Source organism: Haliotis cracherodii, unplaced genomic scaffold (genome assembly GCF_022045235.1).
Source record: "Haliotis cracherodii isolate W230 unplaced genomic scaffold, xgHalCrac1.p SCAF_11, whole genome shotgun sequence".
In the NCBI taxonomy this organism is placed as follows: Eukaryota; Metazoa; Mollusca; class Gastropoda; order Lepetellida; family Haliotidae; genus Haliotis; species Haliotis cracherodii.
The window spans coordinates 29,068,852-29,140,940 of NW_027266266.1; the positions used below are offsets into that span (position 1 = coordinate 29,068,852).

At 43.3% G+C, this 72,089-nt stretch overlaps 4 protein-coding genes across 4 annotated transcripts in view; 2 read left to right on the plus strand and 2 right to left on the minus strand.

The window, feature by feature from the left end:
- Window positions 1-752: 752 nt before the first annotated feature.
- Window positions 753-32,314, minus strand: LOC139455672 (uncharacterized). Its single transcript, XM_071237228.1, has 2 exons — window positions 32,163-32,314; window positions 753-3,153 (listed from the first exon to the last, which is right to left on the minus strand). The coding sequence occupies exon 2, from the start codon at window positions 3,129-3,131 to the stop codon at window positions 1,170-1,172; it is 1,962 nt and encodes a 653-aa protein (XP_071093329.1). The 5' UTR covers window positions 3,132-3,153; window positions 32,163-32,314; the 3' UTR covers window positions 753-1,169.
- LOC139455006 (uncharacterized) lies at window positions 13,794-15,955 on the plus strand. Its single transcript, XM_071236593.1, has 2 exons — window positions 13,794-13,843; window positions 14,038-15,955. Exons 1-2 carry the CDS (start codon window positions 13,794-13,796, stop codon window positions 15,953-15,955), a joined length of 1,968 nt encoding a protein of 655 aa, XP_071092694.1.
- Window positions 32,315-56,246: 23,932 nt separating the features above from the next.
- LOC139455673 (nicotinate-nucleotide pyrophosphorylase [carboxylating]-like) lies at window positions 56,247-60,336 on the plus strand. Its single transcript, XM_071237229.1, has 3 exons — window positions 56,247-56,859; window positions 57,422-57,553; window positions 59,573-60,336. Exons 1-3 carry the CDS (start codon window positions 56,284-56,286, stop codon window positions 59,825-59,827), a joined length of 963 nt encoding a protein of 320 aa, XP_071093330.1. The 5' UTR covers window positions 56,247-56,283; the 3' UTR covers window positions 59,828-60,336.
- Window positions 60,337-66,308: 5,972 nt separating this feature from the next.
- The window catches only part of LOC139455674 (uncharacterized), a 10,403-nt gene continuing 4,622 nt past the window's right edge, over window positions 66,309-72,089 (minus strand). Inside the window, exons 2-4 of the mRNA XM_071237230.1 lie at window positions 67,189-67,247; window positions 66,796-66,851; window positions 66,309-66,455 (exon numbers count right to left, since the gene is read on the minus strand). Coding sequence (XP_071093331.1) covers window positions 66,341-66,455; window positions 66,796-66,851; window positions 67,189-67,247 — 230 coding nt within the window. The 3' untranslated portion in view covers window positions 66,309-66,340. The remainder of the gene's footprint in view (window positions 66,456-66,795; window positions 66,852-67,188; window positions 67,248-72,089) is intronic.

Genomic DNA, 72,089 nt, shown 5'->3' on the forward strand with positions numbered 1-72,089 from the left:
CCATGGTGTATTACAGAGAATAGAAACACCATGGTGTATTACAGAGAATAGAAACACCATGGTGTATTACAGGGAATAGAAACACCATGGTGTATTACAGGGAATAGAAACACCATGGTGTATTACAGGGAATAGAAACACCATGGTGTATTACAGAGAATAGAAACACCATGGTGTATTACAGGGAATAGAAACACCATGGTGTATTACAGAGAATAGAAACACCATGGTGTATTACAGGGAATAGAAACACCATGGTGTATTACAGGGAATAGAAACACCATGGTGTATTACAGGGAATAAAAACACCATGGTGTATTACAGGGAACAGAAACACCTTGGTGTATTACAGGGATTAGAAACGCCATGGTGTATTACAGGGAATAGAAACACCATGGTGTGTTACAGAGAATAGAAACACCATGGTGTGTTACAGAGAATAGAAATACCATGGTGTATTGCAGGGAATAGAAACACCATGGTGTGTTACAGAGAATAGAAACACAATGGTGTATTACAGGGAATAGAAACACCATGGTGTATTACAGAGAATAGAAACACCTTGGTGTGTTACAGGGAACAGAAACACCATGGTGTATCACAGGGAATAGAAACACAATGGTGTAATACAGGGAATAGAAACACCATGGGGTATTACAGAGAATAGAAACACCATGGTGTGTTACAGGTAACAGAAACACCATGGTGTATTACAGGGAATAGAAACACCTTGGTGTATTACAGGGAATAGAAACACCATGGTGTGTTACAGGGAATAGAAACACCTTGGTGTATTACAGGGAATAGAAACACCATGGTGTGTTACAGGGAATAGAAACACCATTGTGTATTACAGGGAATAGAAACACCATGGTGTATTACAGGGAATAGAAACACCTTGGTGTGTTACAGAGAATAGAAACAACATGGTGTATTACAGGTAACAGAAACACATTGGTGTATTACAGAGAATAGAAACACCATGGTGTATTACAGGTAACAGAAACACCATAGTGTATTACAGGTAACAGAAACACCATGGTGTGTTACAGGGAACAGAAACACCATGGTGTGTTACAGGGAACAGAAACTGCTGCTTGATAAAACCTCTTACCTGTCAGACATAAAGTATCGCACCGGAAAAATAATGTGTTGATGCATTTTAACAACTAAAGACCTGAGTAGACAATGGACACCATAATCACGCAGCTGCTGACACCGTACATTGAGTTGGCAGCGGAGTGTACACTGTCTACATGTTGGTAACTGTCATCGGATCGTGGACGGGAGGGGGTGGGAGGGCCTGGGGTGGGGTCAACTGTGACGAGAGTGGAGACATTGTCATTGGATAATTGGCCTTTACGGGCTGACGTAGTCCTATCTACACTTGGTAAGTTCTTACACGGAAACATATCTTGCCTGATCTGAAGCGTCACTAAGGCTTTCCTGACATCATTTTTAGCAAATCTCCAGCTAAGTTTATCACACTCTCCCGCCCTCATGATTAGAGCCTCTAGTTTCTTCAGGTGGTTGAACACAATGCAACGAGCATCACTCTCATCAATGGTATTCTGAATAAGCACAATTTTCTCCCAGTATTGCCCTTCAAATACAGCTATACACTTATACTCATTGATCAAAGGTGCTGAGAGGCATTCAGTAAAATCCATTCTGAGACGACTGTGCTCCTTGCAGTCTTCATACATGCTGCCGGGGCAGATGTGGCCATCCTGAAATGTTGCCTGTATGGTATAGGCTGATGTCAAGTTGCAAGCGACACTTAATGGGCGCGGGTACTCCGCAACTATAGGCTTCTTTGTGTCAAAATGGGACCTATAAAGGTCGGATATTGGGTCTAAATCAGCAGTAAACTTTCTCTTGTCACATGCAGATGCGCTTAGCTGGGCGTCAACGATGGGCCAGACGAGACTCTGACTGAGACTGTACGCTAACACAGAGGGGCCGAGTTTCTTGAGCTTCACACAGTTGTACCTGGGCCGACAACCATTCTGTGTAACTGACACAGTACTGTAGATATGTTTGGAGGCAGATGGGCTGCCACTAAATACCATACACTGGAAAGTGCCAACATGTTGTATGGTCATCATAGATTCAGTGATTTCAACAGCTTTAGTTCCATCTCTATCCACAAGGGTGAACAAGCCTCGGTAATTCCTGGGGTAGGAACATATAGCAGCAGGCCTCCGCGGGTCACAGGCTCGGCATGTCTTCATACACTGTCTGCGAGTGTAACTATTACAAGGCATATCGGCACATTCAGGGTACTCATCAGCGCACAGATTGTTGTACACAACTCGCTCCAAGAATAGATTCAGATACGTTACAGTTTCCATTTCATGGTCGTCTGTCTCAACACAGGCCGCGTCAGTGAATAGTATGGCATGCATGGTATGGTGCTCCCTTCGGGGAATCCTCAGACACCAGACGTTGTCGACGTTGTGCTTCCTCAGCACGGAGAAGTGGCTGCGTCGGGAGGACCAGCTGGCCACACAGAGCGTTTCTTGGACAATGCGCATGGACACAAGAGGCAGGCAGTTTTGGGAACGGAAGTTGAACGTGACGCCCTCCCCTGCCAGACAGTCACTCTCCAGGCGCATGGGCAGGTCCATTAAGTTGCATGGATTTCTTTTCCCGTATGAGTCCTCAATCTTCATGTTGAAGCCACCTGACACAGAGCAAGGGGAGAAATCGGACTCCAAAACATTGAATGCTACCAGTAGCCAGGGGTCTGGTGTCAGACTCGTCTCAGAGCAGAGATGTTCGGGGTCTAACTTACCTGACTGTGACCATGCAACTTGTACTATTGACTTGCTTCTCCTGTAGAACTTCACACAGGAAAACAACATCTGATTGGACCCTTGGTCCTTCTGTACCACATACTTATCCTTTAAGGCAACAGTACAGTTCCAATGATCTTCTGTTGCACGAAAAGTGTCTCTAATACTGATGGTGCCCCCCTGAACAGCAATCACTCTTGACCCAGGCCTGTCGTGTCTGACATGTGAGTACCACGCTTGTGTACTGTTTTGTGTCTGCATAAAATCCGGCAAGTCACAGGCATCCGTCAGCCACGCCATCAAGATGATGACCACTACAAACCAGGGACCCATGTTCGCCACACATCGAGGGGATCTGAAACAAGTACAAGATGTCATAATCATTGTAATAAATCCTAAATACGAACATAGGTTTAGGCTGCTTGATGATAGCGTGATACATACTCACCGATTTAAAACAAATAGGATTTCTACGATACTTAGGAAGTAAGTACGCAATAATTATTAGGGGTGAAACGATACATCGGTGTATCGGTGCATCGTGAGTTTTCAGGTGACAATACGATACACGATACGTTTCTTCTGTATCGATACAAGACGATACGCATGCTAAATTTAATTACTTACTTCTCGTTTGATGACCCCTAACCCAATAGTCAGTCAAATATTGCAAAATGTGTTGAAATTAGCTTTTCAAGTTCACTACTAACAAACGCCTTCATGTTTCTAGATAGTTGCAGGTATGTGTGACGCCTTCATGTGTGCAGATAGTTGTAGGTATATGTGACGTCTTCCTGCGTGTAGATAGTTGGAGGTATATGTGACGTCTTCGTGCGTGTAGACAGTTGGAGGAATGTGTGAGGTCTTCCTGGTTGCAGATATGTGTGAGGTCTTCATGCGTGTAGATAGTTGGAGGTATGTGTGAGGTCTTCATGTGTTTAGACAGTTGCAGGTATGTGTGAGGTCTTCCTGCGTGCAGATAGTTGCAGGTATGTGTGACGTCTTCATGCGTGCAGATAGTTGGAGGTATGTGTGACGTCTTCATGCGTGTAGATAGTTGCAGGTGTGTGTGACGTCTTCATGCGTGTAGATAGTTGCAGGTATGTGAGACGTCTTCATGCGTGTAGATAGTTGCAGGTATGCATGACGTCTTCATGCGTGTAGATAGTTGGAGGTATGTGTGACGTCTTCCTGCGTGTAGATAGTTGCAGGTATGCGTGACGTCTTCATGCGTGTAGATAGTTGCAGGTATGCGTGACGTCTTCATGCGTGTAGATAGTTGCAGGTATGTGTGACGTCTTCATGCGTGTAGATAGTTGCAGGTATGCGTGACGTCTTCCTGCGTGTAGATAGTTGCAGGTATGCGTGACGTCTTCATGCGTGTAGATAGTTGGAGGTTTGCGTGACGTCTTCATGTGTGCAGATAGTTGCAGGTATGTGTGACGTCTTCATGCGTGTAGATAGTTGGAGGAATGTGTGAGGTCTTCATGTGTTTAGACAGTTGCAGGTATGTGTGAGGTCTTCCTGGTTGCAGATTTGTGTGAGGTCTTCATGCGTGTAGATAGTTGGAGGAATGTGTGAGGTCTTCATGTGTTTAGACAGTTGCAGGTATGTGTGAGGTCTTCCTGGTTGCAGATTTGTGTGAGGTCTTCATGCGTGTAGATAGTTGGAGGTATGTGTGAGGTCTTCATGTGTTTAGACAGTTGCAGGTATGTGTAAAGTCTTCCTGGTTGCAGATTGGTGTGAGGTCTTCATGCGTGTAGATAGTTGCATGTATTTGTGACGCCTTCCTGTGTGTTGACAGTTGCAGGTATGCGTGACGTCTTCCTGCGTGTAGATAGTTGGAGGTATGTGTGACGTCTTCATTTTTGCAGATAGTTGCAGGTATGTGAGACGTCTTCCTGCATGTAGAAAGTTGGAGGTATGTGTGAGGTCTTCATGTGTTTAGACAGTTGCAGGTATGTGTGAGGTCGTCCTGGTTGCAGATATGTGTGAGGTCTTCATGCGTGTACATAGTTGCAGGTATGCGTGACGTCTTCACGTGTGCAGATAGTTGCAGGTATGTGTGAGGTCTTCCTGGTTGCAGATATATGTGAGGTCTTCATGCGTGTAGATAGTTGGAGGTATGTGTGAGGTCTTCATGTGTTTAGACAGTTGCAGGTATGTGTAAGGTCTTCCTGGTTGCAGATTTGTGTGAGGTCTTCATGCGTGTAGATAGTTGGAGGTATGTGTGAGGTCTTCATGTGTTTAGACAGTTGAAGGTATGCGTGAGGTCTTCCTGGTTGCAGATTTGTGTGAGGTCTTCATGCGTGTAGATAGTTGGAGGTATGTGTGAGGTCTTCCTGGTTGCAGATATATGTGAGGTCTTCATGCGTGTAGATAGTTGGAGGTATGTGTGAGGTCTTCATGTATTTAGACAGTTGCAGGTATGTGTGAGGTCTTCCTGGTTGCAGATTTGTGTGAGGTCTTCATGCGTGTAGATAGTTGGAGGTATGTGTGAGGTCTTCATGTGTTTAGACAGTTGAAGGTATGCGTGAGGTCTTCCTGGTTGCAGATTGGTGTGAGGTCTTCATGCGTGTAGATAGTTGGAGGTATGTGTGAGGTCTTCATGTGTTTAGACAGTTGAAGGTATGCGTGAGGTCTTCCTGGTTGCAGATTAGTGTGAGGTCTTCCTGCGTGTAGATAGTTGGAGGTATGTGTGAGGTCTTCATGTGTTTAGACAGTTGCAGGTATGTGTGACGTCTTCATGCGTGCAGATAGTTGGAGGTATGTGTGACGTCTTCCTGCGTGTAGATAGTTGCAGATATGTGTGACGTCTTCCTGCGTGTAGATAGTTGCAGGTATGTGTGAGGTCTTCATGTGTGCAGATAGTTGCAGGTATGTGTGAGGTCTTCCTGGTTGCAGATATGTGTGAGGTCTTCATGCGTGTAGATAGTTGGAGGTATGTGTGACGTCTTCATGCGTGCAGATAGTTGCAGATATGTGTGACGTCTTCCTGCGTGTAGATAGTTGCAGGTATGTGTGAGGTCTTCATGTGTGCAGATAGTTGCAGGTATGTGTGAGGTCTTCCTGGTTGCAGATATGTGTGACGTCTTCCTGCGTGTAGATAGTTGCAGGTATGTGTGAGGTCTTCATGTGTGCAGATAGTTGCAGGTATGTGTGAGGTCTTCCTGGTTGCAGGTATATGTGAGGTCTTCCTGCGTGTAGATAGTTGCAGGTATGGGTGACGCCTTCCTGTATGTAGATAATTGGAGGTATGTGTGACGTCTTCCTGCGTGTAGATAGTTGCAGGTATGTGTGAGGTCTTCCTGGTTGCAGATATGTGTGAGGTCTTCCTGCGTGTAGATAGTTGGAGGTATGTGTGACGTCTTCATGCGTGCAGATAGTTGCAGATATGTGTGACGTCTTCCTGCGTGTAGATAGTTGCAGGTATGTGTGAGGTCTTCATGTGTGCAGATAGTTGCAGGTATGTGTGAGGTCTTCCTGGTTGCAGATATGTGTGACGTCTTCCTGCGTGTAGATAGTTGCAGGTATGTGTGAGGTCTTCCTGGTTGCAGGTATATGTGAGGTCTTCCTGCGTGTAGATAGTTGGAGGTATGTGTGACGTCTTCCTGCGTGTAGATAGTTGCAGGTGTGTGTGACGTCTTCATGTGTGCAGATAGTTGGAGGTATATGTGAGGTCTTCCTGGTTGCAGATATGTGTGAGGTCTTCCTGCGTGTAGATAGTTGGAGGCATGTGTGAGGTCTTCATGTGTGTAGATAGTTCCAGGTCTGTGAGACGTCTTCCTGCGTGTAGATATTTGCAGGTATGTGTGAGGTCTTCATGTGTTTAGACAGTTGCAGGTATGTATGAGGTCTTCCTGGTTGCAGATATGTGTGAGGTCTTCATGCGTGTAGATAGTCGGAGGTATGTGTGAGGTCTTCATGTGTTAAGACAGTTGCAGGTATGTGTGAGGTCTTCCTGGTTGCAGATTTGTGTGAGGTCTTCATGCGTGTAGATAGTTGGAGGTATGTGTGAGGTCTTCATGTGTTTAGACAGTTGCAGGTATGTGTGAGGTCTTCCTGGTTGCAGATTTGTGTGAGGTCTTCATGCGTGTAGATAGTTGCATGTATTTGTGACGCCTTCCTGTGTGTTGACAGTTGCAGGTATGCGTGACGTCTTCCTGCGTGTAGATAGTTGGAGGTATGTGTGACGTCTTCATGTGTGTAGATAGTTTCAGGTACGTGTAACGTTTTCATGCGTGTAAATAGTTATGGTAAATGTGTAAATAGGTATGTGTGAGGTCTTCCTGGTTTCAGAGGTCTTCATGCGTATTCACTGACGAGTTTCGTTTTCACCTCAGCCACAGCGATGGACGGATTCGAGTGTACCTCCTGGTGCTGTAGCCTATATTTCAAACTTACAAGTGACTTACTTCAGAATAAGGCTGATTACGCATCATACATACACACACTTTTAATCAGAAATTATGCAACCTCAGGATGCGCTTGGGAAACATGGGGACACAAAGAGCCTTTCCTTAACGGTATTTTTATCGGAACATTCATTTTTTAAGCAAGTACTATTGGAGTTTCGGTAAGAATGAGACACTTGGACTGTACCCTGTCCAACCCTAACAGTTGAATGGTGACTAAAATGTCCATGATCAGGTTTCAACAAGGATGTTGGAGAGACATGTTAATATGGAGGATGTGTGTTTACTTTCCACTTGGAGTGTCGGCCTCTGGCTAGGGCATGCTCATGCACTGTTTTGACATGAAGGAACTAACCAACCGCAATCGATATCAGCTTCAGAATTAATTTTTTTATCAGCCTCCAATTTTCGAATAACAAATTGCAAATACAAGACTTTATCTCAACAAAGAAATGAGCATGAGAGATAAGACGCTCGTCTTCTCTGTTGCAGAGCCAGTACATTCATCAGTTCTTTCGGTGTTGGAAACGCAAGCAAGAATGAAATCTCAACTATTTCAGCAAAAACTTGAAAGCGAATGATGAATTGTGCCCTATGGGAATATTTCTAACTATGTAGAGGTTAATGTAATCACGTCTAGCGAGGAGGGTGCTTAACTTTAACTGCCCGTCCTCGCTGGTCGATAACTGGAAAGATTGTTTCTCCACCTTTGTATTAGCGTGTTTATTGTGTTTACTGCACGTCTGGTCAACTACAGTCGCAAGATAAAACACAGGCCTGGGACATAAATCATGTTCAATGTTTCGGAACGTGCCCACATAATTGGTGTGACTGATCTGCTCTCATTCCAGCAGCGAGAACACTCAAGCTGAAGGAAAGGAGGGGAGAGGCGCCTGTTCATGTCGCTGTGCTCAGATGATGCTTCTTGTCGCAATACAGAGCACTTCTTCATATACGCCAGTCTTTACATTTAACTGGGAAGCCGAAGTAAGACTTGACATCATATAGAGGAAACGCATAGTTATTTAACATCATTTGTTAAATAGTCTTTGTGACTGGTCTGAGGCGGTCTTGTAAACGTTGTCACAACTCATCACACTTGGAGTTATTTACAACTGAACATCAGATGGCGGTCACAATAAAGATCTAATTGTCACACACAAATGTTTCCACGAAATATTTCTGTGTAACGTTAGAACGTGTAACGTGTACGGGTTTTTACAAGCTGAACGTTCGTGCACTCTCTACGACCTTCAGTCTCGATGTGTAAATCACAGTACACACTACTAGTGACACATGTAACACTCACAGTACACACTGCCTGTAACACATGTAACACTCACAGTGCACACTGCCTGTAACACATGTAACACTCACAGTGCACACTGCCTGTAACACATGTAACACTCACAGTACACACTGCCTGTAACACATGTAACACTCACAGTACACACTGCCTGTAACACATGTACCACTCACAGTGCACACTGCCTGTAACACATGTAACACTCACAGTACACACAGCCTGTAACACATGTAACACTCACAGTACACACTGCCTGTAACACGTCAGAGGATCTGTGCCTAAATTAAGAAATGAACGACGAGTGGGGGTTGTTTATCGTACAATTAAAACACTGGGAGAATAGACCATGAGGGGCGCAGCCTTCCATCAATTAATGATGATTTCGTCATGAATTTATTAACAGTATTATTAGTATTAGTATTACTATTAGCAGTGGTATTTGTATTAATATTATAAATGTGCCAATTCTGTCTTCAGGCACGTATACAAGACTGATATGTCCATAAAGTCCACCACAGTGCAAAATAAGGAGGACCAGTGCGATTTTATATAAACTGGGGTGTACCACAAGTATCCTATGCAAGGAGCAGTTCGCCCATCACCCCACTAACATCCTATACTAGAAACAATTCGACCATCAATTTTGCTAAGGAGTAAACCCATCCAATAAACCCAGTTCCTATAAAAGAAGAAGTTTACCTGCCAACCCACTAGCATCATATATAAGAAGCAGTTTATCCATCAACCCACTAGCATCCTATACATGAAGAAGTTTATCCATCATCCCACTAGCATCCTATACAAGAAGACGTTTATCCATCATCCCACTTGCATCCTATACAAGAAGCAGTTTACCTGCCAACCCACTAGCACCATATACAAGAAGCAGTTTACCTGCCCACCCACTAGCATTCTATACAAGAAGTAGTTTACCCATCATCCCACTAGCATCCTATACAAGAAGCAGTTTACCCATCAACCAACTAGCATCCTATAGAAGAAGCAGTTTACCTGCCAACCCACTAGCATTCTATACAAGAAGCAGTTTACCCATCAACCCACTAGCATCCTATACAAGAAGCAGTTTACCTGCCAACCCACTGGTATTCTCTACAAGAAGAAGTTTATCCATCATCCCACTAGCACCCTATACAAGAAGCAGTTTACCCATCAACCTACTAGTATCCTATACACGAAGAAATTTACCTGCCAACCCACTAGCATCCTATACAAGAAGCAGTTTACCTGCAAATCCACTAACATCCTACACAGGAAGCAGTTTACCTGCCAACCGACTAGCACCCTATACAAGAAGCAGTTTACCTGCCAACCCACTAGGATCCTATACAAGAAGTAGTTTACCCATCATCCCACTAGCATCCTATACAAGAAGCAGTTTACCTGCCAACCCACTGGTATTCTCTACAAGGAGCAGTGTATCCGCAAACCCAACAGTATCCAGTACAAGAAGCAGTTTACTTGCCAAACCAGTATTATCCTATACAGAAGCAGTTTACCCATCAACCCACTAGCACCCTATACAGGAAGCAGTTAACCTGCCAACCCACTAGCATCCTATACAAGAAGAAGTCTATCCATCATCCCACTTGCATCCTATATAAGAAGCAGTTTACCCATCAACCCACTAGCATCCTATACAAGAAGACGTTTATCCATCATCCCATTTGCATCCTATACAAGAAGCAGTTTACCCATGAACCCACTAGCATCCTATACAAAAAGCAGTTTACCTGCCCACCCACTAGCATTCTATACAAGAAGTAGTTTACCCATCATCCCACTAGCATCCTATACAAGAAGCAGTTTACCCATCAACCAACTAGCATCCTATAGAAGAAGAAGTTTACCTGCCAACCCACTAGCATCCTATACAAGAAGCAGTTTACCTGCCAACCCACTAGCATCCGATACAGGAAGCAGTTTACCTGCCAACCCACTAGCATCCCATACAAGAAGCAGTTTACCTGCCAACCCACTAGCATCCTATACAAGAAGCAGTTTACCTGCCAACCCACTGGTATTCTCTACAAGAAGCAGTTTACCCATCATCCCATTTGCATCCTATACAAGAAGCAGTTTACCTGCCAACCCACTAGCATCCAATACAAGAAGCAGTTTACCTGCCAACCCACTAGCATCCTATACAAGAAGCAGTTTACCTGCCAACCCACTAGCATCCCATACAAGAAGCAGTTTACCCATCATCCCACTAGCATCCTATACAAGAAGCAGTTTACCTGCCAACCCACTAGCATCCCATACAAGAAGCAGTTTACCTGCCAACCCACTAGCATCCTATACAAGAAGCAGTTTACCCATCAACCCACTAGCATCCTATACAAGAAACAGTTTACCTGCCAACCCACTGGTATTCTCTACAAGAAGAAGTTTATCCATCATCCCACTAGCACCCTATACAAGAAGCAGTTTACCCATCAACCTACTAGCATCCTATACAAGAAGCAGTTTACCTGCTCACCCACTAGCATCCTATACAAGAAGCAGTTTACCTGCTCACCCACTAGCATCCTATACAAGAAGCAGTTTACCTGCCAACCGACTAACACCCTACAGAGGAAGCAGTTTACCTGCCAACCCACTGGTATTCTCTACAAGAAGCAGTTTATCCATCATCCCACTAGCATCCTATACAAGAAGCAGTTTACCTGCCAACCGACTAACACCCTACAGAGGAAGCAGTTTACCTGCCAACCCACTAGCATCCTATACAAGAAGAAGTTTACCCATCAACCCACTAGCATCCTATATAAGAAGCAGTTTACCCATCAAACGACTAGCACCCTATACAGGAAGCAGTTTACCTGCCAACCCACTAGCATCCTATACAAGAAGAAGTTTATCCATCATCCCACTTGCATCCTATACAAGAAGCAGTTTACCCATCAACCCACTAGCATCCTATACAAGAAGACGTTTATCCATCATCCCACTAGCACCCTATACAAGAAGCAGTTTACCCATCAACCTACTAGCATCCTATACAAGAAGCAGTTTACCTGCTCACCCACTAGCATCCTATACAAGAAGCAGTTTACCTGCCAACCCACTAGCATCCTATACAAGAAGAAGTTTACCCATCAACACACTAGCATCCTATATAAGAAGAAGTTTACCCATCAAACGACTAGCACCCTATACAGGAAGCAGTTTACCTGCCAACCCACTAGCATCCTATACAAGAAGCAGTTTACCCATCAACCCACTAGCACCCTATACAAGAAGAAGTTTATCTGCCAACCCACTAGCATCCTATACAGGAAGCAGTTTACCTGCCAACCCACTAGCATCCTATACAAGAAGAAGTTTACCCATCAACCGACTAGCACCCTATACAAGAAGCAGTTTACCCATCATCCCACTAGCATCCTATACGAGAAGAAGTTTATCCATCATCCCACTAGCATCCTATACAAGAAGCAGTTTACCCATCAACTCACTAGCATCCTATACAAGAAGCAGTTTACCTGCCAACCCACTGGTATTCTCTACAAGGAGCAGTTTACCCGCCAACCCAACAGTATCCAGTACAAGAAGCAGTTTACCCATCATCCCACTAGCATCCTATACGAGAAGAAGTTTATCCATCATCCCACTAGCATCCTATACAAGAAGCAGTTTACCCATCAACTCACTAGCATCCTATACAAGAAGCAGTTTACCTGCCAACCCACAGGTATTCTCTACAAGGAGCAGTTTACCCTTCAACCCAACAGTATTCTCTACAAGGAGCATTTCACCAATCAAACCACTAATTGCTTTACTGTCTCTGTCACCGAACACTGATCTATTCATTTCAAGAGTTTAAGGAGCTCCAGCTATAATATTCTTATTGGGGGTTATAATGAACCGAGTACTTAATGACTGCTTTAATTATTGACAACATGTCAAAAACACTTGTTAGATAAAGTCAACACGAGAAAACGTCCTTACTAGCAAGGTATGTAATCAGTCAGCTTGTGAGTCCGCCAGACAGACAGCACACATGCATCAATGGCCACACACCCGTACTTGTACTTCGTTCATATGTACCACCCTCCAAAGGTATTGATTATATAGCTACACGAATCTCAAAAGATAATTAGTTTCACTACTACCGTATTTATGAGTCTAATATTGTGTGTAATCAAATAGCTGAGAGATGGTCTGCCTGCGGCGGTCGAGGAAATACGCCTATGTAGTAACACTAGCCAAACACCAGACACCCATTCACCCCTGATCTGACAAAGATTATCGCGTGCCTTGGACTCGGAAACCGGGGTATATTTTGCAGAACCAATACCATTATATATAAACGGGAAAGAGGTGTACTTGACACTTAAACAGACCATAAAGTCCTCCGCCACTGACACCGAACGTGGCATCCTTTCACTGCATCCTCCTGAAAAAAAACCTCCACCACCAAAAACCCAACCCACACCCATTTAACTCGTGTATAAAGCGCGAGGATTGATTTCGTTAGCGTTGTGCTTGCCTCATCATCTCGAAAATCCAACAACATTGATTTCAGAATAAACGTTCTCATCAGTTCTGCAATGCTAGAGATACAAAAAGTGAAAAACGTTCCCCGGCGGCATGCGTGTGTCATGTAAAACACTAATTACTTGTGTTATGAAACTTCATCGTCACTGATTGAATCTAATTAAAGCTGCATGCTGCGAGTCTGGTTTCGCCGCTCTGCTTTCCAGGAAGATCTATAACGGTTGAGAAAAACGTCTACAAAGTAAACGTAATTAAATCTGGTACTGGTTTTCATGGAAGTACAGTTGTACAGAGTGGATACAGTCAGGAGTCGCCTGTAATAGACCTACCATGTGTGGGTGCTCGGGCGCCGCAATACGGTGTTAGTTCTTTGAGGCAAACAAGGCAATCAATATTGGCCATTGGCTGTATAAGACAGTAAGGGGACACCGCACAAAACCTGTATGTGCTTGATTAGGTACAATCTATGGACACCTTCTTGCTTGCAATGAACGATTCAGTTTGGGAAAATACATTGTGTATGCAGTATTCCAGCAACAAGGCGGAAGTTACTCATGATGATAGTATAATGCAGCACCTCAAGGTGCTTATCCAAGACCACAGATTACTGGAGAATCCAAAGCAACAGATACACAGTAGTAATGTGTTTAGATCTAAACACAAACCTTGACACGTTCCTTGTCCCATACTTGCGTCTTGCCATGTTAATAACCAAAACATAAATCAATATATCAATATTCAAGACTGGCATATATGGGCAGTTTCGTCAAGACTTTTTCTGGCCGCTCTGCTGTTGTGCGAAGGTAACATATTTACAGTAAACATATTTACAGTAGGATATCATCACCACCAAATGTATCCAAGTTGAAAAATGTCAATTCAATTCGACAATCAATTACATTTGTATGATGATACAGTTATCACGCGGGGTCTATACAACTTAAAATATCATAATATACTGAAGTGAAAAAACAATTCAATGCCGACATTCAACCAGAAACATCCCCACCCACACCTGCACCCTCAACCACACCCACACCCTCAACCACACCCACACCCTCATCACCCATCCCATCACCCATCTCATCACCCATCCCATCGTCCTCCCACCCCCACCTGCCACCCCTCTACTGCCACCCCCCTACTGCCACCCCTTTACTGCCACCGCCACCCCTCTACTGCCACCCCTCTACTGCCACCCCCCCTACTGCCACCCCTCTACTGCCACCCCTCTACTGCCACCCCTCTACTGCCACCCCTCTACTGCCGCCGCCACCCCTCTACTGCCACCCCTCTACTGCCACCCCTCTACTGCCACCCCTCTACTGCCACCGCCACCCCTCTACTGCCACCCCTCTACTGCCACCCCTCTACTGCCACCCCTCTACTGCCACCCCTCTTCTGCCACCCCCCTACTGCCACCCCTCTACTGCCACCCCTCTACTGCCACCCCTCTACTGCCACCCCTCTACTGCCACCCCTCTACTGCCACCCCCTACTGCCACCGCCACCCCTCTACTGCCACCCCTCTACTGCCACCGCCACCCCTCTACTGCCACCCCTCTACTGCCACCCCCCTACTGCCACCCCTCTACTGCCACCCCTCTACTGCCACCCCCGTCCTGCCACCCCCCTACTGCCACCCCCCTACTGCCACCCCTCTACTGCCACCCCTCTACTGCCACCCCTCTACTGCCACCGCCACCCCTCTACTGCCACCCCTCTACTGCCACCCCCTACTGCCACCCCTCTACTGCCACGCCCCTACTGCCACCCCTCTACTGCCACCCCTCTACTGCCATCCCTCTACTGCCACCCCCTACTGCCACCCCTCTACTGCCACCCCTCTACTGCCACCCCCCTACTGCCACCCCTCTACTGCCACCCCCCTACTGCCACCCCTCTACTGCCACCCCTCTACTGCCACCCCTTTACTGCCACCGCCACCCCTCTACTGCCACCCCTCTACTGCCACCCCCTACTGCCACCCCTCTACTGCCACCCCCCTACTGCCACCCCCCTACTGCCACCCCTCTACTGCCACCCCTCTACTGCCACCCCTCTACTGCCACCCCTTTACTGCCACCGCCACCCCTCTACTGCCACCCCTCTACTGCCACCCCCTACTGCCACCCCTCTACTGCCACGCCCCTACTGCCACCCCTCTACTGCCACCGCCACCCCTCTACTGCCACCCCTCTACTGCCACCCCTCTACTGCCACCCCTTTACTGCCACCGCCACCCCTCTACTGCCACCCCTCTACTGCCACCCCCTACTGCCACCCCTCTACTGCCACGCCCCTACTGCCACCCCTCTACTGCCACCCCTCTACTGCCATCCCTCTACTGCCATCCCCTACTGCCACCCCTCTACTGCCACCCCTCTACTGCCACCCCTCTACTGCCACCGCCACCCCTCTACTGCCACCGCCACCCCTCTACTGCCACCCCCCTACTGCCACCCCTCTACTGCCGCCGCCACCCCTCTACTGCCACCCCTCTACTGCCACCCCTCTACTGCCACCCCTCTACTGCCACCGCCACCCCTCTACTGCCACCCCTCTACTGCCACCCCTCTACTGCCACCCCCCTACTGCCACCCCTCTTCTGCCACCCCTCTACTGCCACCCCCCTACTGTCACCCCTCTACTGCCACCCCTATACTGCCACCCCTCTACTGCCACCCCCCTACTGCCACCCCTCTACTGCCACCGCCACCACTCTACTGCCACCGCCACCCCTCTACTGCCACCGCCACCCCCCTACTGCCACCCCACCCACCCGCAGAAAGCCAATGGAAGCCCTCCTCCTTACCACAAGCATGCTCTCCTTGTCTTCGCAGGTTCACATATCATTGGGCCACCTGGGGACAGCTATGTTTCCCTGGATACACACACTATCACGTATAGGTTGAATGGTGAACGTGAAATTGGATATCCAGAGTCATATATCCACAAGAGTCTCAAAGGTCAGCGCCATATCACGTTTTGTTATAAATGTCATATAGCAGTGGCAAACCTTCACATCACAGGAATATTGTCTCGGCGAAATCCTCTTGGAGGAACCCTGCAACCAAACCGAGACTTTGGAATGTCCAATGTGATTTAAGCAAGATTAGGAGATATCAACATATATTTCTTATTAAAATGATTTTTAAAAACATCGGTTCAGCATATCGTTGCCAGGGTAACTCTTGATTACAGTAAGAAGCGAGAGATGTATCCACCCTGTGTTGGAGTTTTAACTTGGATAAATTAAACAACACTGTGTAGTACCGGGCCATCCGTCAAGTTATTGCTATTGTTATCAAAGACAGGTATTGCATCTTTAGTTATGTCATATATATCAACTGTGGATCTAAAAACAACTGTGTGCTTTGATGAGTCTTAGTTGTTCACTTCACAATGTACCATGGAAAACGGTTTTTTTTCTTAATAACTTAAACCAAGATCAAAATTCGATAGAAAAACTGTAAATAGATTAAATGCCTAAAATAGTCAGCTTGGTATTCGTCTCATTACTGCAAACGTTTTTTACATAAAAGATTCTAAGGCGATGCAGTATGACTTTCTTCATAGAGAGGAGGTGTATGATATTTGTCTTACATCTGAAAAAAATCAGCTTACCTTTTGCTGTGTGAAAAATATGCTTATCCAAGGGAAGAAATTCACTGAAGGATCAAAGTTCAATATCAGTTCCGATTTTCTAAGAAATACCTTTGTGACTTGACTCTGAATCACGAGCCTTGTCCTCAACATAGCATAAGCGCATACGGCCAGTCGTGTTTAATTTCCGGTGTGTGCCAAACTTAAACACAAATCTTAATATCATACCCTAGCAAACTAGATGAGATGACGTGTTACTGCTGCTAGGGTTGAAAACCCAGTGTTGTGTGGTATTGACGTGAGGTGCTGGAGACTGGAGGGCCGCGCTGGCTTTGCGTGACATGTCTGCAAAGGCTCCTGACCAATCAGGTCTGGGGAGGGTCGATATACCATATCCCGCGGTAGGGTATCTTAATCAGATAATACGTACGTGTACAAATCTGTATTGATTAGAACAGCTGTCTTGGAATATAATTCCTCAGCAAGGTTAGACCAGAATCCAGTGGGCTAAGAGGCATCGCGAGGACAACTTAAAAGTTGCTCATTGCCTGCACCCAGTAACACAACGCTGAGAGCCTCTGCATGTCTGAGTGAAGCTGTTTTACTGCCGCCCCGATAGCGACATAACAGACACGGTGATGGTGACCTATACAAATGTTCTTTAACATCGTTAAAGCTGAATTAAAATTAGAATACTAATCAGGAAATATCGAATTTGTAACGTGAGTGGCGTATCTCCACAGAACCAAACTTTAACTCGACTTAACAATAACCATGCTGATACAATGTATGTAACTCACTTAGTTGTATTTTCTGACGTAAGGCACCAAGCTGACCTGTGTTGTATTTCTCGACGTAAGGCCCAACGCTGACCTGTGTTGTATTTTCTGACGTAAGGCACCTAGCTGACCTGTGTTGTATTTCCCGACGTAAGGCACCAAGCTGACCTGTGTTGTATTTCCCGACGTAAGGCACCAAGCTGACCTGTGTTGTATTTCCCGATGTAAGGCACCAAGCTGACCTGTGTTGTATTTCCCGACGTAAGGCACCAAGCTGACCTGTGCTGTATTTCCCGACGTAAGGCACCAAGCTGACCTGTGTTGTATTTCCGAACGTAAGGCACCAAGCTGACCTGTGTTGTATTTCCGAACGTAAGGCACCAAGCTGACCTGTGTTGTATTTCTCGACGTAAGGCACCAAGCTGACCTGTGCTGTATTTCCCGACGTTAGGCACCAAGCTGACCTGTGCTGTATTTCCCGACGTAAGGCACCAAGCTGGGCTGTGCTGTATTTCCCGACGTAAGGCACCAAGCTGACCTGTGTTGTATTTCCCGATGTAAGGCACCAAGCTGACCTGTGCTGTATTTCTCGACGTAAGGCACCAAGCTGACCTGTGTTGTATTTCCCGACGTAAGGCACCAAGCTGACCTGTGTTGTATTTCCCGACGTAAGGCACCAAGCTGGCCTGTGTTGTATTTCCGAACGTAAGGCACCAAGCTGACCTGTGTTGTATTTCTCGACGTAAGGCACCAAGCTGACCTGTGTTGTATTTCCCGACGTAAGGCACCAAGCTGACCTGTGTTGTATTTCCCGACGTAAGGCACCAAGCTGACCTGTGTTGTATTTCTCGACGTAAGGCACCAAGCTGACCTATGTTGTAAATCCAGCCAGAAGGCACCAAGCTAATCTGTGTTGTATTTCCCGACGTAAGGCACCAAGCTGACCTATGTTGTAAATCCAGCCAGAAGGCACCAAGCTAATCTGTGTTGTATTTCCCGACGTAAGGCACCAAGCTGACCTATGTTGTAAATCCAGCCAGAAGGCACCAAGCTAATCTGTGTTGTATTTCCCGACGTTAGGCACCAAGCTGACCTATGTTGTATATCCAGCCAGAAGGCACCAAGCTAACCTATGTTGTATATCCAGCCAGAAGGCACCAAGCTAACCTATGTTGTATATCCAGCCAGAAGGCACCAAGCTGAGCTGTGCTGTATTTCCCGATGTAAGGGTTGGGTTGGGTTGGGTTCGGTTGTTGTTTAACGCCGCACTCAGCAATATTCCAGCTATATGACGGCGGTCTGTAAATAATCGAGTCTGGACCAGACAATCCAGTGATTAATATCATGAGCATCGATCCACGCAATTGGGATCGATTACATGCATCAACCAAGTCAGCGAGCCTGACCACCCGATTCCGTAAGTCGCCTTTTACGACAAGCATAGTCACCTTTTACGGCAAGCATGGGTTGCTGAAGACCTATTCTACACCGGAATCTTCACGGGTTCCCGATGTAAGGCACCTAGCTGACCTGTATTGTATTTTCCGACGTAAGGCACCAAGCTGACCTGTGTTGTATATCCAGCCAGAAGGCAACAAGCTGACCTGTGTTGTATTAGCCGACGTAAGGCACCAAGCTGACCTGTGTTGTATTTCTCGACGTAAGGCACCAAGCTGACCTGTGTTGTATTTCTCGACGTAAGGCACCAAGCTGACCTGTGTTGTATATCCAACCAGAAGGCACCAAGCTGACCTGTGTTGTATTTCCCGACGTAAGGCACCAAGCTGACCTGTGTTGTATTTCTCGACGTAAGGCACCAAGCTGACCTGTGTTGTATTTCCCGACGTAAGGCACCAAGCTGACCCGTGTTGTATATCCAGCCAGAAGGCACCAAGCTGACCTGTGTTGTATTTCCCGATTGACACACTACCAGTGTAGAAGCTCAAAGTAAAAAGGTTTCCTTGCGCCGAAACCTATATGTACACAGCAGATAAGGGAACACAACCGAGAAGATTTGTAATACCGACGGTTAACCACTCACTTATTGTTAACCACATAAATCACCATGTAATGAACACTGCGTCAACAAAATTTGGATATTGAGTTTCACTCTTCAACAAATACTGGACATCTATAGATTTAATGTTTGCCTAACATGTCAACATTATAACCTTTTACATCCCATGACATCTAGTCAGACTGTCAAACGGAACCGATGAATGACAAATAGAAGTCTGAATACACTGGTTACACTTCTGGATTGATTTAGGTCATGCACACACATCCTTACGGTCTTACTGTGATTTAGTTGTGGTCTAGCCTGTAAAGGGTGGTCTAGCCTGTAGACGACGTGCGGTACAGCTTGGTGGTCTAGGCTGTAGACGAGGTGCGGTACAGTTTGGTGGTCTAGGCCGTAAACGGTGGTCTAGGCTGTAGACGAGGTGCGGTACAGTTTGTGGTCTAGGCTGTAGACGAGGTGCGGTACAGCTTGGTGGTCTAGGCTGTAGACAAGGTGCGGTACAGCTTGGTGGTCTAGCCTGTAGACGAGGTGCGGTACAGCGTGGCGGTCTAGGCTGTAGACGAGGTGCGGTTCAGCTTGGTGGTCTAGGCTGTAGACGAGGTGCGATACAGCTTGGTGGTCTAGGCTGTAGACGAGGTGCGGTACAGCTTGGTGGTCTAGGCTGTAGACGAGGTGCGGTACAGTTTGTGGTCTAGCCTGTAGACGAGGTGCGGTACAGTTTGGTGGTCTAGGCTGTAGACGAGGTGCGGTACAGTTTCGTGGTCTAGCCTGTAGACGAGGCGCGGTACAGCTTGGTGGTCTAGGCTGTAGACGAGGTGCGGTACAGTTTGGTTGTGTAGGCTGTAGACGAGGTGCGTTACAGCTTGGTGTCTAGACTGTAGACGAGGTGCGGTACAGCTTGGTGGCATAGGCTGTAGACGGTTGTCTAGCCTGTAGACGAGGTGCGGGTCACAATGAAGCTACCCTGGTTGTTGGTCCTAAGCCTTATGTTTAATTATGCGTTATAACAAATTAAGTCGTAAAAAGCAGTTGCAAGAAACTCAATAGCCAGCCTGGGAGTAGCAAAAGCTAATTGCAAGCATGCATGCAAAGATGGATAAAGTTAAAAACGTCGACTCGAAAATCAACATTACTGTTGGAACAAACTAATGCATTAGCGGCAGTGTTTCTAGGAGTCTAGCGGTCAATACGGCAGTACCCTGTAACTCGCACATTAGCCCTTCACAACAAACTTCCGGTAGTCGTACGCATCCTAAAAGAATCCTGTCCAAAGACTGAAACCGGCCTCTCTACGATGCACGCCTAGTTGATGACGAATGAAGCGCTGTATTATCTATATGTCGCGTCATTGCGATAATGGAGAACTCTGAGTTCAGCGTCGGCGTGGGGACATCAAAGCGACCCTATTATCGAAAACGTCGATATTGACAACAAAAGATGGAATTCAAGACTTAAGTTTCCTTTTACATCAAAGTCCTGTGTCTGTTTCTGGGAAACGAGGGATCCGCGGGGATACAAAACACAGCTTGGTGTTCAAACATTACTCAGTAGTGGCATATGTTTTAATGCATTTGTGAAATTGCATCAAACTAATTCATACTAGATTTGGAGAGCAACGCGAATGCTCCAAACAATAACGGACAACATACAAAGTGATTAATCCAGAAGAAGTAAGCGATAGATACGTTTCCTCGGTATATGATCCTAGTGGTTATTCAAATCGGTCGCTCGTCAGACCGAACGTCCTGTTAGTTTCTCAACACTAGTATCGATATGTCTAATTACAGATAAGACATTTTAACTTTGGACCTTTAGATATATTGAAATACGTAAGTGTACTAGCCAGAACGGGGATGAAGACACGACATGGAGTGTGAATCCGTTTATTCATTACAACGATTGTAGAAGTAGTACCAGTAGTAGAATCAGTAATACTAGTTTATTCAGGACAACAGTAAATTGCTTCAGTGTGTAAATGTGGTATATAATTAAAGCTGTGGTGTGTAAGTGAAGATGTATACTTATAGCTGTGGCGTGTAAGTGAAGATGTATTCTTATAAAACTCAGTGTTCATTTGTATTGATCGTTAGGTCTCTTCAAACTTGAGAAAGACCCACATGAGGTTTTACTTGCGTAGAAAACCCGGGACTTACTGTGGAAGACGATATTAAAAGTTACATATTTCAGATCAAGTCCCTGGGTCTTCCACAGTAAGTCCCCAGGACTTCCTAACCCTATTTTTTTTAAAAACCCGCAATACTAGATTTTCTTCACTTTAATTGGTGTTGACATTTACAATGATATTCTTTGCAGGACCCCCTTCCTGCGGCAGCGCAGAAACGGTGTAGGTCGGGGTCTTCACCTCGGAATCGCTGACGGTCCTTTTTGACTTGCTTGCGATAATATTCTTTGCAGGTTGCACCTTGCGTGCCTCAAACAAGAAAAAGGTCAAAGCTCTGTTCAATGTATGGGGTGCCATCGCCGTGATATCTCGTCTAAGACATTCAGCTGGGAGCATTAAATTGTCTGTCATAGCCCTTTGACCACGCTCTTCTTGCCATCGTTTAAATACAGCAAATGCCCACGAGCTCTTGTACTGGGTAGTTTTGGGGATAACACATTCAATATTCTTCTGGATATCGTCAATACTTAACGGGTCGCCCAAACGATACACAAATTCATCTTCATCGGGCCGTTCTTCGTCACAGTCATCTGCATTTTTAGTTTTCGTTTGTGTGAGAAATAAATCGTCACCTTCCCCTCTCTCCCACACCTTGCCACTAAATGAAACTCGACTGTAAGCTGTCCACATTATGACGGACACGCTCACGGGCAATTCGTGCGTGCACGACAAGCACGTGCATGATAACTATAGTCGTCACTCAACATAGCCAACGGATGCGTTTATAGTCTCGTTATATCGCATATATAGAGCCTCGTTATTGCGTATCTCAATTAGAATTAACTTTGTCGGTTTATAAGTCAGATAAAACACTTATCCTCGGTTTTGGTTGAAAATGTAAACCCGCCTGGTCGGAAAGATCCTGCGGGCCTTCGGTGTGTAAATGTAGATGTATACTAACAGCTGTGGTGTGTAAATGTGGTATATACTAATAGCTGTGGTGTGTAAATGTAGATGTATACTAATAGCTGTGGTGTGTAAATGTGGTATATACTAATAGCTGTGGTATGTAAATGTAGATGTATACTAATAGCTGTGGTGTGTAAATGTGGTATATACTAATAGCTGTGGTGTGTAAATGTGGTATATATCAATAGCTGTGGTGTGTAAATGTGGATGTGTACTAATAGCTGTGGTGTGTAAATGTGGTATATACTAATAACTGTGGTGTGTAAATGTGGTATATACTAATAGCTGTGGTGTGTAAATGTAGATGTATACTAATAGCTGTGGTGTGTAAATGTGGTATATACTAATAGCTGTGGTATGTAAATGTAGATGTATACTAATAGCTGTGGTGTGTAAATGTGGTATATACTAATAGCTGTGGTGTGTAAATGTGGTATATATTAATAGCTGTGGTGTGTAAATGTGGATGTGTACTAATAGCTGTGGTGTGTAAATGTGGTATATACTAATAACTGTGGTGTGTAAATGTGGTATATACTAATAGCTGTGGTGTGTAAATGTAGATGTATACTAATAGCTGTGGTGTGTAAATGTGGTATATACTAATAGCTGTGGTGTGTAAATGTGGTATATATTAATAGCTGTGGTGTGTAAATGTGGATGTGTACTAATAGCTGTGGTGTGTAAATGTGGTATATACTAATAACTGTGGTGTGTAAATGTGGTATATACTAATAGCTGTGGTGTGTAAATGTAGATGTATACTAATAGCTGTGGTGTGTAAATGTAGATGTATACTAATAGCTGTGGCGTGTTAATGTGGATGTATACTAATAGCTTTGGTGTGTAAATGTAGATGTATGCTAATAGCTGTGTTGTGAGTGTGTCGAATACTAATAGCTGTGATGTGTAAATGTGGATGTATACTAATAGCTGTGGTGTGTAAATGTGGTGTATACTAATTGCTGTGGTGTGTAAATGTGGTGTATACTAATAACTGTGGTGTGTAAATGTGGATGTACATTAACAGCTTTGGTGTGTACATGTGGATGTAAACTAATAGCTGTGGTGTGTAAATGTGGTGTATACTAATAGCTGTGGTGTGTGAATATAGATGTATACTAATAGCTTTGGCGTGTAAACGAAGATGTATATTAATAGCTGTGGTGTGTAAATGTGGATGTACATTAACAGCTTTGGTGTGTACATGTGGATGTAAACTAATAGCTGTGGTGTGTAAATGTGGTGTATACTAATAGCTGTGGTGTGTAAATGTGGATGTACATTAACAGCTTTGGTGTGTACATGTGGATGTATACTAATAGCTGTGGTGTGTGAATATAGATGTATACTAATAGCTTTGGCGTGTAAACGAAGATGTATACTTATAACTGTGTTGTGTAAATGTAGATGTATACTAATAGCTGTGGTGTGTAAACGTAGATGTATACTAATAGCTGTGGTGTGTATGTGTGAATGCATATCAATAGCTGCATTGTGAAAGTGTGGATGCATATCATTAGCTGCACTGTGTATATGTGGTGCAGTGTATAAGCTGCAGTGTATAAGATTAGGTCTCTATTCATAGTTGCATTGTGTAAGTTTGGGTGTATATTAATAGCTACAGTGTGTAGGATTGGGTGTTTATTAATAGCTGCACTGTGTCAGTGTGTGTGCATCAATAGCTGCATTGTGTCAATGTGTGTATATTAATAGCTGCAATGTGTATGTGTGTATTAACAGCTACAGTGTGTAGGATTGGGTCTGTATTGTGTGAGTGTGGGCATGTATTGATATCTGCATTGTGTGAGTGTGGGTGTATATTAATAGCTTCATCGTGTGAGTGTGGGTGTATATTAATAGCTGCATTGTCTACGTGTGTGTATATTAATAACTGCATTGCGTATGTGTGGTGTATATTAACAGCTACAGTGTGTATGATTGGGTGTTTATGAATAGCTGCATTGTGTCAGTGTGTGTATATTAATAGCTGCATTTTGTCAGTGTGGGTGTATATTAATAGCTGCATTGTGTGAGTGTGAGTGTATATTAATAGCTGCATTGTGTAAGTGTGTGTATATTAATAGCTGCATTGTGTCTGTGTGTATATTAATAGCTGCATTGTGTGAGCGTGGGTGCATATTAATAGCTGCATTGCGTAAGTGTGTGTATATTAATAACTGCATTGTGTATGTGTGGGTTTATATTAACAGCTACAGTATGTAGGATTGGGTGTGTATGAAAAGCTACAGTGTGTAGGATTGGGTGTGTATGAAAAGCTACAGTGTGTAGGATTGGGTGTGTATGAAAAGCTACAGTGTGTAGGATTGGGTGTGTATGAAAAGCTGCACTGTGTCAGTGTGTGTATATCAATAGCTGCATTGTGTAAGTGTGTGTATATTAATAGTTGCATTGTGTGAGTGTGGGTGTATATCAATAGCTGCATTGTGTAAGTGTGTGCATATTAATAGCTGCATTGTGTCTGTGTGTATATTAATAGCTGCATTGTGTGAGCGTGGGTGCATATTAATAGCTGCATTGTGTAAGTGTGTGTATATTAATAACTGCATTGTGTATGTGTGGTGTATATTAACAGCTACAGTGTGTAGGATTGGGTGTGTATGAACAGCTGCACGGTGTCAATGTGTGCATATGAATAGCTGCGTTGTGTGAGTGCGGGTGTATATTAATAGCTGCATTGTGTAAGTGTGTGTATATTAATAGCTGCATTGTGTAAGTGTGGGTATATATTAATAGCTTCATTGTGTGAGTGTGGGTGTATATTAATAGCTGCATTGTGTATGTGTGGTGTTTATTAACAGCTACAGTGTGTGGGTTTGGGTGTGTATGAACAGCTGCACGGTGTCAGTGTGTGCATATGAATAGCTGCAATGTGTGAGTGCGGGTGTATATCAATAGCTGGATTATGTAAGTGTGGGTGTATATTAATAGCTGCATTGTGTCAGTGTGTATATTAATAACTGCATTGTGCCAGTGTGTGTATCTTAACAGCTACAGTGTGTAGGATTGGGTGTGTATTAATAGCTGCACTGTGTCAGTGTGTGTATATTAATAGCTGCATTGTGTCAGTGTGTGCATATTAATATCTGCATTGTGTGAGCGTGGGTGCATATTAATAGCTGCATTGTGTAAGTGTGTGTATATTAATAACTGCATTGTGTATGTGTGGTGTATATTAACAGCTACAGTGTGTAGGATTGGGTGTGTATGAAAAGCTGCACTGTGTCAGTGTGTGTATATCAATAGCTGCATTGTGTAAGTGTGTGTATATTAATAGTTGCATTGTGTGAGTGAGGGTGTATATTAATAGCTGCACTGTGTGTATGTGGTGTATATAAACAACTACAGTTTGTAGGATTGGGTGTGTATTAATAGCTGCACTGTGTGTATGTGGTGTATATTAACAACTACAGTTTGTAGGATTGGGTGTGTATTAATAGCTACACTGTGTGTGTGTGGTGTATATTAATAACTACAGTTTGTAGGATTGGGTGTGTATTAATAGCTGCACTGTGTGTATGTGGTGTATATTAACAACTACAGTTTGTAGGATTGGGTGTGTATTAATAGCTGCACTGTGTGTGTGTGGTGTATATTAATAACTACAGTTTGTAGGATTGGATGTGTATTAATAGCTGCACTGTGTGTATGTGGTGTATATTAACAACTGCAGTTTGTAAGATGGGATGTGTAGTAATAGATGTATTAATAATAATACTAATATTGTCAGTGTGGGTGTGTATTAATAGCTGCAATGTGTATGTGTGGTGTATATTAACAACTACAGTTTGTAAGATTTGATGTGTAGTAATAGATGTATCAATAATAATACTAATATTGTCAGTGTGGGTGTTTATTAATAACTGCAGGGCATAGTGTCTATTGCAGATGACGGATAACAACTCATGTGGATCATGATTTATCGACATAGCAACTGCTGCAGAGTACAGGCAAGGGCATCGTAACTCCTGTAGATTACAGGTAAGGTCATAGCAACTGCTCCAGATTACAGGTAAGGTCATAGCAACTGCTGCATATTACAGGTGAGGTCTGAGCAACTCCTGCAGATTACAGGTGAGGTCTGAGCAACTCCTACAGATTACAGGCAAGGGCATAGTAACGCCTGTAGATTACAGGTGAAGTCATAGCAACTGCTCAAGATTACAGGTAAGGTCAAAGCAACTGCTCCAGATTACAGGTAAGGTCATAGCAACTGCTGCAGAGTACAGGCAAGGGCATAGTAACTCCTGTAGATTACAGGTAAGATCAGAGCAACTGCTCCAGATTACAGGTAAGGTCATAGCAACTGCTCCAGATTACAGGTGAGGTCATAGCAACTGCTGCAGATTACAGGTGAGGTCTTAGCAACTGCTGCAGATTACAGGTGAGGTCATAGCAACTCCTGCAGATTACAGGTGAGGTCTTAGCAGGTGAGGTCATAGCAACTGCTGCAGATTACAGGTGAGGTCTTAGCAACTGCTGCAGATTACAGGTGAGGTCTTAGCAGGTGAGGTCATAGCAACTGCTGCAGATTACAGGTGAGGTCTTAGCAACTGCTGCAGAGTACAGGCAAACTGCATCCCTGCGTTCAGTGAAACGTCACATGCTGATAAATAATTTGATAAATAATTTGTACTAGTTAAAGGAGACAACAACTCACTGACTCACAGTTAAAAACAGTTACGTTTCACTTTCACAAATGTGGTCATTAATGCAATCTTACAAAACATGGAAAAGCATTTTGATTTACATCATTTCACGAGTCAGAGAAAATCTCTACTCTCATACTTACAATACACATTGTTAACTATAGAAGTAAACAGGGTCGTCAGCAGCCTGGGAAGGCACGTAGTGGTGTTTTCTAACTACATATTCATTAGACCTATATGTACAACAACGTGGTGATACTCACACTGCCTAGATATATAATACTTACTGGGGGCAGTTAAATCAAACTGCAGTACATTATGACTGATATACCTTAAGTCACACAACAGTGCATTATTACTGATATACCTTAAGTCACACTGCAGTACATTATGACTGATATACCTTAAGTCACACTACAGTGCATTATGACTAATATACCTTAAGTCACACTTTAGTAATGTCACAATGCAGTACATTATGACTGATATACCTTAAGTCACACTGCAGTACATTATGACTGATATACCTTAAGTCAAACTACAGTGCTTCATGACTGCTAAACCATCAGTCACACTGTAGTGCTTCATGACTGATATACCTTAAGTCACACTTTAGTACAGTATGACTGGTATACCTTAAATCTCACTGTAGTGCTATATGACTGATATACCGAACGTCACACTACAGTGCTTCATGACTGATATACCTTAAGTCACACTGTAGTGCATTATGACTGATATTCCTTAAGTCACACTACAGTGCATTATGACTGATATACCTTAAGTCAAACTACAGTGCATTATGACTGATATACCTTAAGTCAAACTACAGTGCAGTATGACTGATATACCTTAAGTCAAACTACAGTGCATTATGACTGATATACCTTAAGTCAAACTACAGTGCATTATGACTGATATACCTTAAGTCACACTGTAGTATTATATGACTGATATACCTTTGGTCACACTACAGTACTTTATGACTGATATACCTTAAGTCAAACTACAATGCATTATGACTGATATTCCTTAAGTCACACTGTAGTGTTATATGACTTATATACCTTGAGTCATACTACAGTGCTTCATGACTGCTGAACCTTAAGTCACACTACAGTGCTTCAAGACTGATATTCCTTAAGTCACACTGTAGTGCTCTATGACTGATATACCTTAAGTCACACCACAGTGCTTCAAGACTGATATACTTTCAGCTGCATGTAAAATTTTATTACGTTTATGTGATTCATAAAGAAGATGAATAGTTGCGGTGACACTTTATGCTCATACATACTTACACTGCGTGGACACAGGTACATCGTCACAGTGAGACGTTATGCATATATATAATTACACTGCCATACTTTATGCTCATACATAGTTACAGTGCGTGGACACAGGTACATCGTCACAGTGAAATGTTATGCATATATATAATTACACTGCCATACTTTATGCTCATACATAGTTACAGTGCGTGGACACAGGTACATAGTCACAGTGAAATGTTATGCATATATATAATTACACTGTCATACTTTATGCTCATACATAGTTACAGTGCGTGGAAACAGGACATATCGTCACAGTGACACGTTATGCATATATATACATATATATACTGAACCGCAAAAGAAACGTCACCCCAAGTAACATTGCATGAAAAGTTGTCATTTAAATATATGGTTCCGTGCAAATTGAAATGTACATGCGTTCCCCCATTTCCTGCCCTATAAAAATCCGACAAGATCGGATGACATTCATCCGTTATTGAATTGCTACCACATGCCAAGATTGACAAGAAATCAGTGACACCAAGCCCTTGGACGATTGCAAGCTGGACAAACCACCCGGCAAGTAGCCAATGCATTCCAAGTCTACGTAAGGACCATGTACAGGCTCCAGCAACGGTACCAGACCACCAACACTACAGATGACTGACCACGTAGTGGAAGACAAAGGGTCACCACCCAACGTCAGGATCGTCAGATTGTGCTACAGCATCATCAAGATCGCTTTATTACTGCTGCGGAGACTGCTCGACAGACCATGGGGACACACCAGCGACACAGTGCTGACACCGTGCGTCGACGATTGACGAGCAGACACCTCCACTGTCGCAGACCACACCAAGGACCCATTCTGACACCACGTCATCGCCGGGGCCGTCTTCAAGGGGCAACACAGGCGCCACCAGCAGTGGAGAAGAGTCCCCTTTTCAGACGAGAGCCGTTGCTGAATCTCAACAGCAGATGGCAGAGAGAGAGAGTCTGGCGACGCCGTGTGGAACGTTATTCGGATGCTTGTGTTGTTGAGAGACTCGTGGGGTGGTCCGAGCATCGTGGTGTGGGATGGAATAGGTTTTGCACAGAGGGTCGGCCCTGTGGTCTTCCAGAACATCGGTCCAGGGAGAGGCAATAGTATCACAGAAGCTGGGTACATTGATCAAGTCTTGGGACCACACGTCATACCTCATTAGGCACGTTACAGCAGGATAACGCCCGTGTCCACGCTGCGAGAGCGACAAGAGACTTCCTCCAGCAGAATGGCATCAGAACCATGCAGTGGCCTGTCCTCAGTCCCGATTTAAATCCCATTGAGCATCTGTTGGACGAGATTCAAAGACGGCTGAATGACGACGGACCAAGGCCGACAACTGCAGCTGAACTGCGTTAGGCGTTCCTCAGAGTGTGGGCTCAAGTGCCTATGGCCTACATCAACCGCCTCATCCATTCCATGTATCGACGTTGCACGGCAGTCATCAATGCACACGAGGTACTGACTTGTGATGCCATTTTCTCAGAGAATAATGTTGTGTTTCACTTTAAGAACATTTGACACTTTAATTTCAACCTTGATGATCAGTTTTGCAAAGTTTCATCTTTTTAATATGTCTCAAAGTATGTTTACAATGTTTGGACAAATAAGGTTTCACATATGTCTATCCATGGTGACCTTTCTTGTGCGGTTCAGTATATAGTGACACAACCATACTTTATGCTCATACATAGTTGCACTGTGTGGACACAGGACACATCGTGAGCTCGGCTTAAACCAACAGCTTCATCTTTGCATCATTTACTGTGGAGGCGAATGTAACCTCACTCATAAGCATCCATCGTTGCTATCCGCTAACTTGATCAAAGGGACGACCATTACATGATGTATTAGGCTCATAAAAACGAAATCAATCAAAGACATTAGAGGAGACCTATTCACCTCCCTAACAGATGTGTACACTTTATTTATTATGCTTATCGATCTCAGTAGACATCAAACATTGTGTAGTTATGTTCCGGGAAACACATGTACAGGGGAACATGGAACAAGGGACTGGAGAAATCAGTTCGTTATATATTCGTTGTTCGTTATATATACGTTTTCGCTTGGAAACGTTCGCCATCATGGTTAGTTCGCTGTAGAGAGTTCGTAACGTACGTACAATTTATAAGATAATATATAGGAGATAAATCGGGGATTTTTGAACAGCTCGTTGTATCCGTTTGTTCGCTCTATCCGTGTTCTTCTGTACTTCATATATAGAGAAGTAGTATTTAATGTAACAATACATTTACTTCACAAGTACCTTATAATATCAGACGTGTAGACTATTGCTTTTTGTTAAACAATTGTTAAAAAGCTGTTCGTGAGTGCTAACAGTTTTTATCCGAGCACATAGGAACACAACTCATCACTCGATACCCAGGTCAAGTGGACATTGTGCTGTGGAATGATTCTGTCCCAGTTTAGCAAATGACTCTCACGACCATATCTCGTGTACATGTAGCCTAGCAGCCCTCCACAAGATAGCAATATATCTGCAGCGGTTTAATCACGTAGTGACGGCAGCAGTGGTAGTGATCTAAGCAGGCGGACACGGCGGTAGCCCAATCACGTGCTGCCCGACCCTTGCCCTACGGCCATTAAGCTGAGCGCTGCATGGCGGTCGAACTGTTGACCAAGGCGGCGCCGCCAGACTCTGACCAGTGAACTCGTATACTGCCCGGCGAGTTCTCCAGTTAGGTGAAATATAGACGAACCCTACACTGAAGCTACATCCACTACACTGTATTTTTGCCCTTTACACGAGCGTAGTGTGTGTTTTAGCATATTAACAGGCAGGGCGAGAACCTGCACCGACCGGCCAACAGTGTATGTCATAAAGCACTGCAGCACCACGCGTCGTGCACGTCGCTACCTGTGAAGTAATCTCGACGTCCACCTCCATCTCACCTCACCTCACCTAAACACGTTGGACATTTTATTATGAATATTATATAATTAGTATACATGGCAGATATGCATTAACTGGATATTATCCGTGTACTGTGAATCCTATATAAAACTATTACTTGCAATGAAAAGATTATTGAGTATACAACTGGAGACCAGCAATGAATGTGTGCGATTGTGATGTACATGACGAGTTCAGAAGAGAACACCATGTCTTCTGGGATAGTGTATGCGATTCATATTTAGAGGAAACTTTGCCAAAAACATTCATCATATAACTAGTCCTATTTTTAACTCGGTTATAGGCCGCGAGTCTTAGACTTGGCGGGCATAGAGGAAAGTTCTGACATACACCGGCAAGAGAAGAACGTTTCAGAACGATGTATTTAACAAGAAATGATAAATTATGCCACTCCTCCATCACCCCCCCCCCCCCCCCCCCCCTCCACTCGTGAAACGGAAACAAGCATGTCTTATTATAACTAGATACAAATAAAGTTACCACTAGTAGTATCGCATGATGTGGGTTTAATAAGGTTTTGTGCAGCAGACGAGTTATCACACTACTGTAGGAATGGCGAAATTACCAGGCCTAGTTTAGAGGCACCGCATACGTCTCTTCCTCATAATTGATTATTGCTGACCCTAAAGAATCGATCGATTTCTGAGATTTGTCTATAGCTTCCGTTCTTCAGCAATCGATCGAAACAAAGAACTTACCAGCGACTTTAGCCTTGTCTGTTACTTGTCATCGTTTCTGCTCAACTCTCACGGCCTTTGTATCCGACGCTTAGCATTTTCACAGGACATCTGTGTTCAAAGAAACTTAAAAAATATCTTCTTCGCAACTAAACGAGGCACGTTGCTCTTAAAATCTGTCCCTGTCACGTGATTACTGCTTCGATCGATCTGGTGACAGTAATCCCCATCGCCATCTAGCGACCAAACTGAACATTAAGGGAGAACGAACCAATCATTCGCTACATCTCGAGTTGGTGGCGCGCTACTCAATCAAACACATTGGTCGATAGCGTTTTGACTCGTGGTCTTTACTTGAAAACACTGAGCTTCCGGAAATTTACCACAGTCGCGTAGGCGATAATTTCTAGTGTTAGTAAAGCAAACAAGTGACCCATTGAACAAATGTTTATAAAAAGCCATGTAATATCAATAGGGGAGCGATTGTACTTGTGGGCTCTAGTCTGATGGGGTTGCTGATGGGTCGCTGTGTTTCCCCACGGTAGACGGGTAGGAGCACATCAGACGTGAAGACACGTAGAAACGTACAGAAACTAATACACAAAAGCAGCTTCACTGCCGCGCTCTACGTCGCGTGCAGAGATACAGGCACAAACACTTCAAGCACTACTTCTGCTGGGGCTGGTTTACGGACATACATGTATTCTGAAATACCGAGGACGTGTGAACTCCGACACACCGGTCTCAGGGCTAGTAAACATTACGGCATGACGAACTATGGTGCATAGCCAGTAAACGTTGCTACATGGCGACCTTTGGTGCATGGCCAGTTAACGTTGCTACATGGCGAACTAGGGTGCATGGCCAGAAAACACTGATACACGGCGAACTATGCTGCATGGCCAGTCAACACTGCAGCATGACGAACTGAGGAGCATGGCCAGTAAACACTGCTGCATGACGAACTGTGGCACATGGTCAGTAAACATTGCTACATGGCGAACTATGGTGCATGGCCAGTCAACACTGCAGCATGACGAACTGAGGAGCATGGCCAGTAAACACTGCTGCATGACGAACTGTGGCACATGGTCAGTAAACATTGCTACATGGCGAACTATGGCACATAGGCAGTAAACACTGCAGCATGACAAACTATGGTGCATGGCCAGTAAACACTGCTGCATGACGAACTATGGCACATGGGCAGTAAACATTGCTACATGGCGAACTATGGCACATGGCCAGTAAACATTGCTACATGACGAACTGAGGTGCATGGCCAGTAAACTCTTCTGCATGACGAACTATGGCACATGGGCAGTAAACACTGCTGCATGACGAACTGTGGCACATGGTCAGTAAACATTGCTACATGGCGAACTATGGCACATAGGCAGTAAACATTGCTACATGGTGAACTATGGCACATGGTCAGTAAACATTGCTACATGGCGAACTATGGCACATGGTCAGTAAACATTGCTACATGGCGAACTATGGCACATGGTCAGTAAACATTGCTACATGACGAACTGTGGCACATGGTCAGTAAACATTGCTACATGGCGAACTATGGCACATAGGCAGTAAACATTGCTACATGGCGAACTATGGCACATGGTCAGTAAACATTGCTACATGGCGAACTATGGCACATGGGCAGTAAACATTGCTACATGGCGAACTATGGCACATGGCCAGTAAGCATTGCTACATGGCGAACTATGGCACATGGTCAGTAAACATTGCTACATGGCGAACTATGGCACATAGGCAGTAAACATTGCTACATGGTGAACTATGGCACATGGGCAGTAAACACTGCTGCATGACGAACTGTGGCACATGGTCAGTAAGCATTGCTACATGGCGAACTATGGCACATGGCCAGTAAGCATTGCTACATGACGAACTATGGCACATGGCCAGTAAACATTGCTACATGGCGAACTATGGCACATGGCCAGTAAACATTGCTACATGGCGAACTATGGCACATGGCCAGTAAACATTGCTACATGGCGAACTATGGCACATGGCCAGTAAGCATTGCTACATGGCGAACTATGGCACATGGCCAGTAAGCATTGCTACATGACGAACTATGGTGCATGGCCAGTAAGCATTGCTACATGGCGAACTATGGCACATGGCCAGTAAGCATTGCTACATGGCGAACTATGGCACATGGCCAGTAAGCATTGCTACATGACGAACTATGGCACATGGCCAGTAAGCATTGCTACATGGCGAACTATGGCACATGGCCAGTAAACATTGCTACATGGCGAACTATGGCACATGGCCAGTAAGCATTGCTACATGGCGAACTATGGCACATGGCCAGTAAACATTGCTACATGGCGAACTATGGCACATGGCCAGTAAACATTGCTACATGGCGAACTATGGCACATGGTCAGTAAACATTGCTACATGGCGAACTATGGCACATGGCCAGTAAACATTGCTACATGGCGAACTATGGCACATGGCCAGTAAGCATTGCTACATGGCGAACTATGGCACATGGCCAGTAAACATTGCTACATGGCGAACTATGGCACATGGCCAGTAAACATTGCTACATGGCGAACTATGGCACATGGTCAGTAAACATTGCTACATGGCGAACTATGGCACATGGCCAGTAAACATTGCTACATGGCGAACTATGGCACATGGTCAGTAAACATTGCTACATGACGAACTATGGCACATGGCCAGTAAGCATTGCTACATGGCGAACTATGGCACATGGCCAGTAAGCATTGCTACATGACGAACTATGGCACATGGCCAGTAAGCATTGCTACATGGCGAACTATGGCACATGGCCAGTAAACATTGCTACATGGCGAACTATGGCATATGGCCAGTAAACATTGCTACATGGCGAACTATGGCACATGGCCAGTAAACATTGCTACATGGCGAACTATGGCACATGGTCAGTAAACATTGCTACATGGCGAACTATGGCACATGGTCAGTAAACATTGCTACATGGCGAACTATGGCACATGGCCAGTAAACATTGCTACATGGCGAACTATGGCACATGGTCAGTAAACATTGCTACATGGCGAACTATGGCACATGGTCAGTAAACATTGCTACATGGCGAACTATGGTGCATGGCCAGTAAACAAAGCTGCATGACGAACTATGGCACATGGCCAGTAAACAAAGCTGCATGACGAACTATGATGCATGTCCAGAAAACACTGCTACATTATGAGCTATGGTGCATGGCTAGTAAACACTGCAGCATGAAGAACTGAGGTGCATGGCCAGTAAATATTGCTGTGTGAGGAACCATGGCACATGGCCAGTAAACATTGCTGTGTGAGCAACTATGGTGCATGGCTAGTTAATCATTGCTGTGTGAGCAACTATGGTGCATGGCTAGTAAACATTGCTGTGTGAGCAACTATGGTGCATGGCTAGTAAACATCGCTGTGTGAGCAACTATGGTGCATGGCTAGTAAACACTGCTGTGTGACGAACTATGGTGCATGACCAGTAAACATTGCTGTGTGAGCAACTATGGTGCATGACCAGTAAACACTGCTGTGTGAGCAACTATGGTGCATGACCAGTAAACATTGCTGTGTGAGCAACTATGGTGCAAGGCTAGTAAACACTGCTGTGTGACGAACTATGGTGCATGACCAGTAAACACTGCCGTGTGAGCAACTATGGCCAGTTAACACTGCTGCTTGACGAACTATGGCGCATGACTAGTAAGTATTGCTACATGGCGAACTATGGTTCATGGCCAGTAAACATTGCTGAGTGACGAACTGTGGTGCATTGCTAGTAAACATTGCTGTGTGACGAACTATGGTGCATGACCAGTAAACACTGCTGTGTGACCAACATTTCTACATGACGACAGCTAGGCATGGCCAGTAAACATTGCTACATGACGACAGCTCGGCATGGCCAGTAAACATTGCTACATGACGACAGCTAGACATGGCCAGAAAACATTGCTACATGACGACAGCTAGGCATGACCAGTAAAGATTTTTACATGACGACAGCTAGGCATGACCAGTAAACATTGCTACAAGACAGCTAGGCATGGCCATTAAACATTGCAACATGACGACAGCTAGGCATGGCCAGTAAACATTGCTACATGACGACAGCTAGGCATGGCCAGTAAACATTGCAACATGACGACAGCTAGGCATGGCCAGTGAACATTGCTAACTAACGACAGCTAGACATTACCAGTAAACATTGCTACATGACAAACGGTGAAGCATGGCCAGTAAACATTGAGTTTACAGACCGAGGCCCTGATCATGATGACGCTCTATGGTTGCAGACTCTCTTTGGTGTCACTATGCAGACGCTCTTTGATGACGCTCTAAGAAGTCCCTATGCAGACGCTACTTTGATGACGCTCTATGGTGTCTATATGCAGACACTTTTTGACGATGTTCTAAGGTGTCACTATGCAGACACTCTTTGATGACGCTCTATGGTATCACTATGCAGACACTCTTTGATGACGCTCTAAGGTGTCACCATGTAGATTCTCTTTGATGTTGCTCTATGCTGTCTATATGCAGACACTCTTTGATGACGCTCTATGGTGTCACTATCCAGACTCTCTTTGATGACGCTCTATGAAGTCACTATGCAGACACTCTTTGATGACGCTCTATGCTGTCTATATGCAGACGCTCTTTGATGACGCTGTATGAAGTCACTATGCAGACACTCTTTGATGACGCTCTATGCTGTCTATATGCAGACGCTCTTTGATGACGCTCTATGCTGTCTATATGCAGACGCTCTTTGATGACGCTCTTTGGTGTCACTATGCAGACGCTCTTTGATGACGCTCTAAGAAGTCCCTATGCAGACGCTACTTTGATGACGCTCTATGGTGTCTATATGCAGACACTTTTTGACGATGTTCTAAGGTGTCACTATGCAGACACTCTTTGATGACGCTCTATGCTGTCACTATGCAGACACTCTTTGATGACGCTCTATGGTGTCACTATGCAGGGGCTCTTTGATGACGCTCTATGGTGTCACTATGCAGACCCTCTTTGATGACGTTCTATGGTGCCACTATGTAGACCCTCTTTGATGACGCTCTATGGTGTCACTGTGCAGACGCTCTATGATGCCACTATGCTGATACTCTTTTCTGCCATTGATGCAGTCATTGATGTCCATGTGTAGTATCTAATCTCCAAGTGGAGCCATTGATGTCCATGTGTAGTATCTAATCCCCTTGTGGAGCCATTGATGTCCATGTGTAGTATCTAATCTCCAAGTGCAGTCATTGATGTCCATGTGTAGTATCTAATCTCCAAGTGCAGTCATTGATGTCCATGTGTAGTATCTAATCCCCATGTGGAGCCATTGATGTCCATGTGTAGTATCTAATCTCCAAGTGGAGCCATTGATGTCCATGTGTAGTATCTAATCCCCATGTGGAGCCATTGATGTCCATGTGTAGTATCTAATCTCCAAGTGGAGTCATTGATGTCCATGTGTAGTAACTAATCTCCAAGTGCAGTCATTGATGTCCATGTGTATTAACTAATCTCCAAGTGCAGTCATTGATGTCCATGTGTGGTAACTAATCTCCAAGTGCAGTCATTGATGTCCATGTGTGGTAACTAATCTCCAAGTGCAGATATTGATGTCCATGTGTGGTAACTAATCTCCAAATGCAGTCATTGATGTCCATGTGTGGTAACTAATCTCCAAGTGCAGATATTGATGTCCATGTGTAGTAACTAATCTCCAAGTGCAGTCATTGATGTCCATGTGTGGTAACTAATCTCCAAATGCAGTCATTGATGTCCATGTGTAGCAACTAATCTCCAAGTGCAGTCATTGATGTCCATGTGTGGTAACTAATCTCCAAGTGCAGTCATTGATGTCCAAGTGTAGTAACTAATCTCCAAGTGCAGTCATTGATGTCCATGTGTAGTAACTAATCTCCAAGTGCTGTCATTGATGTCCATGTGTGGTAACTAATCTCCAAGTGCAGTCATTGATGTCCATGTGTGGTAACTAATCTGCAAGTGGTGTCATTGATGTCCATGTGTAGTAACTAATCTCCAAGTGCAGTCGTTGATGTCCATGTGTGGTAACTAATCTCCAAGTGCAGTCATTGATGTCCATGTGTAGTAACTAATCTCCAAGTGCAGTCATTGATGTCCATGTGTGGTAACTAATCTCCAAGTGCAGTCATTGATGCCCGTATGTAGTAACTAATCCCCAAGTGCAGTCATTGATGTCCATGTGTGGTAACTAATCTCCAAGTGCAGTCATTGATGTCCATGTGTAGTAACTAATCTCCAAGTACAGTCATTGATGTCCATGTGTAGTAACTAATCTCCAAGTGCAGTCATTGATGTCCATGTGTGGTAACTAATCTCCAAGTGCAGTCATTGATGTCCATGTGTATTAACTAATCTCCAAGTGGAGTCATTGATGTCCATGTGTAGTAACTAATCTCCAAGTGCAGTCGTTGATGTCCATGTGTGGTAACTAATCTCCAAGTGCAGTCATTGATGTCCATGTGTCGTAACTAATCCCCATGTGCTGTCATTGATGTACAGTTTTGCAATGGAAACAGACTACAAACACTGGGATTATAGGGGTGCTATACTTAAGCAATACCAACACTGGTAGATCTGAATGGGGGCGGTCGGGTAGCCTACAGGTTAAAGCGTTCGCTCGTCACGCCGAAGTCCCGGGTTCGATTCCCGACAATGTGTGAAACCCATTTCTGGTGTCCCCCGCCGTGATATTGCTGGAATATTGCTAAAAGCGGCGTAAAACCATACTCAGTCAGTCAGTCAGATAAGAATGTCAAACAGATAAGGTTGGTTCTGCCCTATACAGCTATCTGAAGGCAATTAGAACCTGGAGGTCAATAATGCCAGATTGGCCCATGAGCCACCGCTTTGTGGCATAGGACACTAGGTAAAGTTGTAATATTTTCAGAATGTGGTAATATACCGTAAGTACTGTGTGGAATATATTCAAAATAAAGGGTGACCATGCACAGGACATGGCGCGACAAGGCGATTGACATAACTGGGCCCACTCTACCATCCGTCTAGATGAAATTAGGGTCAAAGTGGTGTGTTGGGAAAATGGAACACCGGCTCCTGGCTCCAGTGCCCTCAACCACCAGAATCCCTTCCTCCGCCGTGGTTGGGGCCCATCCCACAGCAAACGGTTGCCAAATTCGGACAGCAATGGAATGCTGGGGACACATTCTATCCCAGGTCCTCACGGGGCAGTGATATCATAGAGAGCCAACATAGTGGCATCATAGATCGCCAGCATAGTGGCATCATAGAGTGCCAACATAGCGGCATCATAGATCGCCAGCATAGTGGCATCATAGAGTGCCAACATAGTGGCATCATAGAGAGTCAGCATAGTGCCATCATAGAGAGCCAACATAGTGGCATCATACAGCGCCAGCATAGTGCCATCATAGAGAGCCAACATAGTGGCATCATACAGCGCCAGCATAGTGCCATCATAGAGAGCCAACCTAGTGGCATCATAGATCGCCAACATAGTGCCATCATAGAGTGCCAACATTGTGGCATCATAGATCGCCAGCATAGTGCCATCATAGAGTGCCAACATAGTGGCTTCATAGAGCGCCAGCATAGTGCCATCATAGTTGCATCACAGAGCGCCAGCATAGTGCCATCATAGAGAGCCAACACAGTGCCATCATAGAGTGCCAACATAATGGCTTCATAGAGTGCCAGCAGTGTGTCATCACTGAGTGCCAACATAGTGGCTTCGTAGAGCGCCAGTGTTGGCATACTGTCATAACAGCCAGCCAGCACAGAGTATCAAAATAGTGCCAGCCTAGAGTGTAAGCAGAGAGTTTCAGTACAGAGCGTCTTCGCTAAAGTGGACGCATTATGGTCAAAAGTTGGTAGCTCAATGAACAGCTGATGTGGGCTGTAGCTCCGTGTATTGCTGATGTGGGCTGTAGCTCAGTGCACAGCGGATGTGGGCTGTAGCTCATTGTACAGCTGGTGTGGGCTGTAGCTCATTGTAAGCTGATGTGGGTTGTAGCTCAGTGTAGCTCGTTGTACACTCGGTGTAGGCTGTAGGTCAGTTACAGCTGATGTGGGCTGTAGCTCAGTGTACAGCTGATGTGGGCTGTAGCTCAGTGTACAGCTGATGTGGGCTGTAGCTCAGTGCACAGCGGATGTGGGCTGTAGCTCAGTGCACAGCGGATGTGGGCTGTAGCTCAGTGTACCGCGGATGTGGGATGTAGCTCATTGTACCGCGGATGTGGGCTGTTGCTCAGTGCGCAGCGGATGTGGGCTGTAGCCCAGTGCACATCAGCTACCGCGTACCGCGGATGTGGGTTGTAGCTCAGTGTACAGCTGATGTGGGTTGTAGCTCAGTGTACAGCTGATGTGGGCTGTAGCTCAGTGTACCGCGGATGTGGGCTGTAGCTCAGTGTACAGCTGATGTGGGTTGTAGCTCAGTGTACCGCGGATGTGGGCTGTAGCTCAGTGCACAGCGGATGTGGGATGTAGCTCATTGTACCGCGGATGTGGGCTGTTGCTCAGTGCGCAGCGGATGTGGGCTGTAGCCCAGTGCACATCAGCTACCGCGTACCGCGGATTTGGGTTGTAGCTCAGTGTACAGCTGATGTGGGTTGTAGCTCAGTGTACAGCTGATGTGGGCTGTAGCTCAGTGTACCGCGGATGTGGGCTGTAGCTCAGTGTACAGCTGATGTGGGTTGTAGCTCAGTGTACCGCGGATGTGGGCTGTAGCTCAGTGCACAGCGGATGTGGGTTGTAGCTCATTTTACAACGGATGTGGGTTGTAGCTCTGTGTATAGCCGGTGTAGGCTGTAGCTTAATGTACAACTGGTGTAGGCTATAGCTCAATGTACAGTCAGTGTAGGCTGCAGCTCAATATGTAGGCTGTAACTCAATATGCAGGTTATGGACAAAGCTCTAGCTCAAGGTACAGCTGGTGCAGGCTGTAGCTCTGTGCACAGTCGGTGTAGGCTGTAGCACAATATGCAGTCAGTGTAGACTGCATCTCAGTATGTAGCTGACGGTCAAGCATGGTCAGTAAACACTGCTACGTGAAGAACACTGAACCATATAAACACAGCTAGGTGACCACACTGAACCATGTAAACACAGCTACATGAAGAACACTGAACCATGTAAACACAGCTACGTGACCACACTGAACTATGTAAACACTGCTACATGAAGAACACTGAACTATGTAAACACTGCCACATGAAGAACACTGAACCATGTAAACGTTGCTATGTGACCACACTGAACTAAGTAAACACTGCTACATGAAGAACACTGAACTATGTAAACACTGCCACATGAAGAACACTGAACTATGTAAACACTGCTACATGAAGAACACTGAACCATGTAAACGTTGCTATGTGACCACACTGAACTATGTAAACACTGCTACATGAAGAACACTGAACCATGTAAACACTGCTACATGAAGAACACTGAACTATGTAAACACTGCTACATAAAGAACACTGAACCATGTAAACACTGCTACATGAAGAACACTGAACTATGTAAACACTGCTACATGAAGAACACTGAACTATGTAAACACTGCTACATGAAGAACACTGAACCATGTAAACGTTGCTATGTGACCACACTGAACTAAGTAAACACTGCTACATGAACAATACTGAACCATGTAAACACTGCTACATGAAGAACACTGAACTATGTAAACACTGCTACATGAAGAACACTGAACTATGTAAACACTGCCACATGAAGAACACTGAACTATGTAAACACTGCTACATGAAGAACACTGAACTATGTAAACACTGCTACATGAAGAACACTGAACCATGTAAACACTGCTACATGAAGAACACTGAACTATGTAAACACTGCTACATGAAGAACACTGAACTATGTAAACACTGCTACATGAAGAACACTGAACCATGTAAACGTTGCTATGTGACCACACTGAACTAAGTAAACACTGCTACATGAACAATACTGAACCATGTAAACACTGCCACATGAAGAACACTGAACCATGTAAACACTGCTACATGAAGAACACTGAACCATGTAAACACTGCTACATGAACAATACTGAACCATGTAAACACTGCTACATGAAGAACACTGAACCATGTAAACACAGCTACGTGACCACACTGAACTATGTAAACACTGCTACATGAAGAACACTGAACCATGTAAACACTGCTACATGAACAATACTGAACCATGTAAACACTGCTACATGAACAATACTGAACCATGTAAACGCTGCTTCATGGTTTAGAAAACATTTGCAACCTGATGAACAGGGAAAGGTGGTAAGTAAATAGACAGCAAGTGTTAGACAGCAAGCAAGTAAACAATGTTTTACCACAAACAATGAAGCATGGCCTGTGAAAAGTCAGGGGTGTGGGATGAATCAAGATTAGATATTCGTTTCAGCTACAGCGACAAAACTTGATTTTTAAAATTTAAAACTCGAGCCTGAATTTATGTTTATATTACAATTTTTCTTAGTTAAACTCCCATCTCCTCTCCCCCCTCCACCCGTCCAGCCCGACGTTACCTGGGTAGGCCCCTTACAGTGTTAACTCCCGGGGTGGCGACTTCGGCCCGCTTCAACTCAACTGTATGCTTGAAGCGTTCAAGAGTTGTGTCCCTCTTACCGAGAATGTTAGCTGTGCACTGGAGTCGGAAGATGATTTATCTTTTAGTAGTCCAATCGTTTTGATTAATATTGTATTGTGTGTGTTGTGCCCTCCAGGGTGTTGACTCATACGTGACATACAGCACGGATTCACCTAACGCATAACCAACTTGATGCGGACACCACCACTGTCTCAAAACAGGCTACAGATTTGATGTCCATGTGTAGTATCTAATCTCCAAGTGCAGTCATTGATGTCCATGTGTAGTAACTAATCTCCAAGTGCAGTCATTGATGTCCATGTGTAGTAACTAATCTCCAAGTGCAGTCATTGATGTCCATGTGTGGTAACTAATCTCCAAGTGCAGTCATTGATGGCCATGTGTGTAGTAACTAATCTCCAAGTGCAGATATTGATGTCCATGTGTAGTAACTAATCTCCAAGTGCAGTCATTGATGTCCATGTGTGGTAACTAATCTCCAAGTGCAGTCATTGATGTCCATGTGTAGTAACTAATCTCCAAGTGCAGTCATTGATGTCCATGTGTGGTAACTAATCTCCAAGTGCAGTCATTGATGTCCATGTGTAGCAACTAATCTCCAAGTGCAGTCATTGATGTCCATGTGTGGTAACTAATCTCCAAGTGCAGTCATTGATGTCCATTTGTAGTAACTAATCTCCAAGTGCAGTCATTGATGTCCATGTGTAGTAACTAATCTCCAAGTGCTGTCATTGATGTCCATGTGTGGTAACTAATCTCCAAGTGCAGTCATTGATGTCCATGTGTAGTAACTAATCTCCAAGTGCAGTCATTGATGTCCATGTGTAGTAACTAATCTCCAAGTGCTGTCATTGATGTCCATGTGTGGTAACTAATCTCCAAGTGCAGTCATTGATGTCCATGTGTGGTAACTAATCTCCAAGTGGAGTCATTGATGTCCATGTGTAGTAACTAATCTCCAAGTGCAGTCATTGATGTCCATGTGTGGTAACTAATCTCCAAGTGCAGTCATTGATGTCCATGTGTGGTAACTAATCTCCAAGTACAGTCATTGATGTCCATGTGTGGCAACTAATCTCCAAGTGCAGTCATTGATGCCCGTATGTAGTAACTAATCTCCAAGTGCAGTCATTGATGTCCATGTGTGGTAACTAATCTCCAAGTGCAGTCATTGATGTCCATGTGTGGTAACTAATCTCCAAGTACAGTCATTGATGTCCATGTGTAGTAACTAATCTCCAAGTGCAGTCATTGATGTCCATGTGTGGTAACTAATCTCCAAGTGCAGTCATTGATGTCCATGTGTATTAACTAATCTCCAAGTGGAGTCATTGATGTCCATGTGTAGTAACTAATCTCCAAGTGCAGTCATTGATGTCCATGTGTGGTAACTAATCTCCAAGTGCAGTCATTGATGTCCATGTGTCGTAACTAATCCCCATGTGCTGTCATTGATGTACAGTTTTGCAATGGAAACAGACTACAAACACTGGGATTATAGGGGTGCTATACTTAAGCAATACCAACACTGGTAGATCTGAATGGGGGCGGTCGGGTAGCCTACAGGTTAAAGCGTTCGCTCGTCACGCCGAAGTCCCGGGTTCGATTCCCGACAATGTGTGAAACCCATTTCTGGTGTCCCCCGCCGTGATATTGCTGGAATATTGCTAAAAGCGGCGTAAAACCATACTCAGTCAGTCAGTCAGATAAGAATGTCAAACAGATAAGGTTGGTTCTGCCCTATACAGCTATCTGAAGGCAATTAGAACCTGGAGGTCAATAATGCCAGATTGGCCCATGAGCCACCGCTTTGTAGCATAGGACACTAGGTAAAGTTGTAATATTTTCAGAATGGTAATATACCGTAAGTACTGTGTGGAATATATTCAAAATAAAGGGTGACCATGCACAGGACATGGCGCGACAAGGCGATTGACATAACTGGGCCCACTCTACCATCCGTCTAGATGAAATTAGGGTCAAAGTGGTGTGTTGGGAAAATGGAACACCGGCTCCTGGCTCCAGTGCCCTCAACCACCAGAATCCCTTCCTCCGCCGTGGTTGGGGCCCATCCCACAGCAAACGGGTTGCCAAATTCGGACAGCAATGGAATGCTGGGGACACATTCTATCCCAGGTCCTCACGGGGCAGTGATATCATAGAGAGGATATGGGCTGTAGCTCATTGCACAGCGGATGTGGGCTGTAGCTCAGTGTACCGCGGATGTGGGATGTAGCTCATTGTACCGCGGATGTGGGCTGTAGCTCAGTGCGCAGCGGATGTGGGCTGTAGCCCAGTGCACATCAGCTACCGCGTACCGCGGATGTGGGTTGTAGCTCAGTGTACAGCTGATGTGGGTTGTAGCTCAGTGTACAGCTGATGTGGGCTGTAGCTCAGTGTACCGCGGATGTGGGCTGTAGCTCAGTGTACAGCTGATGTGGGTTGTAGCTCAGTGTACCGCGGATGTGGGATGTAGCTCATTTTACAACGGATGTGGGTTGTAGCTCATTTTACAACGGATGTGGGTTGTAGCTCTGTGTATAGCCGGTGTAGGCTGTAGCTTAATGTACAACTGGTGTAGGCTATAGCTCAATGTACAGTCAGTGTAGGCTGCAGCTCAATATGTAGGCTGTAACTCAATATGCAGGTTATGGACAAAGCTCTAGCTCAAGGTACAGCTGGTGCAGGCTGTAGCTCTGTGCACAGTCGGTGTAGGCTGTAGCACAATATGCAGTCAGTGTAGACTGCAGCTCAGTATGTAGCTGACGGTCAAGCATGGTCAGTAAACACTGCTACGTGAAGAACACCGAACCATATAAACACAGCTAGGTGACCACACTGAACCATGTAAACACAGCTACATGAAGAACACTGAACCATGTAAACACAGCTACGTGACCACACTGAACCATGTAAACACTGCTACATGAAGAACACTGAACTATGTAAACACTGCCACATGAAGAACACTGAACCATGTAAACGTTGCTATGTGACCACACTGAACTAAGTAAACACTGCTACATGAAGAACACTGAACCACGTAAACGCTGCTACGTGACCACACTGAACTATGTAAACACTGCTACATGAACAATACTGAACCATGTAAACACTGCTACATGAAGAACACTGAACTATGTAAACGCTGCTACATGAACAAGACTTGAACCATGTAAACACTGCTACATGAAGAACACTGAACTATGTAAACGTTGCTATGTGACCACACTGAACTAAGTAAACACTGCTACATGAAGAACACTGAACCATGTAAACGTTGCTATGTGACCACACTGAACTAAGTAAACACTGCTACATGAAGAACACTGAACCACGTAAACGCTGCTGCGTGACCACACTGAACTATGTAAACACTGCTACATGAACAATACTGAACCATGTAAACACTGCTACATGAAGAACACTGAACTATGTAAACGCTGCTACATGAACAATACTTGAACCATGTAAACACTGCTACATGAAGAACACTGAACTATGTAAACACTGCCACATGAAGAACACTGAACCATGTAAACACTGCTACATGAAGAACACTGAACCATGTAAACACTGCTACATGAACAATACTGAACCATGTAAACACTGCTACATGAAGAACATTGAACCATGTAAACACAGCTACGTGACCACACTGAACTATGTAAACACTGCTACATGAAGAACACTGAACCATGTAAACACTGCTACATGAACAATACTGAACCATGTAAACACTGCTACATGAACAATACTGAACCATGTAAACGCTGCTTCATGGTTTAGAAAACATTTGCAACCTGATGAACAGGGAAAGGTGGTAAGTAAATAGACAGCAAGTGTTAGACAGCAAGCAAGTAAACAATGTTTTACCACAAACAATGAAGCATGGCCTGTGAAAAGTCAGGGGTGTGGGATGAATCAAGATTAGATATTCGTTTCAGCTACAGCGACAAAACTTGATTTTTAAAATTTAAAACTAGAGCCTGAATTTATGTTTATATTACAATTTTTCTTAGTTAAACTCCCATCTCCTCTCCCCCCTCCACCCGTCCAGCCCAACGTTACCTGGGTAGGCCCCTTACAGTGTTAACTCCCGGGGTGGCGACTTCGGCCCGCTTCAACTCAACTGTATGCTTGAAGCGTTCAAGAGTTGTGTCCCTCTTACCGAGAATGTTAGCTATGCACTGGAGTCGGAAGATGATTTATCTTTTAGTAGTCCAATCGTTTTGATTAATATTGTATTGTGTGTGTTGTGCCCTCCAGGGTGTTGACTCATACGTGACATACAGCACGGATTCACCTAACGCATAACCAACTTGATGCGGACACCGCCACTGTCTCAAAACAGGCTACAGATTTGTCTGCAATTGACAATGGCCATTTTGTACTGGCATGTGACCATTAGGACAGAGAACATATAACGGTTGTTGTAGACCATCGGGAGCAGAGAGATTCCTGGAGCACATGTAACGGTTGTTGTAGACCATTAGAGGCAGAGATATTCCTGGAGAACACGTAACGGTTGTTGTAGACCATTGGAGGCAGAGAGATTCCTGGAGAACACCATACGGTTCTTGTAGACCATTGGAGGCAGAGAGATTCCTGGAGAACACCTTAAGGTTGTTGTAGACCATTGGAGGCAGAGGGATTCCTGGAGAACACCTTACGGTTGTTGTAGACCATTGGAGGCAGAGGGATTCCTGGAGAAGACGTAACGGTTGTTGTAGACCATTGGAGGCAGAGGGATCCCTGGAGAACAACTTACGGTTGTTGTAGACCATTGGAGGCAGAGGGATTCCTGGAGAAGACGTAACGGTTGTTGTAGACCATTGGAGGCAGTGAGATTCCTGGAGAACGTGTAACGGTTGTTGTAGACCATTGGAGGCAGAGGGATCCCTGGAGAACACCATACGGTTCTTCTACCCCATTGGAGGCAGAGAGTTTCCTGGAGAACACCTTACGGTTGTTGTAGACCATTGGAGGCAGAGGGATTCCTGGAGAAGACGTAACGGTTGTTGTACCCCAATGGAGGCAGAGAGATTCCTGGAAAACATGTAACGGTTGTTGTAGACCATCGGGAGCAGAGAGATTCCTGGAGAACATGTAACGGATGTTGTAGCCCATTGGAGGCAGAGGGATCCCTAGAGAACATGTAACGGTTGTTGAGACCATTGGAGGCAGAGGGATTCCTGGAGAACACGTAACGGTTGTTGTACCCCATTGGAGGCAGAGATATTCCTAGAGAACATGTAACGGTTGTTGAGACCATTGGAGGCAGAGGGATTCCTGGAGAAGACGTAACGGTTGTTGTAGCCCAATAGAGGCAGAGGGATTCGTGGAGAACACCTTACGGTTCTTGTAGACCATTGGAGGCAAAGGGATTCCTGGAGAACACGTAACGGTTGTTGTAGCCCATTGGAGGCAGAGGGATCCCTGGAGAACACGTAACGGTTGTTGTAGCCCATTGGAGGCAGAGGGCTTCTTGGAGAACATGTAACGGTTGTTGTAGACCATTGGAGGCAGAGGGATTCCTGGAGAACATGTAACGGTTGTTGTAGCCCATTGGAGGCAGAGGGCTTCTTGGAGAACACGTAACGGTTGTTGTAGCCCATTGGAGGCAGAGGGCTTCTTGGAGAACATGTAACGGTTGTTGTAGCCCATTGGAGGCAGAGGGCTTCTTGGAGAACATGTAACGCTTGTTGTAGACCATTGTAGGCAAAGGGATTCCTGGAGGACACGTAAACAGCCTAACAATGGGTCCCACTGCTGGAGAAGGCTTCTTCCTAGTGATGAAAAATGTAATCCACATTAGAAATGTCTTCATCATCATTTCTATAATGCTTAGCAGTTCTTTCTTCAGATTTGGATGGCGGTGGAAATCTGACGGTGTCAAATCTGGTGAATACGGAGGATGTTCTGGGAGTTCAAAGCCACAGTCATGCATTGCAGCCATGGTAACAACAGACGTGTGCACCGCTGCATTGTCCTGGTGGAACAACAAACCTTTAGTAAATTTTCCACGACGGTAGCCTTGGTATTCTCACGCAGTTGCCTAAGCAGATCAGGATAGTCTTGCCCATTTATGGTCTTACCTTTCGGTACGTCGTCCCCAGGAAGATTCGTTTGGAATCCCCCAAACCCGGAGCCATCAACTTGCCAGCTGATCGAACAATGACATTAAATGTTTCCACTGCTTTTGCTGTTGACTAGTCTCCTGAGAGATGCAGGTCTACTGTATGTGACTGCTCCGAAGCCCAGTGGCAGAGTAAATAATAAACTCGGAGTTGTTTATCACACACACCGTCAACAATAAACTCGGAGTTGTTTACCCGACATGTCATCAACAATAAACTGGGAGTTGTTTATCACACAGCGTCATCAACATAAAACTCGGAGTTGTTTACCCGAGATGTCATCAGCAATAAACTGGGAGTTGTTTATCACACAGCGTCATTAACATAAATCTCGGAGCTGTTTACCCGACATGCCATCAACAATAAACTGGGAGTTGTTTATCACATAGCGTCATCAACATAAAACTCGGAGTTGTTTACCCGACATGTCATCAACAATAAACTGGGAGTTGTTTATCACACAGCGTCATCAACAAAAACTCGGAGTTGTTTATCCCACACGTCGTCAACAATAAATTCGGAGTTGTTTATCACGCACGTCATGAACAATCAACTTTGAGTTGTTTATCACACACACGTCATCAAAAGTGGACATAAGCTGTTGACGTCTACTATTTGACTAAGAGTTTACGGCCTAGACATAACAACTTATGTAAAATACATGTGTATGTAAATACACAAGTAACGCCGGAGTGCCGTGACTGTAAATGTGGGGTAGAACAGGTCTTCAGCAATCCATTCTTGCCGTAAGAGGCAACTAACGGGATCCGGTGGTCAGGCTCGCTGATTTGGTTCATGTATGTCATCGTTTTCCAATTGCGTGGATCGATGCTCGTGATGTCAATTACTGGATTATCTAGTCCAGACTCGATTATTTACAGACCGCTGCCATATAGCTGGAATACGGCTGAGTGCGTCGTTAAACAACAAACAAAACGATTGTAAATGTTCACAATTACAGCAATAATGACGTAAAATACGTCTCAGTCAAATATACACATGCACACAAGTTAAGCGCCACCATATTCATAGTCTCTTGATTTCACGTGTGGGAATCAGAATACGAAATATGATGATGTATGACTGAATTAGGCTTCCATAGTTTCATGAACCCAAATTTGTCCAGATACCACAACGAAAGCGTGCTTTACGCGTTACTGCAGTTCCCCTACACTATGAATAGTGAAATTCAAGTTTCAGACACGTGGTTGCATTTTGCTCCTGTGTGAGATTCCCCTTCCAATAGAGTTTGAAAATCAGCCATGGCGAGGAGAAAGTTAACGAACACTGAAAGATGGCAAGTGATAGGCATGAAAAATGCTGACATGACAAATGGGTCGTCATCACAGTGTTAGCACTCGTTTGATTGTCAAACATGGTCAAACCAATGATGTCAATGGCAGGCATATGTCTAGTAGGCCAAGAAAGACCTCTAACAGAGAGGATAGACGTCTGTTCAGGATAGTCAGACGAAATCCATTTGCCACTTCAACAGATTTAAAACTGCAGTGGATTACCCATCAGAGACTCTCGACGATGACTCTAAGACGTCGCCTCAGAGCGGCTGGTTATAACGCCAGAAGACCAGTAAAACGTCCTCAAATGACTGAGAGGCCCATGCGGAATCGTCTGATATGGTGTCGTGCCCGTAGTCGATGGAACTTGGCCAACTGGAGAAGGATCCATTGGTCTGACGAGTGTTGAATAATGCTACGAACTGTTGATGGTCGAATACGTGTTTGGAGGCAACGTAACACTCGTTTTGCACCAAGGAACATCCAGAAGACCTTAGCATGTGGCGGGGGGTCTGTCATGATATGGGGTTGTGTTTCCTTCGGCTGCAAACTGCCGCTGGTGACAATTCGTGGAAACCTGAATGGCCAACAATACCAAGATGCCGTTCTTCGTCTAGTGGCAGTCCCTCATTTTGACGACCATCCTCTTCAGACAAGACCTGTTCACATGGACGACAATGCTAGACCACACAGATCTCGGCTTTGGCTTATTTGCGTCAAGAAGCTATTGCTACTCTTCCTTGGCCGGCCTGTAGTCCGGATCTTAATCCGATTAAGCATCTCTGAGACATTCTTGGCCGGACAATCAGACATCGTGATCCCCCAGTTCAAAATCTCGCTGGACTTGAAGCCGCACTTCATGAAGAATGGATCCGTTTGCCTCAGAGAAGCATTCAACGACTTGTAATGAGTATGAGGCGTAGGGTTGAAGCTGTGGTCAATGTCCGTTGATCATAAACACGTTACTGACGTTTCTGTCTTGCAATAGACTCTGCACTTCCTAGGGGTGTCTAAGTGACACCTGATATGGTCTGCTGATATCATGACAGTTACATGACAAAAAAAGTTTTTCAATGTTTTCTGATCCTTCAATTTCTGGTCATCGGTAAAATTCCTTTCTGCTCATATTCTTTTGGAACACAAGGTAAACTTGCTTTTGGACAACTTTTGCATCACACGAGGTTTACATATACGGCTTATAACAATCGTACATCTCGTTATAATAGTCATCATTAAGTGCCAAAAGTAACAGCTCACAAATATGGTAGGTGGCGCTTAACTTTTGTGCATGTGTATATTATAAACAATTCAGAACCATTCTCGTACCGTAGTTATCTAAATAACAATATCATTGTCATCTGGTCAAAATCTAGTGTATGTGATACACGTTCTACCACATTGTCATCTAAACAGTGGTGTATCATTTAATGTACAATTTATTAAACATAAATGTATTATCAAGTATGCAATGTAGAATCTTGAATTAGGTAAATCACTTGTATTTCAATATCTTGATTATTTAGAAGTTATATTGATATCTCATTATGTTACACAACATGTAAACCTGAAACAGAAGGAATATCAACTCGAACAACAATATATTTGTTTATGTTCGCGTATTACGTATTGCGTGTACACGAATAATATAATGTGCAGTATTAAGTTAATTCCCCCATGTATCGCAGTCATCTGACTCGGAAAACGGGGTCGCGCACAAATGAGTGAAAACAAAGGCCCATGGCAAGCTACGTCAACAATAATTTGTCAATACATAGAGAACTTGCATCTTTACGGGAAGGAAAATCATATACCCTTTTGGTTAAAACGATTAATCTCAAGTTGGAAACAGGAATCGCTAATTGACAGCTTGGTGAACTGGAAGTCTGCCTTGGTATGGGTGAAAACAATATCCTGTTTGTTGTTTAACGCCGCAGTGAGCAATATTTCAACTGTATCAGGGCGGCCTGGATCGGAAAAAACCACTGGCGTCACGTCACGTCACGTTTCACGTGTCACACCTCCGTCCGGACACTCGCAACGAGCCAAGTCACGGAGGTCACGCCTCTTACGGCAAGAAATGGAGTGCTGTGTTACTAACCCTAAATATAATGTAAAAAGTACTCTTAATGTAAACAAACTTTACATTAAGGGTTGCGGGTTAACCCTTGTTACAACCCTTTATGTAAAAATTACTCTTAATGTAAACATCGTTGGGTGGCAGGTAATATCATTTTTACATTTAGAGTTATCACTATAAAATAATACTGATCGGATATTCATAAAACTTCGCAAGATTCCATTGATCGTTAGTTTGTCTAGATGTCCAAATGACTTATCATTTTTATATTGCCTCTCTAATACCATAGCGACGATAATAGTCAGTTGGCCACCAGCGGAAAAGAGGCTTAGTTTAGATTTTCGTTCCCACATTTTCCTGTATACCTTAAACATTTTCTATTGCATAAAAAAGGTATCTGTACACAATTTGCATTTGGTAGTGAACTTGCAAGTGTGTGCGTGACTTTTTACGGGGTCATGATTGCATAAATTGAAGGAAAAGTGCATAATTTGAAAAATTGTCTGTAACATTTTTTAAGTCATTAAACTATCCAAATTAAGCCCTTGATTACATGTAATATGTTCGGTTATGTGAATTTGGCAAACAATTCGTTTCATTTAACAGTTATTCTAATTCTCAGTGAAAACATTGATAAAAATCATGGGTTTTTTTCTTTCTTCTTCAAATCTTGTGAGAGGTAAATCACAAATTCCATTGAATTGTGGCAATAAAACCACTATAGCTGCATATCAAAATCTGCCTTAACTATTGTGCTATCCTATACAGAAAACAAAATGAAAATATATTTTAAAGGGGCTTAGATATTGTATACAATGTTACCCCAGCCCCCCAAAGACAATTTTTACGACAATTGCTTATTGATATATGATGGTAGATTATACTAATGTAGTGGATGAGTGGGATAATTGCAACAATGTTTAAAAACACAAAATAATAAAATCATAAAGAAAAATGATGTTTCAAGTTTTTTATATGATCATCTATGGTGACAATCTTGAATTTCAAGATGGCCGCCATTTTTACCTGTTTTCAAAATCAAAATTTGTTATAGTTCGTCAACATGGTCATGTAATATATCATATGAAAGCGTTTTACATAGTCTTTTCAATGATGTATGGTATTCACTGACTTCTGTGGTAAATTGATCCCTAACAATAAAACAAATGGTATATTGAAAGCTAATTTCTCTAGCGACACCAATCCACCCCCAAAGTCAGATTTCAACACTCAACATTGTAGACATACTGCACTTTTGCCCAAGCATTTCACTAGTTTATCAATTGAGTGTAAATGCACAACAAGCAGATGCTTATAACAGTTACGGACACACCAGATTCATTTGATATTAAAAACGAGAGGAATTCGAATGCAATTATCTTTGTTTTTAAAAAAATCACACCGTCGGTTTCACAAGCACCGTGTCAAATATTATTACAATGGAAAGTATATATCAGAAGAAATGGTATTTAAATACATTGTAGTCATTGAACTCTATTCGGCCCACCCAGGCACTCCATTTGCAGCGTTTTGATTCCTCTCTCCTTGTGGAAGCTTCCTGCCAAGTTTGGTTGAAACTTACCGGGTAGGATAAAAGATGTTTTTTTAAGTAAGTGTTGATGACATACGATGGATGCAGCACCATGACATAAGCTTACCGCGGAACTTCGTACCAGGTGAGCTATAAATGCTATATTTCCACATATTTTTTTAAATTAATCGAATTGGATTGTGAATAGATATCGCACGCCGTACAAAGACGGACGGCAATACGTCACATAATCCTTTCGGCCATCTTGCATGTATGGATGAAAATTAAGCTAACTAGAACTGTCCTTTTGGGGGATTAAGTACCTCCCGCAGACGTATGATAATGTTTACATGAGCATGGTAATGGAAATGAAGGCATCTCGTGCAGTATCCGAAGCTACACCTACGTACATATCTGAAAGAAATCGATGCAGTAGTTAAGAAGTTGTTCAGACAAATTGGAATGACGAAGTAATAAAGTGCAATAACTCCGCCGAAATGAAAAAAAACCCCAAACAATTGCAATGTCCCCAACTACATGTTGAAGTGGTCACGTGTACAATGTTTATTTGAGAGCAGTCAATTAGTTCAGGAGGAATTGTCCGGAAAGTTATCTTCAACGGACATGCCGACAGACCGACAGACCCCTAACTTCGTTGCGGGGGTACAATGTACTTATAATCTAATGAAATGATATTCACGAGGGTTTTCAAAAGGGCTTCATAAATATATATTTTCTGTCTGGGGTAATTTTACCGGATTTGTGCTGATCATCCACACCTACAGTCTGTAGTTTCATATAGAGCATTTATAAGTATGGGAAAAGAGTCTTAAATAGGGTGAATGATGTAAATTTCGAACAGTTTGATTACTCCGTTCCATTGCTATTGTAATAAAATCTGCTTTGTGTGCAAAAATATATCTACATATCTTTGAACGAAATCGAACACCTAAATTTCGACCAATCAGATGCCTCGGTTACATTGCCATGGTAAGAAAACGTATTCGGTTGAGTCCTGAAATAAATTGTACCTAAATACCGAATTTGAACGAAATCTCCAAATATCTAGCTCTGTAGATACTGGTTCCCGTTGCCATGGAAGCAAGGTATCAACGTAAATACAGTCATAGTCTATAGTGCCCCGAGATACATATACCAAGATTTAACAAAATCAGCTAGATGATATGTTAGTGCTGACCACTTAAAGGAAACCTGTAAATAACGAACAGGTTGTCGTTGTTGAGAGGTTGTTGGAATATGAAAGGTGCAGTGCATTTGCACAAGTTCCATGGCACTACTATATGTAACATCTGAGAAAATGCGCAAAGTTGAAGGAAGAATATATTCTATTACGAATAATTATAAGAGGCCGAGCAACTATGAAAAATGTGAAAATAGCATAACCTACCCGATCAAACCTTTCACACTTTGTTTGTGTTGTGTTCGGATTTCTTGTCCTTATGGCAGAAAAAAACCCCTATGGCACGTTTCATGACATGACTTATATAATTATGACCAAGCGTTGTTTGTGGAGACTCCCCGCACATATCTGCCATTGTGCTGCTACCCGTACGTCCATGCGCTCGCCTTAGTTACCTCCACAGACTGATCTTCGTCAGTGGAGGCGTGCCACCTTCAGTCAAGTGTTAATGGACTTCCACACAAGATCTGGCATTATTCTATGTGTGAAGTCCCACCATTCAACACACCAACTATAAAACATACAATCAGTGGTCCCAATAACACTACTGAACGGCTGGATGCTCGTGACTGAGGTGAAAATGTATTTAACGTCGCGTTCAAGATTACTGCACTCACATACCGACGTGCATCCACGTGTGTGTGTGTGTGTGTGTGTGTGTCCATACCACAGGCACCCGATCCTCTCGGAGCTTAATTTAAATACATTTCAGTAGAAGGTCCATATATAGACATGAGTCACAAATGGTCATATCACAGGTTTGTGAGCGCAACGGATATACAGTGAATCCTTCCATAGATTGGTTCATGGATGTACTTGTGTTGCACCAACTAATGATAATTCTTTCTGGGACATTTTAAGACTATTCAGATTTTAAGATAACCTCCAGCTAGGCTTCCCGTTGACAACTGGCCAGTGTCGTCCTGTGTGGGAATTATTTGTTTCCCCACAGCATATACGTAAAGCATCTTGAGAATCTCATCTTTCAAGTCTGATCAACTGTAGCAGAGCTGAGCGCTACTGTTTCAGACCAACTGCCAATAATGTCACAGGGACATACTACGACAATGAGTTGTGACCTCCCCGTGTAGAGCCTCAAGGCAGAAGCTCTCAACTCGTCCCAAGCCAGTGTCCCACTTCAAACCTATCGGGGTAGAGGCCAGGTGCTCGCAGTGTCATGTCCGTCAGAACTACGTTAGATAACATAGATTGTAACAGATACTCGCACATCCTCTCCCCGACCAATCTGCGGCACCTTGCCCGGGAGTGGCTGAAGGAAGACACGCCGAGTTTTGACTATGCAGGCTTCGTCGTCGGGGAGAAGGAGGAACGTGCGGTGTTGCTCCTGAAGAGCCCAGCGGTCCTCGCGGGTAAGCCGTTTGTTGACGCTGTGTTTCGGGAACTAGACTGTACAGTTGAATGGCTCGTTGACGAGGGACAGTTATTGGAGCCGATCCACACAGTGGCGAACGTTACTGGCAAAGTCCGACATCTACTACTTGGAGAGAGAGTGGCCCTCAATTGCCTCTCAAGGGCCACTGGTATAGCTACAAATGCTAGAAAATTGAAACAGCTGACTGAGTCTGTAGCTTGGAAAGGCGAGCTAGCGGGAACAAGGAAGACAACTCCTGGCTTCCGTATGGTGGAGAAGTATGCTCTGCTCGTTGGAGGTGTGTCCACACACAGATATGATTTGTCGTCGATGGTGATGCTGAAGGACAACCACATATGGACAGCAGGCAGTATAGAACAGGTAATCTTAGTAAGCAGCCACCTCCACCTCCTCCATGTAAGGTTTTGTCAGCATGTATGCCCACAATAACGTAAGAAGTGTTTGTTGTACATGGTCGGATAGAATTTGGTACATATCATCCTAATTAGGATATGACATTGGAGTTTTAGTTGAAGGTTTTCAACAACCTTCTCTACAGGTCAAGCTAGATCACAGGAATGGTCATTCTTGGTGTAGTTCTCCACCTGTGTGTTCTGATCAACCCCCCCCCCCCCCCCCCCCCCACCCACACACACACACACACACACACACACCCCATACACACCCGCGTTTGTATGACATGAGCTGATATCCATATTTTCACCTAGAAATAGTGAGTAATGTAGTTGACTGAAAATGGGGGTAAGGGTTTTTAAACCTGTTTAAGGTAGCTACAGGCATAGGACCTTCTGTTGATTGCCTAACATTGGCCATGTGCCCCAACAGCCGGATAGTGGTAAGGTCAGCTGTGGGACGGGAAAGCGCAAATTACATTAAAAAATGAAGTGCATGATTGTGTCTGGCTCTTCGTTTTGTGTTACAGGCAGTAAAGGACGTGCGCGTTGTAAGTGGCTTCTCCTCAAAGATAGAAGTGGAGTGTCGGAGTCTGGAGGAGGCAAGAGAAGCTGCACGTGCAGGGTGTCACGTGGTCATGTTGGACAACTTCTCACCAAAGGTACCAAACATTGATAGCATCTGGGTTACCTTTGTGTGTATGAAGCACGCAATTTGGGATCATAATTCTTTAAGTCAAAGCCATACGACTATGAATAGATGTTCTTTCATCTTGTTTGCAGATGACAGAAAAACAATCCCTGATTTATTTAGTAGACATGACAGAATTATCTTAGTCACTCCATGTTAAAATGATTGAAGTCCAGGAGACTATTTCTCGAACTAATGTCAGATTATCAAAGTAGACGGATATTGAAGTATTTGAACCGAATTTATTTTGTATAAACTGCAAGGCAAAAGAAAATGTACACTTGAAAACTGGATTTGACCAAATAATTACAAATGTTATCAAAACGTTGCCAGGCTGAAAACTGTCGCCGCAACACTGCAAACGTAAGGCCCAAAGCAAAACTAGGATACTGTTTTCAAATACATCGCCATCGAATAAACTATTTCTTGTTTGTTTCATTTTTGCAAATCAAACAAGGGTGTATACTTTCTTTTTCCCCGACCGTTTCAACATAAATCAATGCTGATAGCGAACCAGATCGATCTGAGGCGGTTAGAAGTGACATGAGGCTTAAAATGTCGATTCATAGAGGTTCCCCATAACACGATGAATAAGTGATATTTTCGAGCAGTAATTATTTCTGTGGAATACCTCAACACTACTATATTATCCTCAGCCACAATGCTGTCTGGAATAATTAGACCGCCTCCGTGGTCTGGTGGTAGAGTGTCCGCTCGGAGAGCGGAAATTCCGGGGTTCAATCCCCGGCCGCGTCACACCAAAAGACGTATGAAGATGGTTCCTGTTGTTCCCCTGCCTGGCGCTCTACATTAAGGGCTTGAAAAAAGGACTGGTCGGCTTGGTGTCAGTATACTGTGTCTGAGTGGGGTATTCATGTGAAAATGCGGCATGGTATCTCAGTGGGCTAGCACTATAAAATCACCTAACCTCTGGAACAATGAGGCACTGATAACATCATATCCTATCATCGATGGGGGACCCATTTGATTCTAGTTTATTTCATTTGTATGTTATTTGGAAGCAAATTAGAAACAACAGTGATGAATTCGTAACACCATTTTCGCCTGTAACAATGCCTTAAACACATCTGTGACGTCATTCCATTGTTTATTGCATGGATCAATTTACCGAATGTTTTCCATGTTCATTTATAACTTTATAACCCTTTAGTACACGAATAGTACACGTTTAGTACACCTTAAGTACTCATTGGGAGTCGACGTCTCGTGGGCTCGCTTCACCTACACTAAACCGTACTTCAACCTAGATGTTCCGTCGAACGCAGATGTTTCCAGAACGTAATGTTTGTGTAAAACATGTTATGTGTAGCATCTTATTGTTTATTGATCTCGGAAAAGGCTGCTCACTTCATTACCAGGAGAGAACTGTCTATGGTCAAGTTATCAGCAACAAATGTTGTATTCATACGCCGCCCTTATACCAACAACGTCTTTTTTCAACGATGGATTTCGATAATGCGCAAAGTTTAACTGGGTGCTAAAAAGAGAATCTCACCCGAGTGTCTTTTTATATCAAATATATCAACACGAGTATTATCAACGAGTGTTGATATATTTGATATTAAAAGACACGAGGGTGAGAGTTTATTTATCATCCAATATCCAATATCATTCTTCAAACGTTTCAGTTTGTAGACAGTTAGTTATAAGCAGTGTCTTGCGTGTAAAAAGTACAGCTAACAGCTTCAGTAGCAGCCCCATTAGTGATGTCATTTGATTGTGACATCATGGTAACAAATGATGTCACAATGGTCTGCAAAGCATTGTGATGCAATTCATTGCAGCGATATCTACAATGTGGAAAACGCTTGATCTCACCTAAGCAATATCTCCCATGGGAGTCAGTTTTGGATGGTAAATAAATGATTACACTCGTACGCGTTAGACTCCTTTTTATTACACTTACTAAAAGGTCGTAAAATACTTTGAAATACACTCTGTAACAATGGTGTAATGTGTTGTATTGCAGGCTCTATCCCAAACGGCTGTGGTCCTCAAGAAGGAATTCCCCGAGTTGATACTTGAAGCTAGTGGGGGCATAACTCAGACAAGTGTGCGTAGCTATTGCGACGTCAACGTGGACGTCATATCAGTCAGTGGACTTGTGCAGGGCTACACCACGGCCGACTTCTCAATGAAAATTTTCAAGGACGGAAAGGATCCGAGGAATCTCATGGTTGAGCCGACTTTGAACGCTACATCGGCAGACGTCTATGAGACATAAATGATAAACTTAAATATATGTATATAATGTGTAAAATATCACTTAAACATGTGTCATGTATTGTGTAACGTCGTTCTGATCGGACGTTAAAGCAGTTGCAGCTTTCATAACTAAATGTAAATCCAGTGAACTCTAACATCATAACATTAGACCACATTCCACCCACTGGCTGCAGGTGGACAAAGCTCCATACATGCCGGGGGGACGTTTGAACTCACTGGCGTATAAGAACCCCGTTACAAAGGCAATGGTTCGTAAAGTATGTGTGATCCTTTCATCTACTGTGCCTTTTGAAGTTTCTGTAAGCTATCATAGCCTCCACTAATGTTTTGCCATTGTCTATAGTGTTGGCAAGATAAAAGATCATAAATCTCAGAAGCCGTTGTACCACATGTGGTGACATCAAGGTTTGTGATTAGGACATGGTGTCTTGAATTTTAATGAATATTGTATTTATGTCGTCCCGTTCTCACACACCTAACATACATAATACAGATGATCGGAATAAACAGCACGTATAGAACTGCACTTTCTTTATATCATGGCCCAAGACGCAAGTATTGCAAGTTGCAACAAACGACACTGCTGAATAATGAGAATATACTATTGATTTGTAATGAACGGACACAAGGAGAAAAAAGGGGTGTTGCATAGAGTATTGTCTACTGTAGAATGCATGTTTCAGTTTGTTTGTAATTTAAAGCCGCACTCAGCTATACTCCAGCTATATGACGGCGGTCTGTCAAGAATCGAAATTGTGATACGATGACATGCATCAACCAAGTCAGCGAGCCTGACCACCCGATCCCATTATAGTACACAACCCTGGCATATGAGAGGGTCACGTTCAAAGCATGTAAGAACTCAGCAGTTATGTGTAAAATCAAGGAAACTCAAATACAAGTTGCCTATCACGGCAAATACAGTTACCCCAGACCCGTGTGTCCACCACGAACATAGTTCACAGTCTGGCACAGTCTAGCAACATCTACCCATAGACCAATCAGATTCGTCATAGTGTCTGCGGAATGTTTTGACACCCTTCGGGACTCTCTTTGATGGCAAAGTCCTCCTCGTTCAGAAACGGTATGACATGGCAATCTGACACTGCGTCTCTGTAGCGGCCTCCAGTCAATTACCTCCAATGTGCAAAACACTTGCATAGTCATTATGATGGGTACAGCCACATCGATCCGTCTGCTGTACACAGTTAGGGGCGTAACGTTCATGACGTTAACTCCTCCGTAAACATACACAATGCCAATTACAAAATTGGAGCCGTTCATCGCAATGACATTGAGTGAGCCACATGTCGCCCACTCATACACTCAACCTGAGATCAGGTTCCACATTGTAACACGTGTCACCCACTCATACACTCCTTCTGAGACACGTGTCACCCACTCATACGCTCCATCTGAGATCAGGTTCCACAATGTGACACGTGTCACCCACTCATACACTCAACCTGAGATCAGGTTCCACATTGTAACACGTGTCACCCACTCATACACTCAACCTGAGATCAGGTTCCACAATGTAACACGTGTCACCCACTCATACACTCAACCTGAGATCAGGTTCCACATTGTAACACGTGTCACCCACTCATACACTCCATCTGAGATCAGGTTCCACAATGTAACACGTGTCACCCACTCATACACTCCATCTGAGATCAGGTTCCACATATTAACACGTGTCACCCACTCATACACTCCATCTGAGACCAGGTTCCACATTGTAACACGTGTCACCCACTCATACACTCCTTCTGAGATCAGGTTCCACAATGTAACACGTGTCACCCACTCATACACTCCTTCTGAGATCAGGTTCCACAATGTGACACGTGTCACCCACTCATACACTCCTTCTGAGATCAGGTTCCACCATATGCAGACATGGAGCTATTGATATGCCGAATGGTTTGTTGTACGTTGAAGTGACCTTTGAACGTTGACTGCAAAACGAAAGTAATGTCAAACAACTCGGGTGAATGGGGACGTTCAAGTTGGCGTCCTGTGCGTCCATACGGATTAACAAATCTCCTAGTTCCGTAGTTTCTTCTTGTGCATTTTAAGATGGATGATCATGCGTATGTCCAAGGTGTCCAGGAAGATTCGGGAATACAAACCTTAGGTGGTGTCTGATTCCTTCAATGCCTGAAAAGCTTCCTTGACTTGTGGTACCTGTATTGCCAAGTCTGGTTTCAAGATGAAAGAACATTATTTAAAAGATCAAATCAGGCTAGTCGAAGGCTATAGCTTCCAAGAACGGTAACATGTTGTTGAACTATATGAAATGGACATATATGATAGTACAAGAGAGATAGTTCTATGGATATACAACTTCTTAATTACAAATTAATGTGGCGTTTAGTGTAGTGTAGACACCGTTATCAAGCAAGTGATGTACAGAAATGTGAAGTAGGAAGCTCATAAACATGTGGATAATTGATGAATGTACAAGGCTGAATAATGGTTGATAGATGTTCATACAAGGCTGAATAATGGTTTAATTGATGTTCATACAAGGCTGAATTATGATAGATGTTCATACAAGGCTGAATAATGGTTGATTGGTGTTCATACAAGGCTGAATGATGATAGATAGATGTTCATACAAGGCTGAATAATGGTTGATTGATGTTCATACAAGGCTGACTGATGGTAGATAGATGTTCATACAAGGCTGAATGATGATAGATAGATGTTCATTCAAGGCTGAATGATGGTAGATTGATGTTCATACAAGGCTGAATGATGATAGATTGATGTTCATACAAGGCTGAATGATGATAGATTGATGTTCATACAAGGCTGAATGATGATAGATAGATGTGCATACAAGGCTGAATGATGATAGATAAATGTTCATACAAGGCTGAATGATGATAGATTGATGTTCATACAAGGCTGAATGATGATAGATTGATGTTCATACAAGGCTGAATGATGATAGATTGATGTTCATACAAGGCTGGATGATGGTAGATTGATGTTCATACAAGGCTGAATAATGGTTGATTGATGTTCATACAAGGCTGAATGATGATAGACTGATGTTCATACAAGGCTGAATAATGGTTGATTGATGTTCATACAAGGCTGAATGATGATAGATTGATGTTCATACAAGGCTGAATGATGATAGATAGATGTGCATACAAGGCTGAATGATGATAGATAAATGTTCATACAAGGCTGAATGATGATAGATTGATGTTCATACAAGGCTGAATGATGATAGATTGATGTTCATACAAGGCTGGATGATGGTAGATTGATGTTCATACAAGGCTGAATAATGGTTGATTGATGTTCATACAAGGCTGAATGATGATAGACTGATGTTCATACAAGGCTGAATAATGGTTGATTGATGTTCATACAAGGCTGAATGATGATAGATAGATGTTCATACAAGGCTGAATGGTGATAGATTGATGTTCATACAAAGCTGAATGATGATAGATTGATGTTCATACAAGGCTGAATGATGGTAGATTGATGTTCATACAAGGCTGAATAATGGTTGATTGATGTTTATACAAGGCTGAATGATGATAGACTGATGTTCATACAAGGCTGAATAATGGTTGATTGATGTTCATACAAGGCTGAATGATAGATGTTCATACAAGGCTGAATGGTGATAGATTGATGTTCATACAAGGCTGAATGATGGTAGATTGATGTTCATACAAGGCTGAATGGTGATAGATTGATGTTCATACAAGGCTGAATGATGATAGATAGATGTTCATACAAGCCTGAATGATGATAGATTGATGTTCATACAAGGCTGAATGATGATAGATTGATGTTCATACAAGGCTGAATGATGATAGATTGATGTTCATACAAGGCTGAATGATGATACATTGATGTTCACAGAAGGCTGAATGATGATAGATAGATGTTCACAGAAGGCTGAATGATGATAGATTGATGCTTATGCAATTGAAGGATGAAGTATGAAGGCTGATGAAGTACATATTAGAACAAATAGGATTAACAAGGCCTGATAGTAAAACAATACAGTGATTGGCATGGACAAGTTGATTGGAAGCCAATATTAAGATGAGAGTGAGTGAGTATTGTTTTACACCACTTTTAGCAATATTCAAGCACTATCACGGTAGGGGACACCACAAAGGGGCTTCACACATTGTACCAATGTGGGGGAATTGAATTCGGTGTGATCAGCGAACGTTTAACTATTGGCTACTCCATCGCCATTTAGGATTAGAAGGATTAAGATATATTTTTGAGAGGTCTTATTCACTGGGAATATTTTTTGTTATTTGAAAGATGCCATGTTTGCTTGGTTGGTCGGTTGGTTGTTTTACACCGCACTAAGCAATATTCAAACTATATGACAGCGGTCTGTAAATAATCGAGTCTGGACCAGACAATCCAGTGATTGATATCTATGACATGCATCAACAAAGTCAGCGGGTCTGACCACCCGATCTCGTTAGTCGCCTCTTATGACAAACATAGTCACCTTTTACGGCAAGCATGGGTTGCTGAAGACCTATTCATAGTCGCCTTTTACGGCAAACCTGGATTGCTGAAGACCTATACTACCCCGGACCTTCACGGGTCTGCCATGTTTGCAGTGTTCATCAAGTTGGTCTCATATGCACTATTTGGTGTGTGGACTACTTTCATTGGCTGGAATAACAAAATGGACGTGCTTTTAAAAAATAAATAAATAAATATAACAAGTCACTGTTGCTCACCAAATACATTGAAAGTGAGCTGAACGCTAAATTCTTGATGCTGATCCTGTGTATCGTTAATGCCAAATTGAAACGTAAAATATATGAAACACACAAGTCATATCAATATCCAAGGAGAGGGGTGCACCAAAAGGAGAGCGCAGGGCATCAAGGGAGTGTGAAAACTCTACTGTGTCATAAGTCTGCATGTTGTCCTGCTGATGTGTGACATGACCTTGTCATGTCAAAGAATGCATTGAAATTTCCATAAGTGCAAAGATATTGCCCCATACCATTACACTTCAACAGCCAAATGGCGCATGCTGAAAAAAGTATTATAGCATCAACTAACGCTCATGTGGTCGTGACGGGCTCACGCCATTGGTGGAATCTTGACTCAGCACAATGACGCAGTCGACTAAAGTGGCTTAAGTTATATTAGATGTTCCCTGCTTTCAGCATTCCAATGGCATGTAAAGGTTTGTTTCTGACAGGTGTGACATCCTGATTTCGATGAATATATGTTAAAATATAATGGTTTTCTCAATTGGGAAAGTTCACTGGAAATGTTGCAGTCAAATGTGTGTCATTGTCACACTACGCCGTCCATGTTAATAGCTGTTTAAGCAAGTTGGGCTGGGCAAGCACTTTGAAGAAAATCAGCGGAAACCTTGGAAGATGAGTAAAGGAACATCGTGCCACCACTGTTCGGGGCCTAACCATAATACGTCTTGATGCTTTATTGTGCACTTGGTTTCTATCAGCATTTGTTGGAAGACATCAAGTAAGGAAAGTGTGGCTCTGAAGCTGTGTCTCTGTTTGAAGTGAGACGAAAACATGATCTCAATGCAATATTCATTAATTCTATGTTTTCAACAGTTTCATAAATGGTCAAAGTTGAATGCAGATGATTTTGCCTAAAAGACACTTTATGATCATTATTATCTCCACAAAGATTGAGCTGGACCACTTAGGCTACCTGTGACATATAGATCCAGATGACATTAGCATGGTCAGATTGCTAACTTTTTAAAGTTTATATGTTGGCGGTTTCTTTAACAAAATAGTGCCGTGGTGCTGTAGCCAACAAAGGAGAAGTAGACAACACTTTAAGATGTCAACGACTGCCATTTAACAAAATTTGCTTTCAGAGCATTGATATTCAAATACATTCTGCTTATATTCAGAAGGAAAGTTTTGACATATGTAACAAGTATCAAATTAAAAAAATATGTTTTAATCTTCAACAATAAATGTATTATTGTACAACATTGTTGCCATGTAGATCAGTTAACTCTATGATATGTAATGTTTCAACTCTAGATTCTGTTTATGTAGCTACCATGACAACAAGGGGTACTGGTGCAATTATTCACAGACATATCACTATTTTCATAGTGTCCACATTCTGTTAAACAACCTAAACAAAGTAGAGAAAGTTTGTTATTTTCTGTTACTTTAATGCAGAAGGAACTGACTTAAATATTTCTTGCACTTATGGAGGGATAAACATAGAACCTTGTGCGCTCACTTTCTAGGAAGCAGTGTTTTAGGTTTGTACCTCCATAAACACAAACATATTGAAATCAGTTTTAATATTTAAATACATCAGCAATAATAATTCACAGGCTGCTTATGGAATTATCAACATCACTAAAACAATGTTGACAATACGTTGAAGATGTTACAACTTGTAATACACCACAGTCCAACTAAATCCTTCACACAACGCAAAAGTCAACACAAAAAAAATAAACTGAATTATTTATTCAATTTCTTTTTGTTTACAGAGCTCCCTGAATCAACAGGTTTGAAAATTGTGAATGATTTGGGTTCAATAGCACTGGCTTTCTTCGATATTTCTTGCTCAATATTGTGTTGAATGTCCCTTTGTAGGCACTGAAACATACACCATGAACATGTCACTATTAGTTGTATGGGTGATTGTAAGAATAAATGTATATTTTGTGTCTGTTTCTTATAAGGCAACTCATTCAATATTTCTCAGTTTCCAGATTCAACCCAACCATCTGAGAGCCACAATAATAAGATAAAAAGCTTTAACTTATTTATTTATTTTATTTTTTTAAAATTTTGATTAATGCTTATAAATTAGAAGCAAAAAATTACACAAAGGCATGGATGGTCAGCAGGTTCATTCAGGGTGCAATGAATGCATATACACACTGAAATCTACATGTGTCAAGAAAGGAGATGGAGTCCTCAAAGTGGCTATTACCTGACTGAAATGGGTCTGTTTGATGTTAGAGGACAGTATGATACCAATGTAACGTTCTTAAAAATCAAAACACATTTGTTATGGTTTCTGAAAAATCAGACAATAGTTATCATTATTAACAATTCAAAGAACTACCCCTTTTACATCATTGCCTAAATCCTGTATTTTGGCTATCATTATACAATGAAAATCCTCTTAACCTGTTAACTGTCAAATATTCATAAATAGTTATGCCACAAATAGTATCTCCCTTCCCTGGTGTCATCATTGGTTGGAATAAACAGGTCAATACAGAGGCTCACTTGACTTTGTCAGGTGAACTAAAAACTTAAGCTGTTTTTCACAATCATCATCAACATCATCAAAAAGATGGCATACAATGTTTTTATATACCTTTTTCCACTTTTTTTCCTCAAGAAGTTTTGTCTTCTTTGGTGCTATGTCAATTCTGCCTGAAATGTAATAAAAATACTACATAATTGTATTCTGTACATACAGACATAAAGTCTCGGCCAGATGAAATATTGATTCATATTCAGATGGCTTTGGACAAATACTCCATTCTATTAATATTCTTTCTGGAAAAACCATGATAAGATAGTTCTGAAAATTAACAATTTAGACGACAGCTCATAATAACGTACCTGTGTATTTAAATAATTATGAAGCACTCAGATGGAAGCAAATCACACTATAATACTTATGTAACATATGATTAATATACTATTTTTAACAACAAAATGATTTTAAAAAGTTTATATAGATTCCCTCATAAGAGGTGAGGTGAGGTGAAATTGGGCTTACGTCACGTTCCCCCTCATGAGCAGGAACTTGCATGTGAAATTTAATTTCATTAGTCAAGCAGATTCAGAGAAGATATTAAAGAGCATGGTAGACATGCACAGGTAAGAGTTAAAGGGGGTTACAGTAAAGAATGAGTAAATAAGGCAAGAACTGAAAACAGTCACTTGAAATCACAAGTATGCATGAAGGACAGAGTATTCAATCATTTGTTTGGTGATTTGGTGGCAGAAAAGTGTTGGAGGAAATGCAATAACGATAACGTGAATCATAGTAAGGAACAAGGCCTATGTGGCGCTTTTGATGCCACGAGGGAGAGTTGGCTTTGTAATCTTATCTGAGCAAATGTAATGAGTGAATTAGGCTTGGGTCACATGACATGTTTACATCATCCAATATATTCAACACCAAACAAATTGTTCCTGTTAAGACAAGAGCATTTATTCGCACATTCCCATGCTTCATAATGCTCGAGAAGAGGGTACAATGCCCTTAGAACCCCTACACAGATCTTATTCATCTTTGCCATTACAAATCTGCTTGATTCAGTGTTAAGATGTATTCAGACAGCAACATCAATTAATGAACATCTTATGAACCGCTTTTCTGTGCAGTCAATCAGCAACAGCAATGTCCGGCATCGAGTGACCATTCCTATCGGCAGGCAGTGAGAGAGTGAAGTATGTGGGAAGTCCAGGTATCACTGCAGTAATACAACTTAAGTGAAGTTAAAGAACTAGAACTGACATACCAAGTTAATGCGTGCAGCACGTTACTGGGCGAGGACGGTGTCCGTGCGCAAGAAGCAGCCCTCCAGAATGGTGTGAATGAAGTATCGCAGTGCACACACCGGACATACAAGTACCTGTACATCTTCAGCCCCAACTAATGAAGAGAGGGGTGGGAAGGTGAAGGATCTTGGTTGATTCTTGGCTATAAAGTCCCATGACAGCCCAAGATGAATGGCTCCATATCTAAAACAGGAGATGTCCAGAACATGTTGCTTGCTCACCCATGCCACCTCTCAGCAGGGTAAGTACCAAGTTTAAGGTCCCACGCCGAGGGACTGAACATGATCTCCTAGTCTACTAGACGAAAAGAGCTTAACAATGCTCTGAGCTCAGGAATCTTGGTCATCTTTCAATCTTCCGGAACGGTCAAAACGGAGTTAAGGGCCACATGAGAGGCCATGATGGTGCTGCCCTTCAGACAACGATTGTGGCAGAGAAAAGAAGGAATTCACCCAAGAACTCATGCTATGCAGAAGTGGGGTCCTGGTGTTTCTCATTGCAAACTATCGCGCCACTTAGCATCATAAAGGCCCAAGGTAGAAGGTCTGTGCGACAAGGGGAGTGCCCTTGGCGCTGAGGGCTCTTCGTAGATGAAACAAGAGTGAAGATGTGATCAATCTGGAGACAGGTGTGGCCAGTTGCTGTGAGGGTGGATCAGCAGGTTTGGCCAATCTGGTAGCTCAAGGTGGTCCCCGAGATCCACGAACCAGCCCCTCGCAGGCCACCAAGGCATTACCAAAGTCAGAGGTCTTTGAAGGACTCTGCTAAGGAGAGGAAAGCTTATGCTCTTAGCCCTTACTACGGGCCCCTGAATGCATCCACCTCCCAAGTCTGCGGGTCTGGGATCAGGGGAGACAAAAGGTGCAAACTGGGAGTTCTGGCAAGTGGTAACAAAGGTCATGGCGGGATGACCTTAGCGCTGCCACATGAGATGAAAGACCCTCGAGAGGAAGCTTCCATTCTGAGTTAGCTGGGAGCGTGACTTTTTGAGCAAATGAGTCTTATACTATAGGGATTCTATTTTAATTGGGTTTTTCAGAATGTAAATTAGCTCATAATTGTGTTTCGGAAATTAGCTCCGTTGTATGCATGCTGAAAAAGCTTTATTGGGTATTTACAGGTGCTGTACATTTGAGTTTTTCCTTCAATGCATGCGTTTTTGTACGGAAGATAATTGAAAGTAATTGGGTTTTAAAATTTTGGGGAGTATTTTACGCAAATATGCAGCTTATCTGTAGCTCTGCTTACCACTGACAAAGTGTAAACGTCTTTTGAAGAGGTAGCAGACGTTAGATGAGGATGTCGATAAGACTGTAAACTGTAAAAGTCAACATCGGGGGGGTCTTCGATCATGTCATTCCTTGACAAGACGTGGAAAAGTGTTCGTATGCGAACTAATGCCAAACCCCATGTAGACGAAATAAACCATCGTGGGAAGAATTATAGAATCGATGCTGTATCTAGTAGATAAAGCTGAATAGATATGATTTCTTGGGTTGAAAGATTGTACCGTACAAAGTAAGGTGATCGTTTCCATCCCCTGAGCGTTGTAAAAGCATTCCCGTTCTTATATCGAGGTGACGATGAAGCGTGGTGCCTCTCGACTACGCGTCTTGGCATCATAGGTCTACTGAAGTTAATGACTTGGTCACATTGATGTACTACGATAGGCACCTGGTCGAGTGGTTGCAGCATCAAGTACAAGTAAGCATGCAAACCAATCAGTAGAAATACACTGCATGGCTCCCAGTAGGTTAGCTGACCTAATTCCTGTTGGATTTACAGTCAGAGAGTTCTCCTTCAGCCACAGAGTCAACCGGGAGGTCATCTCTCCTAAAGCGGGGCGTTTTAAATGACAGGGTTAAGGAGAGCCTCGCAAAATCCTCCTTCAGTTCCATTATGAGAATGATCAGCCATCCAGTTGCCAACTTGATTCAGACCAAGATGTCTTTTAGTTTAGAAGGTTTCCTCTGGGGAATCCGAACGATGGTCAACGTTCCCAATGACGTACGGGTAAGTGGCAACGCGTCAGGATATAGGACAGGACGAGGCAAGAGAATAATGGATTACCCAAGCCAAATAAAAGAATTCAGAACGCAAAACACGAAATCGTGGATATGTGGCAAATTCAAAATGGCAGATGGAACAACAATATGCCCGTAATATTACCATGACTAGAGCCCCAAATAGGCAGAAAAACGTTAAAATATACGTATGGGAATACCTTAAAAGGCACAACCTATAAACACATCACAATATAAGAGCAAACAATGTTGAAATAAATAAGCAGGAAGCTGCAAATCAGGAGCATTAATCCCAAAATACACGTCCGTCAGTCTAGGCTGACAAACTCTTATGTAACGCCATCGCTTCCAGGTCACGTGCCGACTGTGTAAGGGTACTTACTGCCAGTCAACTGGTTGGAACAACTTTTCAGCAGCTGAATCTATCACAGATCGTCTTTTTGTCAGAAACAACAGTAAATGCATTAAGGAGTAATGCAGGATAAGTTAAAAAATGTACTATATGTATATTAGTTTGCTACTAATAATACTGTTAGCCTCATGAATTAACTCAAAAAAATAATGTTGAAAATAACCTTTTCAAAAACGGGAGCTTTCTACAAAATTCACCGCCATAGGCTAAATTTGACACCCAATATTGAAAACTCGAAACATCGCTGGGCTTATTCAATAACATTATGTGCAGAGATGACAGATCACAGAGAGGTGCTCAGGCTCATTGAAACAAATGAAAAACGCCAGTGTATCAAATGATAGGCGCTGCTCCCAGTGATGTATGTCCGCTTAGTAACACCATCCTACTGAGATCGCTCAGCTAGTAGCTTAGAGACTGAGACTTGCCTCCTGTCAGCAGTCTGACAGAATACTAGCTAATAATATACACCTCAAACTTCAGGACCCACATTATGAAGGAAAAATGCATGCCAGCGACCAGCTACCTGTCCTGACTCTGAACCAATCAGAACACTCCTACCAGATGCCCGTAACAGGTTAACAACATGTTAACATACAGTAGAAATGGAAAATGAACTACAAAACAGGCTCCGACTGCAGCTCTCACTTCACTGATTTCGTGTGTCTTATGGTTAGGTGGGTTAGGTGGGTTAAGTAACCCCCAGCTCTATCCTGAGACTTTGGATCCCTCTTTCTATCATTAAGGTTAGCTACCCATTTCCGAAAAAAACAACTTTACAATGCTCAGGGTTAGCTGTGAGTTAGGGTAAGGGTCAGCTATCTCATCTCTTTTCATAAATTAATCCAATGTAATCTGAGGAAAATCAGTACAATTTTCATCCATGGTAAAAGTTTTGCAGAAAAAAATGGCTACTGCAGAAGTACATAAGTTAGACAATCGTGTGCTGAGCACTGATTATTTATGACAGCACCCGTGGCCTCATTGGGTCCTGATGACACTAAAGTTTGGGAGGTTAGTTCAACCCTCTATTCGGGAGGGAGTGAGGGACAGTTCCCCACACTGACATTTCCACACTCAGACAATACCACTAACTGACACACATTGAATATAAAGATGATATGAAACAGACAACATATAATTTATATCACAGTTTTATTTCAGTTGACAAACCTAGTAGAAGCCTAGATATTTACTTATCCTGCTTTACTCCTTAATGCATTTACTGCTTGTTCTTGACAGAGAGAAAGAGCTGTGTGATGTCTT

Bases quoted from the DNA above. Each gene is read 5' to 3' on its own strand.
- LOC139455672 (XM_071237228.1), bottom strand. From the start codon at position 3,131: ATGGGTCCCTGGTTTGTAGTGGTCATCATCTTGATGGCGTGGCTGACG.
- LOC139455006 (XM_071236593.1), top strand. From the start codon at position 13,794: ATGGGCAGTTTCGTCAAGACTTTTTCTGGCCGCTCTGCTGTTGTGCGA. The intron at 13,844-14,037 runs GTAACATATTTA...ACATTCAACCAG, and splicing joins CGCTCTGCTGTTGTGCGAAG to AAACATCCCCACCCACACCT.
- LOC139455673 (XM_071237229.1), top strand. From the start codon at position 56,284: ATGTCCGTCAGAACTACGTTAGATAACATAGATTGTAACAGATACTCG. The intron at 56,860-57,421 runs GTAATCTTAGTA...TTTGTGTTACAG, and splicing joins CAGCAGGCAGTATAGAACAG to GCAGTAAAGGACGTGCGCGT. The intron at 57,554-59,572 runs GTACCAAACATT...GTTGTATTGCAG, and splicing joins TGGACAACTTCTCACCAAAG to GCTCTATCCCAAACGGCTGT.